Source organism: Tamandua tetradactyla, chromosome 6, assembly GCF_023851605.1.
Source record: "Tamandua tetradactyla isolate mTamTet1 chromosome 6, mTamTet1.pri, whole genome shotgun sequence".
Lineage (NCBI taxonomy): Eukaryota > Metazoa > Chordata > Mammalia > Pilosa > Myrmecophagidae > Tamandua > Tamandua tetradactyla.
Genome location: NC_135332.1, coordinates 116,855,144 through 116,927,232, shown reverse-complemented (window position 1 = coordinate 116,927,232; position 72,089 = coordinate 116,855,144). Strand labels below are relative to the sequence as shown.

The window sequence follows — 72,089 nt, the reverse complement described above, 5'->3', positions numbered from 1 at the left end:
AGAGGCCATCATAGCTTGTGAAAGCAGAATCTCGGGATGAAACATGATACCCCATCACTCCTCTCTGGGGTTATTCAGTCTGCGAGAGGCAGAGTGCTTCCAGCCCACACCACGCAGAGCTCTTCTGGGAGGCCCAGCTCCCGGTGGGTGTAGGAGGCTGTGTTTGTTTCATGTCACCTGGAAGGAGCAGTCACAAAGGGAAGCCTCTCCCTGGAGGCCTTTCTATGACTGTATGTGTGGAGCACAAAGCAAGTGACACCCCTGGTTGAACTCAGGATTCTCAATTCTTACTGAACATCTGTTCTCCAATAAAGAATCCCATCTGAATCCAAAGTCAAAACCTAACAGATGCAACAAAAATCCACGTTAAGGAGAGGAGTCTTGTATTTTCTTTTGCAATGTCCTTCCCCATCCACCTCCCCTTATTGACCACTAAAATCCCTTGTAGTCTTCAGTCTTATAATAGGCATTTCTATTTTGGATCACATTTTCAAAGGAATTTGTCACTTTAAAATTTGCTCTGCATGAAGCAGCCGCTAGTGCAACATTATGCCCTATTTCATAGATGGAGAAACCCCTAAGACATGATAATTTGCATTATTTACAATACTCTCTGGGTGGGCATTAGGGCAGTGGTTCTCACCCCTTTGTGTAGAACATCTTACCAATTACTGCATGAAAACCCATGTTCCTATCACAGAAGCATAAATACCACTTTTTCCAAGAAGAACATTTCCACATTGACGTGCATTCTGTTAGTGGCTTAGAACTTAAATGAAAACACTGCTTCCCACGCAGACTATTTTATAGGACACGTTCACAGCCTTGGCAATTGATCCCAGCTTCAGAGTAAATACACCTTGGAAATGTGTTTGACAATTACTTTAGGCGAGCGACAGCTGATATCTAGATGACTTGTGAAAATGTTGATCTCATTTAGAGATCAAAATGTTGATCTCATTACTGGGTGTCTCTTAGAGGAATCCTGGTGGTAAATTTGTGCAGGCTGCTGAATGTTGTGCTTTTATTTGCAAGGTCTTATTTTATATCACTGAATACTTCCCCTTTTCACTTTCCTGGATGAGCTAAGGCTCACCATTGCCGATTGCCCCTGCTCTCCCTCTATCTGATTATGCCTGTGCTGGGTCTCACTCAGGTATGGTGACCCTCCTGCCTCCCAGCAATTTGCCTTTTCACATTTGAAGCTTTTTCAAGTAAAGAGAACTGAAGGGTTCTTGGGAGATGAAGAATAAATGGGCACACGGAAACTGCCATCTAACCTGAGGAATTTTAACTTGCAGATTTTAAAATATTTTGTCTAGGCCCTGTATATCAGAAATAGTTTGTCTTTCCTCAAAACAAGTGATACAGCCATAAATACAATTAATTTGAGTTTGTTCTGTCACCGTCTTGGCATTTCAAGTTTCCCAGCCTAGATTCCCTGTTTCTCCCAGGGACGCCCCCAGTCTACTGCTTTGAAATTTCTCAGTTATCCGACTCGAGGTCTGTTTTGCCCACATGTCCATTCGTGTGGCATGGTGGGAAGAGAATGGAATGAAAGGCGCAGAGATGCAGGTTCCAACACCTGGCTCTCCTACTGAGTAGCCTGTGACTCAATAGGTACAGAGAGGTTTTGTCACATACCTTCCCCAAAATTGCAAAGCTGGGATTTGAAATTCAGCAGGCTGGTACTGTGCCCTCAACTGCTTCTCTATGCTTTCTTCTGCCCTGCTGACCCATAGGTTTTTTATAATAATCATAACACTATAAGTGAGGAAAAGTACATTAGTTTGTCCATTCTTGAAGGTATTGAGCCAGATTATATGGTTTTTCTCTTTGACTACTTAAGCAGATTTATTTTATTATGAAACTGCGGTGACAGCCTCTTACCTGGTTCCACAGCTCTCACTCTCTTTCTTCTCCCAATAATCCTGCATTTCTCCAATCTAATAATCTTCCCAGAAAACTGCCACCATGATGTGTAAAATGAGGACAGGAATAGAAACCAAAAGTTTCAGCTGCCAGCCCTAGCCTTCCAGGTTTTCATGAATTGTGTGATTGTGTGCAATCCATGTACCCTATCTAGGACTGAGTTCCACACCTATACACATGCCCTAAATGTTGGGATGGAAAGTAGCTTCTATTTCTTAGGCCGATTTGATCAGAAGCAGCTGCCCAGAGCATTGGATTGAGAAGGATTCTGAGGCACTGCATGAGCTCGGCTGGAGAGAGCAATGTCTGCCTCGCGTGTGGAGGGAGGTAACGATGGTTCCTGTGCCCTGTATTTGCCAGCTGTGGTCTGGAAGATCCTGAAGATTTCCCCCAAGCATGAATGTTTGATTCTGCATTAGTCTTCTATTCAGAACCATCTATTGTCCCCTACTGCTTAAAAACCAAATTTTCTCAGTGTGGATTTTAATACCTTTCTTAATTCGATTACTTTTATGGATTCTCCCACATGAACCTTCCTAACTCTGTTTACCAATGCCAGGTGAGCAGAGAATGTGGTTTTTGAAAATTAGATGATTCACAAGGTGGATAATCCTTGGACACATGTTGAGTAGTTGACTTATTGTCCCTGTGCAAATAAAGTGAAGAATTGAAATTAAGAATTTCTTTGATGTATGAAGTGGTTATGGAAGATTTGGAAAAAGAATTTAGTAGGATTAAATAGCATGGGAAGATCATGAAGACACAGAACTGGTTTGTTGCCCTTAAAACAATTTTCTTTTATGATAAACCACATGTTGATTCAAGGCACTATTGAAGAGTGATGAAAAAAAAAAGTCTCTGGAGTCAATTTCCTGGGTTACTTCCACCGCCTTCTGTCCTTGGGCCACATGTCTCAGTTTTCCCATCTGTAAACTAGGGGCAATTGATGTGTCTACCTCTTAGGACTGCTGTAAGGAATGAAACAGTCAAAATACATAGGGTACTTGGAGCAGCATCTCACTCATGTTAAGGCTAATCTCATACAGCATTAATGCCATATGTCCTAAAGGAACGATAACTTTTTTTTTGTCTTTTTGTTTTTTAAATTTAATTTACTTTGTATTATCAAACCAAAACAGCATACAAACATGAGCATTCTTAACATACAAACATTCCGTGTATGGTGTACAGTCAATGGCTTACAACATCGTCACACAGTAGTATATTATTCATCATCGTGATCATTTTTTAGAACATTTGCATCACTCCAGACAAAGAAATAAAAAGAAAAAAACCTCACACATACCATACCCCTTACCCTTCCCTCTCATTGACTACTAGTATTTGACAGATTTTCCCGGGACCACACAGAGAGTTTCATGTGTGAAGGGACACCATTGCTCCCTTCTCCTGGGTATCCTCTCTGAGTTCATGTCATCTCTGAACTGTACTGCAATTGAACGCTTCTAGGATGTTTCCCATACCCCTGTGCTTAAACCTAAGGACAAGCTTAAGATTCGTAGAAAGGGGTTTTTGCAAGTATAAAACATGTTATTAATGAAGATTTTCTAATATGCTTGAATGTTCCAATTTTTAGGTTGGAAGAGAAGGTAATGGGGAAGGAAAGAAAGGAATGATTGGGAAAGGAAGCTGGGAGGAGAAAATGAAAATGAAGTAGGAACTAATGAAGTTAATAAAATGTGGGAGAATATCTTCATCGTTATAATGTTCATTTAAGGAGATAGAAACATTTATGATGAAACCAGTCTATTAAATTCTGTTCTGAGGGAGATGAGTAACCCTTATGCACATACTAGGTGCTTGTATGTCCACCCCAATCTATCTAGTGGTGGCCTGAGGGACTTGCTGTCCCAGAACTTGCCCAGCATGTAAAAGGCATTTTACTGAGCTTTCCTACAGAATGCTGTGGGAGGGCAGTCAAGTCATGTTACCTAGAGCAAGGGATTGCTGGCAGTTGGACATATGGTATAATGCCCTGGAACAATGAGGAAACTGTTCCCTAGGGAAGAGGGGACATTTTTAACTATGTAAACAAGGGAATTCCTTGGGCCACTTGAGCATATCTAAGATAAGAGGCATGAGCAGAAAGGATCAGCCCCCTACACTTTGCCCTAGAGCTAATCTCTAAATCAGTGTATATAAGCACTTCCAGAGGTCAATCTGCAAAACTGGGAAAGGTGTGGGATTTTTGTCTTGCTTGTTGTTAGCTCTCTGGCATTAAAGGAAAGCTCTGTCATAATACTAGCTGAATACAAACTTAAAGGAACAGATGTCTCAGTTTAAGTTCCAGCAATAACACATTCAAATATCAAAATGTCCCAGTTTCAGTAAAAGATTACAAAATATACAAAGAAACAGGAAGTGACGCCCCAGGCAAAGGAGAAAATTAAAGCATTAGAAATCACCAAGGAGGAAGACCAGACTTGGGCCATACCAAACATTGACTTGGTATAGACCTCAATAATGAGGGAGTGATTAAGACATTGCCAGAGAAACAAAAGCTGAGGAAGTTCATCACCACTAGATTGACTGTATGAGAGAAGCTAAAGAGAGTTCTGCAGGTTGAAAGGAAAGCATACTAGACAATAAATCAAAGCTGCATAAATATGCCTAAATATGCTCAAAGGGCTAAAAGAAAACATGGAAAAATAACTAACAGAAATCAGGAAAATTATATAAGAACACAAAGAGGATATCAATAGAGAGATTAAATTATAAAAAGGAGCCAAACAGAGCTGACTACCCCAGTAACAGAAATTTTAAATTCCCTAGAAGGTTTTGATAGCAAATTGGAGCTGGCAGAAGAAAGAATGAATGAACTTGAAGATGAGACAACTGAAATTATTCAGTCTTAGGAAGAAAGAATGAAGAAAAGTGAATAGAGCCTGAGGAACCTGTGGGTCACCATCAAATGCAACAATATATGCACTATAGGAATCTCAGAAAGAGAGGAAAAAGAGAAAGAGGTAGAGAGAATATTCAAAGAAAAGGTGGCTAACAACTTCCCAAATTTAATGAAAGACATTAATAGACACATCCAAACAGGATAAATCCAAATAGACCCAAGCCATGACATATTATAATCAAATTGTCAAATGCCAAAGAAAAAGATAGAATTCTATAAGCCTTAAGAATGACATAGCATCTCATATACAAGGGAGGCTAATAAGATTAAGATTTCTCATCAGAAACCATGCAGGCAAGATGACAGTGGGATGACATAAAAATGCCAAAACAAAAAATTGCCAACCAAGAATTCTATACCTGGCAAAACTGTCTTTCAATAATGAGGGAGTGATTAAGACATTGCCAGAGAAACAAAATCTGAGGAAGTTCATCACCACTAGATTGACTGTACGAGAGAAGCTAAAGAGAGTTCTGCAGGTTGAAAGGAAAGTATACTAGACAATAAATCAAAGCTGCATGAAGAAATAGGGCTCTCTGGTAAAGGTAATGACATGGTAAAATATAAATGCTGGTACTATTGTATTTTTGGCATGCAACTTTTTACTTTCTAAAAGATCTAAAAGACAGAAGCATAAAATGTAAAGATAAATCAGTGGTTCTAGACGCATAATATATAAGCATGCAATTTTTGATGAGGACTACATAAAGGTGGGGGGCAGAAAGATATAGGAACATAGTTCGTGTATACCATTGAAGCTGGTGTCTAAGCAAACAAGAGTGTTATAGATTTAGGATGTTAAATTTAAGCTTCATGGTAATTACAAATAAATTATCAGAAAATATGCAAGCTCTTAGATACAAATTAGAATGCAGGTTCTAGGGGCACAGGGCAAAGGGGAATGGAGAGTTCATGCATTATGGGTGTAGGGTTTTGTTTGGGGAGATGGGAAAGTTTAGTAATGGAAGGTGGATACCACAACATTGTAAACATGCATAATCCCACTGGATAGTATGCTTAGGAGTGGCTGAGATGGGAAAGTTTATGTTGCATATATATGTTCCCAAAATTTAAAAAAAGAATGAGTAATGAAAGAAAGAGACAGTGACAATTAAAGGCAATATGTGATCCTGGGTGGGATCTAGCAAGGGAGGAGAAAGTCTCAAAAGGTATTACTGGGGCATATGAAAAAATTGGAATAAAAACTGCATGTTTTATACCAATGTTAAATTTCTTGAACTTGAGAACTGCTCTTAAGATATTTACATAAGTGAATATCATTGTTCTTAGGAAATGTACGTGGTAGTATTAAATGTTCAAAGAGCGATGTATACAACCTATAGAAAACATATTGATAGATAGACAGAGACACCAGACAGATAAACAGATAGATGGATGGATGGGTAAAATGATATGGTAAATGTGCAAAGTATTTTAGTGGATCTGGGTATCTGGAGGGATAGGAATATGTTGGAGTACCTTGCATGGGATTTTGTGTTATTTTTGTAACTGTCCTAGAAGTTTGAAAGTATTCAAAATAAATAGTTAAAAAAAAAAAGTCAAGGGAACTGATTCTCCCCCAGAATCTCCAGAAAGAAATACAACTTGATTTTAGCCCAGGTAGACCCGTGTCAGCATTCTACCTACAAAATGGTAAGATAATGCATTTGTGTTGTTTTGGACCACTAGGTGTTATAATTTGTATTAGCAATGATGCATTTAGTGCACATCAGAAACACATGGAAGGCTTATTAAAATACAAATTGTTGGACCCGTTCTATGTTTCTGACTCTGGGGTCTGGGGTTGGGACTAAGAAGTTGTACTTCTTGCACATTCCTAGGAAATGCTAATGCTGTTAGCTTGAGGATCACAATTTGAGAACATCTGTCTTATGGCTTAACCCGAAATTGCTGTGGGTTATTTTTCCATTAGCAGGTTTTAAAGTATCCCATTTTATTTATTTGACCTTTCCTAGAATCCTTTGGCTTGAGACATACAGAACTGAAAAAGAGGACTTGAATGTATAGGTACAATGAAGTAGTTATCACCCTATGCATGCATCCAGCAGTTTGTGAAAGTCACTTTCTATGCCCTGTCATGTTTGTATGGCGAATGGCCCACATCAGAGACATCAGTAGTGGCCCACTCAAGAATGTAATTAGAGATAGGGTGGGATTCATGTGTGCTTTTCATGGTCTGGAGCTGGAATCTGATGGCTCCCATCACTCAGCGTGGTAGTAACCCTTGGCATGGAGCAAAATGGAACAGTGACTTCAGAATGACAACATTGATCTTGTTTTGAAATTGAGCTTGGAAATTACCGAGGTCTCAGGTTTCGCCGCATGTCTGGTATTGCACAGATTCTTCAGGTTCTCTTGTTATAAGTAGACTTTTTAAAACTTAAAAAAGAGATCTGTTTGCTGAATGGAGTCTCTGACCTGATGCCAGACCCAGTAACGGGGTGACTGAAGAGAATTTTTTATTGTAGCTGGGCATCCCCAACCTTGTTCCGAGAGTAAGAGCTTTGGAAGAATGGACAATTGCACCTATTTTCTTTTTCAAAGCACATTCATGTCTTTCATCTTATCCTGCCTGTCACAGATATTAGTGACAGAGCCAGGAAGGAAACCCAGGTTTCCTGAACCTTAGCCCTACATTCTAAGTACTCCTCTTGCCACTGGTAGCACTTTTATCTTGGTCTCTAGAGTAATGCCCAGAATGCAAGACAGGAAGGAACAGAGAGGGAGAACTAAGGGAATGAAGGAGGGGAAGGGACAAAACACAGCAAAGGACAAAGACAGTAAGAAAAGGAAAGAAAGAAAGAAAATAGGCCCTTAGATCCCTAAAGCACAACTGGGATTGCCAAACATCCATGTCAGTGAGGGGGAATAACAGCTTCACTCCTCTGGGACAAACACATCATCACGACCTAAGAGAAGTGGTTGAGTGGCACAGAGTGAGCAGCAGCACAGATATAGGTTCTCATCTCAACCCACTCCACTCCTACTCCCCACTTGGATGACAGCTGTTTGGCTCAGCTTCTCTCCCCTTCTCGCTCCCTCACTGATGGGGTCTGAGGTAACAATGTAGAGTCTGTAGTTCACCTTCTGTGATGAGGCCATGCACAGGATGCCATGTGGGAGAGCGAGGGGCCAGGAAGTGATATGGACCCACAGACCGCCACGTGGGTCTCAGGACTCCCATGCTGTGGGCACCACAAAGTACCCTGAGTTCTTCCCATTAAGGCCAGACAGAGACGTGACAACAGAAACTAGGAAGACAACTCTCCCCATTCCTTCTTGGTGTTGTCTTGACTATTATAGGATTTAGATCACGAAATGTAGGAGAATAATGGAAATGCAAGACCAATTCAGTATGATCTAACAACCGACAGTATGGCCAGGTTTTGGGGGGGGGGGTACGGAGTGGGGCAGGGGGCTGTAGGTGGCAAAGTGGGAATGCCTGTCAAGCGTCATAGGATGTTCTGTTTAGTTTTGACTCTAAGCATACAGAGTCTTCTCACTTGGTTCATGGATCTTTTATTCTTCATGTGTAGTTGTCCTATTCTCTGTGCCAATGAAGGTGTCTCTTGGGGTAGCCTGGCCCCTAGCACAGTGCCTTGCACACTGCAGGTACTTAATAAATGAACAGGTGAATGCATGAGATAGAGGATCACTCATCGGAAGGACTCAAGCAGAGGTTGCTTGGCCACTTATTTGGCATAAGTCTTGGAGTCAAGGATCAGAGGGATGGTTTGGACCTTTAATTTTAAGATTCCTCAAAACCCTGAAATTCTCTAATTTATTTGTATTTAGAAAAACTTTAGAAATGTTGATGTATGCATCTGAAAAGAAGTTTATTAAAGGTTTACAGTATACTTGTCAGATGCTTATAAATGGCACCATTATTTGTTTTTAACATAGTTCCATATTTTTAATATTTTTATTTACTTAAATTCTATATTAGTGACACAATTGGAAACCATAGTCTCTGATGACTCTTACTATTGTCATTTATCACATGAGAAAATAGAATGGGTCTGTTTTAAGAACTCCATAGGAAAGTTAACTACTTCAAATGGAATGAATACTAGCAAATGTAAATTGCCTCTGCCCAAAATGAGTAGTAAAAAGGATCAAAATGTGGGTGTTTCAAAAAGAATGTTCAGACTGTATGTTGATTAGTTTTATTACTAAAATTTTTAAAAAGATTATACTAGAGATACATATGACAACATGGATGAGCCTTGAAGATGTCATGTTGAGTGAAATAAGCCAGATACTAAAGGAGAAATATTGTATGACCTTATTGATATGAAATAAACAGAATAAACAAACAAAAGCATTGAAGCCCTCTAGCCTCCTATATTCTGGAGTAGCTAAAAGGAAAAATCTGAGAGGATCGTATGATAGCCCATGACAAAGTCTGGGATTTGTCCTGGAACCACTTCCTGAAGAGTGCTTTGAAAACTATTGCTTTCTTATTCCTTTGCTTTGTATATATGTTATGTTATATATTTAAAAAAGTAAAAAAAAAAAATGTGAGTCTTTCAACTTCTTCCACAATACCATCCATCAGTACATAAGCTGTGAGGGGACATAGCTTAATAAGTTTAATAAATGAATTCCTATAGTGATAATGATTGGTTGTAAGCAAATGGAAGGAAAAGAAACCAATCTGAAGTTCTATAGGCAAGGAAAAGAGTAAGAGATGAAAAAAGTAAATATCATAACTATGAAATAAAAAGAAAACTTGAAAAGCATTTGACTTCTAACAGCTATCATTGCCTTGAGGGCAAAAAAAAAAACCCCACAAAAATCTAGTGTCACTAATCCTTGCAAGATTTGTTAGGTTGTTTGTTCCTGAAGAAGTGAACTAGGGACTGTTCACTTAATTAAATTTGAACTCAAATTTAATTAAACCTTTAGGTCTAATTTTCCATGTATAGGAAATAAAGGGATAGAGGAACAAGTTAAACAAAACCATGAGGAAGTCAATAGAGAAACCCAGAATGTAGAACCATATACCCCTGCTCCATCTTTTCAACAAATCAAAGCAATGGGAAAAGATGGTGCATGTGTTTGTTGGCAAGAGAAAGACTGTTGAAGATTATAAGAAACTTAAGATATGGGAACAAACAAATGCAATGTGGAATCTTATTTGGATCCTGATTAAAACAAACAAACTGTAAATAGACATTTGGGGGATGATTGAGGAAATTAGAATATTAGATGATGTTAAGGAATTATTGTTAAGTTTTATGAGATGTGATATAGTTTTGTGGTTACATAAAAAATGGGTCTTAAATTTTAGAAAGTCTTGCTAACTATTTAGGGCCAAAAATCCTTTGAAATATATTTCAATAGGTTTTTGTATAGACATATGACATATGTTTCATATAATATATAAAATGTTTCATGAAAAATATAATAAGATTATATAATCCAACAATTGCATTCTTAGGTATTTTATTCAACTAATTTGAAAACTAATGACTACACAGAAAACTGCACACAAATGCTTACAGCAGCTTTGTTCATAAGAACCCCAAACTGGAGGCAACCAAGATATCCTTCCATAGGTGAATGGATAAATAAAATGTGGTAATGCACACAATGGAATATTATTCAGCAATAAAAAGAAATGTGCTATCAAGCCACAAAAAATATATTAATTAACCTTAGATGCCTATTACTAAGTGAAAGGAGTCAGTTTGCAAAGGCTACATACTGTATGATTCCAATTATATTATGACATCCGGAGGTTCAGGAGGAGGGAAGGAGGGTTGAGTGGGTGAAGAACAGGGCACTGAAATCTCTGCATATGCTACTCCAATTGCAGGCAGGTGACAGATGCATGTGTCAAAACACAGAGAAGTTTACAAATCAGACAGTGAACCTAAATTATGAAAATGAAAAAAATCACTTTGGAAAAAATCATTTAGGGGATCCCAGGATGGAATGCAAAATTAACAAAGCATTTTGTTACAAATGTAAGAAATATATATATATATGTGAAAATATAAAAAATATAAGAAATGACTCACTGAAGGGAGTACAGAGAAAGGGTGCAGACCTTTGGAAACTGTGGAAATGAATGGATTGTGTAAGGCTAAATGCAAAAGAAATTGTAAGCAATGTACTCTAGCAGGTACAGTTGTTTCCCTCGGGGGTATAACCCATTGATAGTGGTACGACATGTACACTAGAGTTGAACAATTAAGTGAATGGATGACAGATGGCAGGAGCCAGTGTTCACACTGCTGGAGTGGGAATTTACAGATAGCAAGGGGAGAAGCCTAGAATGATCCATGTGGAAATGGATTAGAGTTGGGGACATCAGTGTGTGCTCATGTGTGGCCTACTATAGGTACAGATGGTTACATATGGAAATATTTATAGATATGCTATATGCATGGATTAGTACACACACCTCTTTTCCTTGCTCTGGCAGCTGAGAGCTGAGATCACCCGGTACAATGAGTGGCCCGTGGTATTACTGGACCACACAACAAGATAAGTAAAAAAAGTAGAAAGTACACATTTAGAAACTTTTGCAGAAATTAAGTAATTTTATACCTATTGAATCTAATAATTTTTAAAATGGGGCTTGTAAAACAAATACTTTTTCTGTTACAAAGATTTCTCACTGACAGTGTTTCCTGTTTTATTATCATAGTGCTTCTTCAGCTGGGTCCTTGCATGTGCTTCAGGGGGGCCTGTGAATCACTTTAATTGTATGCCAAATGGAACTGCATGCAAATGTATACCTGCAATGTATACATGTATGCAAAATGTATATCCACACCCTTGCATGCATATTTCAACAGCTTTCATCCGATTTCTATAAAAGTCCACGACTCCAAAGTGATGAAAACCTCTGCCCCAGAACTGCCTTACAGTGTTCCTCCCCGACCCAGCTTAGAGTTGCCTGTGTGGATACTTCGTCCAGATTTTAAACCTCTCCAATGTTAAATCCTAGCTCTACCCATTTGTGTGGCCCCCTCACCTACGGTCATTAAAGTACAGATTCGGTTGCTGCTCTGCTAGTCACTTTGCCAAAAAGGGAGTGCTTAAAACAAATCGTACCAAGAAAGCCAGCTTCTGCAATGACAGACAAGCTCCCTCACACCCAAAGTCGGGGATGAGCAGGGTGGAGGAGCTTCCTAAAGCCTCAGGCACCAAGCACTTCCTTATTGCCAGCTCAGTTGTACCAGGTTAGCAGACGCCATGTGAACAACCCTTTGTGGTTTGCTACCCACAGCAAGATTAATTGTTTAAACAAATCCCAGAAAGCACATCAATTATTACTAATGAATTCCAAATCAAATCATCCAGAACTACAAAGGGCCACCAGATGTTTCATGCAAGGAGGAAAAATGGGGTGGGAGGCGTGGGGAGAGGAAGGCTTCTTCCCCACTGCTCTATTAACTTGGATCTGAAAGCTGTGATTGATCAGGCACCCAACAAAAAGGGACGTCACCACAAACGCAGAAAATATTTCTTGGACATGGTTTTAACTTTAATTTCATTGTCGATCATTTAGCAAAAACTTTTCAGAACTCATATATATATATAATTCTCTCCCTACAGTATCTGAATGACAAAGGGAAGGCTATTCCTATTTCCCATTTTTCCAGATCAGTAAACTAAGGCACAATAAAATACATAGCTTTTTTTTTTTTTTTTTTTTAAACGGTAGGGCTGTGCTTCAAAACCAGGTGTTCTGAGGTTCTCCTTGGACACTGTCACTTCCAAACAATCAGTGAGTTAATTGGCATAAAAATTTCCCAAGGGGTGTTTTAAAGTCACCAGGATCCTTATGAAAGCTGCATATGTTTTTTGTTTTTTTTTTTTACTTTTTAAAATTGTATAACATAACATATATACAAAGCAAAGAAATAAAAAAGCAATAGCAACAAGTAGTTACAGGACAGATCCCAGAGTTTGTCATGGGCTACCATATAATCCTCACAGATTTTCCTTCTAGCTGCTCCAGAATATAGGAAACTAGAGGGAATAAATATTTTTTTATCATCACAATCGACTTTTTTTTCTTTTTTTGTGAAAAATAACACATACACAAAAAAGCAATACATTTCAAAGCATAGCACAACAACCAGTTGTAGAACAGATTTCAAAGTTTAACAGGTTACAAACCCACGTTTTAGGTTTCTACTTCTAGCTGCTCTAAGTTATTGGAAACTAAAAGAAATGTCAATTTAATGATTCAGCAATCATATTCGTTGGTTAAACCCTACCTTATCTGTACAACTCCACTATCACCCCTGATCCTTCTATCCCACTCTTTAGGGGTGTTTGGGCTGTGGCCATTCTAACTTTTTCATGTTGGAAAGGCCTATCACTAATATGAGGTAGGGAGATGGAACTATCCCATGTTCTGGAGAGCTGGCCCCTCTGGGTTTCAGGACCCATCTGGGGGCCGCAGGCCTCCAGGAAGTTACCCCAATGCACGGAACCCTTGCAGGACCTTATATATTGCCCTAAGTGTTTTTCAGGATTGGCCAGAATGGTCCTGGTTGGGGTTTGGCAAGCTGCATAATATGTTTTAAGGAATGTTTCTTTTTTTTTTTTACTGACAAAACAAAACAGAATACAAACACAAAATTCTTAACATATGAACATTCCATACTTGGTATGCAATTAATGGCTCACAATATCATCACATAGTTGTATATTCATCACCATGATCATTTCTTAGAACATCTGCATCACTCCAGAAAAAGAGATAAAAAGAAAAAACTCATAAATACCATACCCCTTACCTCTCCCTCTCATTAACCACTAGTATTTTCATCTACTCAATATATTTTAACCTTTGTTCTCTCTATTTTTCCAAACCCCTTACCACTACCTTTCATTAATCACTAGTATTGCGATCTACTCATTTTATTTTAACATTTGTTCCCCCTATTATTTATTTATTTTTCATCCATATTTTTTGCTCATTTGTCCAAACCATAGATAATAGGAGCATCAGACACAAGGTTTTCACAATCATACAATCACATTGCAAAAGCTATGTGTTCTAGTTCGCTAGCTGCTGGAATGCAATACACCAGAGATGGATTGGCTATTAAAAAAAAGGGAATTTATTTTGTTAACAATGTGTAGTTCTTCAGAGAAAAGGCAGCTAACTTTCAACTGAGGTTCTTTCTTAAGTGGGAAGGCACAAGGTAATCTCTGCTGGCCTTCTCTCCAGGCCTCTGGGTTCCAATAACTTTCCCTGGGGTGATTCCTTTCTGTATCTCCAAAGGCCTGGGCTGAGCTGCGAGTACTGAGATGAGGTATGCTGAGCTGCTTTGTCTGTGCTGCATTGTGCTTTCTTATTTAAGCTTCCAGCCAATTAAATCAAACATCATTCATTGCAGCAGGCACACCTCCTAGCCGATGTAATCAGCAACAAATGAGCTTCACATGCCATTGGCTCCTGTCCACAGCAACAGACCTAGGCACTTCACCTGGCCAAGCTGACACCTGAATCTAACTACTACACTATGTCATTATACAATCATCTTCAAGAAACATAGCTACTGGAGCACAGCTCTATGGTTTCAGGCACTTCCTTCTAGCGTCTCTAATACATCTTAAACTAAAAAGGGGATATCTATATAATGTGTAAGAATAACCTACAGGATAACCTCTCAACTCTGAAATCTCTCAGCCACTGACACTTTATTTTGTCTAATTTCTCTCTTCCCTCTTTCAATCAAGAAAGTTTTCTCAATTTTTTAATGCTGAGTTCCAGCTCATTCTAGGATTTCTGTCCCATGTTCCTAGGGAGGTTAACACCCCTGGGAGTCATGTCCCACGTAGAGAGGGGGAGGGCAGTGAGTTTGCCGTGTTGGCTGAGAGAGAGATAGCCCCCAACTAAGCAACGAAAGAGGTTCTCTGGGGGTGACTCTTAGGCCTAATTTTAAGTAGGCTTAGCCTATCCTTTGTGGGGATAAGTTCCATATGAACAAACACCATGATTGAGGGCTCAGCCTATTGATTTGATTGTCTCCACTGCTTGCAAGAATATCAGAAATTGGGTGGGCCATGGTGGCTCAGCAGGCAAGAATGCTTGCCTGCCAGGCCAGAGGACCTGGGTTTGATTCCTGATGCCTGCCCATGTAAAAAAAAAAAAAAAAGATCAGGAATCCTCCAAATGGGGAAGTTGAATTTTCCCTTTTCTCGCCGTTCCCCCAAGGGGACTTTGCAAATACGTCTTTATTCACTGTTCAAATAGCTCTGGGATTTATCACGGCATCACACTGGACAAACCTACAAAATCTCATGCCCTATTCAAGGCTCCATGTACTTATGGTGTTCAATTAACCTGCCCATATAAGTTATGTTAGGAAATGCACTAGTCAAAATATAAATTTTATACCAAATAAACATTTTTATTTTAGTCTCATTTAGATGTTGAAGTTTTAAAATATGAGTGACCATCTATTTCAACCCTGCAATATGGACATTCCTTTGTTCTTCCTCATGCAAAAAATTTTTTAATTTGTACATTTAGTCACTATCATTGTACACTCTAGGCATTCCGAGATTATACCATCTCAGTCTTTATCATCTATCTTTCCTTCTGGTTTCATATGTGTCCCCACCCCTCCTTCCTCTATCATTCTCACATTCATCTTCATTCAGTCTATTAACATGATCGTGCTACAATCAGGTAGTATTGTCTATCCATTTCTGAATTTTTACAATCAGTCTCTTCAGCTCCAAGTATCCAATATCTACCCTCTTTCTATCTCCTGATGGCCTCTGTTCTTAACAATTCTCCAAGTTCATTCATTAATGTTAGTTCATATTAGTGAGACCACATAGTATTTGTCCTTTGTTTCTGGCTAATCTCACTCAGCATAATGTCCTCAAGGTCTATTCATGCTGTTACATACTTCATAACTTCATTGTCTTACAGCTGCATAATATTCCATCGTAGGTATATACCACCGCTTGTTTAGCCACTTGTCTATTTATGGACACTTGGCTCTTTCCATCTCTTGGCAATTGTAAATAATGCTACTATAAACATTGGTGTGCAAATGTTTGTTTGTGTCCTTGCCCTCATCCCTCTGATAGATACCTAGCAATGGTATTGCCGAACCACATGGCAATTCTATACTTAGCTTAAGGAATGTTTCTTAATAAGATACAAGCAGAGGGAAAAAAAACCCACATCTGCAGTGGTGAGACTAAGACTCAAAATGAGGAAGCTGGTTGGCCATGGGCAGTAAAGGTCCCCAGTGGCTGGGCTTCCTGGTAGGGAGATAAGGAGCAGGGGATCCTTAGGCACCAGAAGCTACAAGCAAAGTCATGGGAAATTTTTCCACCATGGAGCTAGAGACAACTCATCTGCATAAATCTAATCATAGCTGGTGCTTCTCTGAGCAGGCCAATGCCCCTGAAAGCTTGTTCCATTAGCAAGCAGACTTCAATATTCCCACTGGACTCACATCTAAACCCCTACATCTTCTAACAGCTGTGGGGGCAGGGTTATCTAAAATGTGGACGACTTATGAGATGGCTAATAGACGTGGGCGTGAGAAATGAAGAATCATGACAGGTGAGACCTGGAAAGACTTGATTCAATGCATTCCCCTCACATGTGGCAAGTGGGGCTAGAAACAGCTAACTGAATTGCTTTCTTCTCTTAGTCTCAATTTTATGCTCTTTTTAAAATAGTCAAACATCTCCAATAGGATCTAAATATTTAAAGTGTATGCTCTTAAATGTTGGGATGAATAAGAATTAAGCGTTGGCTTTTGTCTTTTACATAATAGTTTGAATAGCCAAATTTTCTTTTAAGATGGATTTCTAATATTTTTTAAGAAGTGTGCTAACTATCTCAGACTCTGCCCAAAATGATAAGCCTTTATGTAGACAAAATTCTTAGTGGCTACGCTTGTATATGTGCTGCCCAAGCTCTGCTGAATAAGGCTGAATTTTTGTTTGTGAGTGCATTTCATGCCACATTCCAGCTCTACAATGCATTTGATTTATAAACTCTAAAAATAAGACATAGTTTAGAGAAAGATGTGGGCTTGGTCAGGGTGAAAGTAATGGAATAAGCAATCTCTTATAAACACTAACATTCCAAAACCATTTTCCAGGGTGATTATCAAGCCGAGAACTATAAAAACAATTTTCTTTAATTTGCACTGTACAATTCAATGCAAAAAAAGTCCTGTTTGCTGACCAAGAACATACTTTGTTTTTCAACTCCAATATCTATTTTCTAAACATATATATATTTTTAGAAACAAGGAGGTGACAATATAATTAGAATACCTCCCTTCTTTCTCTTTTACCTCTCCTCTTCTTTACTGGCTTTTAATTAACTTTTTTTGGGGGGGGGGATACATTGTCCGGGAATTGAACCAGGGTCTCCCACATGGAAGGTGAGCATTCTACCACTGAACCACCCGTCCACCCTAATTAACTTATTCATTTGTTTTCAGTGGGTTTTTTTTCCTAATTAAGTTTTATTTTTAAACATGCATAATAAAAAATTTGAAGAGTTTAGCATTTAGGTTATTATTTTTAATTATAAAAATTTAAAAAATTGAAGTATATCAGAGTTCAGAGAAAATTGTGAATTTCCGTCAAGTTCTTTTCTGACAAATACCGCAATTCCTTCCTTTCTGTTGGAGCCAATGGCCAAGTGCCATGGTTGAAGAAACTATAACCTAATGTTTCTGTGGAGTTAAAGCTTTGAAGAACTGCCCAAATACCCTCGAAAAGTAGAAGTACTCAGGGAAGACTCCAGTCAGGCCTCCTGAGTCGTCAAAACCCTGTGCTCGAGGCCCACGTCCCAAAAGAGTAATCGTTTGACATTTACTGAGTATCAGCTGGACACCAGAAGCTGAAAATCAAGGATGAAAAAGACACAGTCCCTGCATTACTGGAGGTCCCAGTCCAGGTGGGGAGACAGATAAATGAGCTGTGTTGCCTCCCAGTGCAACAAGCAGTGAAATGAAGACATAAGAGGAATAACAGCTAACATTTAAGAAATGCTTGCTGGGTGCTTGGCATTAGACTAATGATATAAAGAGAGCCCGGAGAAGGGATGGGCTTCTCTTCTATAATTACAAAGATAGAACGCTTTGTAATTTATGAAAGCCATGGCGGTTGTCCATCACCACCCCCACCCCCACACAAACATTTTATATGATGGAAGAAATGTGGCAGTGCAGTACAGGACAAAGGGCCAAAGGAGGGCTGATTTAATGCCACTTTATTTTCATAAACTAATAAAATCTTCAGATACTTCTCATTTTCCCTCTGTCCCAGCCACACCCTTAGACACAATCAGTCTCACCCTCACTCAGGCAAAGAGGTGAGGGTCAGCAAGTTAGTTAAACAAAAAAGTTGATGGTTTTAATGCCCTTTTTTCTCCCTGCACAGCAAAATGTTCCTAATCAAAATAACTCCCATGTTTAAAATAGTTTCATCAAAAATGGCTTTAGCGTTGCATAGAACTGGATTTTAAATCCCAGCTAAGCCCCCTAAGGGCTTGCTGTGTGACAGTGGCTAAGTTACCTAATTGAGTCTCAGTTTCCTTACCTGTGAAATCAAACTGAGCCTGGCTCCTTACAGGGCTACTGTAAAGATGAAATGAGAGGTTAAGAAAGTACAGTGCTCAGCACCCGATACTCAAAATTGGTAGCTATTTGTCATTATTCCAGTCACTTTCTTAAAAGCACTTTTTATTAGGAAATATACATACAAAAAAGCAATACATTTCAAAGACCATTGAAATAAGTAGTTATCGAACAGATTTCAAAGTTTGGTATGGGTTGCAATTCCACAATTTCCAGTTTTTTCTTTCTAGCTGCTCCAAGACACTGGAGACTAAAAAGAAATACCAATATGAGGATTCAACTTACTCCTTTGTCAAATCCTATCTTCTCTGTTATAACTCCACCTTCTCTTTTGATCTTTCTCCCAATCTTTAGGGCTATTTGGGCTCTGCCCATTCTAACTTTTTTGTGTTGGAAAGGTTGTTGATAATATGGGATGGGGGGTGGAACTGGTTGATGTTCTTGGAGAGGCTGGCCCCTCTGCATCCCAGTTACTCTTTAACCCACAGGCGACAGTCTGACTCACTGAATCATGGGAACCAGCATTCTGAATTCACTCTGCTTGTGTGTATGTGTGCGTGTGTGTCCTGGGCATGGAGCACAGTCTACTCCAGGGTTTCTCCACCTTGGCTCTCTTGGCATTTCGGGCTGGACAGTTGTCTGTGGTTGGCCGCATCCCTGGCTTCTACCCTTGGATGCCAGTACCACCTCCTCTCCTGTGACAATCAGAACTGTCTCCAGACAATGTCAAATCCCCCTGAGAGGCCACCATCACCCCTGGTTGAGATGCTGTACACATCTCATATTGTCTCTACACAAGGGCATTTTCCTCTTCCTGTTACCAACCAAACCAACGGTGGAGGCAGGAATGATGGGCTGTTGCCCCGTGAGCATCAGTATTGCTCTGGGGATTAAAGCCCCCCTCCCAATCTGTGTAGGGGCCCTCCTGTCTCACACTCCACCTGCCAAACCCAACAAATTAAAGGAAAAACTTGCTTCTTAGCCTAGACCTTCCCACCGCTCACCTGCAGCCTTTTGCTCACACCCTTACCAATGCAACCCTCTCGTTTTTCAAAGTCGAAACACTGCTTCCAGAACAAGCGTACTCTCCAGGCTCTCCGACACTGCCCCTCCTCACAAGTCATTTCCTTTCCCCTGTTTTTGTGCACGGTGACACTGTGGGTTCTCACCCTGTTCACCTTATGGGGCTCCTCGGTCTCTATTTACTCCGAGCAGACACCCTCTTGCCCTCTCCCATTCCTTAGGATGTCTCTGTACCCCCGCCCCCCAGCTGAGAAAGCCTTCCACATCCTTCCTGCCGTGTCATCACCACCCCCACCTCCCACTGGCTCTCTTCCTTACAGAACCTTTTCCAAATCCCACTCCCCAGGACATCTTTCCTAACACTCTGTCTAGTCATCTCTCTTCTCTCCAGCAACTTTCCCAGGACCGTATTTATTCATCCCTCCGTGGAACAGGTTCTGGAAAGAGAATTATGGGATAGCATGCTTACTGAAGTGAGAGGCAATTTCATTAAATCCAAAGAAACAATGCCCTGCTCCTGCCGCCTTTTCTGAGCTAAGTTTGCGCAGCAGTTGAGGTGATTTCATAGTCATCTGTGATAGCTACCTTGATCAAATGTTCTTTTGTTCTTGATCTACCGACATTTCAAAAATTAGTGTTAATAAAGTGGATGATTGGCTGTTTCCAACATCCATTTAATGTCGGTGTGAGCCACTGAATCAAACCTGTGCCCTGGGGCAGTTTGCACCCTATTCCTTGCAGATTCTGCTCTCTGCTTTGCTCCAAATCCATTTTGTTTTCCAAGTTCCTCCCCCTTTTTAATGGCATCTGGCTCTAGATTTATAGCAGTCTCTTATAGACTTCACGGCTTGTTATGAAGTTGCATGTATTTTTTAATAAAGGAAAAAGACTTAAAGGGATAAGAAACAAACAAGTAAGATGGAAGAGGGGTGGAAAAATGAAAGTTTGGGAGGAATAGGATGTATTTCATGTTCAGTGAAACACTTATATTAGAATACATTAACGTTTTTAGGTTTATTATTGCATTTCATTGTGCCAACAACATTTCCATAGACTACTTAGCATACTTTCAGGGAGAAATTTGGGCACATTCTGTGCTTGATGAATTCAGCTGTAAAAAATTTGCTTAGTAGAATTAGAATGGCTTTTTTTCTCTGCTAAAATATAGTTTAGACTACCGAGTTTCATTTAAAAAATAATGCCCTTGTGACCAAGCTTTGGTATCCTGGTTTCATTTTCATCTGGTTATGCTTCCATGAGCCATCCCACAGGCTCACCCGTTTTCTTAATGAAAAGGTAATGATCAGTCCATGGATTCCTCTTCACTGGCTCTTGGGTACAGCATTCATAGTTTGGACTCTGATTCCTCACATCTCTTCCATCACTGATTCCCTTCATTAGTGGAAATTCATACAATTTTTCACTGAAACTAGTCCATTTCACCCTCAGGTGCACTTACATTTTCAACACCTTTTCTGTTCATGGAGTTTTTTTTTTTTTCCTAGCTTTTTAATTGTATAGTATAATATTTATACAAAGCAAAGAAATAAAAAAACAATAGTTTCCAAAGCACTCTTCAACAAGTAGTTACAGGACAGATCCCAGAGTTTGTCATGGGTTGTGTTACGATCCTCTCAGATTTTTCTTTCTAGCTTCCCGAGAGTATAGGAGGCTAGAAGGCTTGTAATTTTTTTATCATCACAATTGACTTTTTTTCGTGAAAAATAACATATATGCAAAAAAGCAATAAATTTCAAAGCACAGCACCGCAATTAATTGTAAAACATATTTCAGAGTTAGACATGGGTTACAATTCCACAATTTTAGGTTTTTACTTCTAGTTGCTTTAAAATACTGGAGACTGAAAGAGATATCAGTCTTCACATTCATTTGTTAAATCCTATCTTCACTTTTTAACTCCACCATCACCTTTGATCTTTCCATCCCTCTCTTTAGGGGTGTTTGGGCTATGGCCATTCTAACTTTTTCTTATTGGACGAGTTTGTCACTAATATGGGGTAGAGAGATGGAACTATCTGATGTTCTGCAGAGGCTGGGTCCTCTAGGTTTCAGGACTTATCTGGACCAGGGAACCATCTGGAGGTTGTAGGTTTCTGGAAAGTTACTCTACTGCATGGAACCCTTGTGGAATCTTATATATTGCCCTTGGTGTTCTTTAGGATTAGCTGGAATGGTCCTGGTTGGGGTTTGGCAGATTATGATATGTAGTAAGGTCTAACTGAAGCATGAGTAAAAGTGACCTCCAGAGTAGCCTCTCGAATCTATTTGAACTCTCTCATCCACTGATACTTTATGTTTTACACTTTTTTCCCCCTTTTGGTCAGGATGGAATTACTGATCCCACAGTGCCAGGGTCAGATTCATCCTTGGGAGTCATCTCCCACATCATCAGGGAGACTTTTACCCCTGGATGTCATGTCCTACAAAGAGGGGAGGGCAATGATTTCACTTGCAGATTTGGGCTTAGAAAGACTGAGGCCACATCTGAGCAACAACAGAGGTCCTCCAGAAGTAACTCCTAGACATGCCTGTAGACAGTCTAAGCTTTGTTCATGGAGATAATTTTTTGAGACTCTTGTTACTTCCATGAGAATTTTTTAGTTCTGCACATTGCAGTTCATCTTCCTGTTCTACAAGTTAGTTTTATGGAACTCTGGAGAATATCCAGGATAAAAATTTGAGTGGAAGACTGACTCAATCCATATCTTATTTTATGTCTACTGATGCTTCTCCAAACTGGCTTTAAATTCCTGCTCCACCACCTTCTAGCTGTGTGATTTGGGGCAAGTTCTTTAATGTCTTTGTCTCTCAATTTTTTCTTCTATGAAATGAATTTCCTAGGGTTGTCATGAGGGTCATACTGGTTAATATGGAAAAGCACTTAAAACAGTGCCCCCACATGGCAAAGACCCAACAAACATTAGCTCTTTTATTATCTGGGATTGCCATCAGAGCTTTTCCGTTGAAAGCTCTAGATATTTCTCTTGGATTGGAGTCAGGATGAGAGATATAAAAAGAACCAATCAGGAGGCTAACCCCCAACACCCCAAAGTTGAGTATATCAACTATGAATGATTTCATAAAGCATCAAACATAATTTTTTTTTAATTGACAAAGCAAAGCAACATGCAAACACAAACATTCTTAACATACGAACATTCCATTCTTGGTGTATATCATATCATAAAATAAGATATGGATTGAGTCAGTCCTCCACTAGAATTTTCATCCTGGATATTCTCCAGAGTTCCATAAAACTAACTTGTAGAACAGGTTTGATTCCCTATACTATCATCACATAGTTCTATATTCATCACCATGATAATTTCTTAGAACATCTGCATCATTCCAGAAAAAAGAAATAAAAAGAAAAAAGAAAAAACTCATATATACCATATCCCTTACTGCTCCTTCTCATTGACAACCAGTATTTCCACCTACCCAATGTATTTTAACCTTTGTTCCCCCTATTTTTTTCTATACCCCTTATCATTCCCTTTTATTGATTACAAGTATTTCAATCTACTCAATTTATTTTAACATTTTCCCCCATTATTTATTTATTTTTAATCTATATTTTTTACTCATCTGTCCAAACCATAAATAATAGGAGCATCAGACACAAGGTTTTCACAATCACACAGTCACATTGCAAAAGCTATATCATTATGCAATTATCTTCAAGAAACATGGCTACTGGAACACAGCTTTATGGTTTCAGGCACTTCCCTCTAGCCTCTTTAATACACCTTAAATTAAAAGGGGGATATGTAATGCATAAGAACAACCTCCAGGATAACCTCTCAACTCTGTTTGAAATCTTCCAGCCACTGACACCTTCTTTTGTCTCATTTCTCTCTTCCCCCTTTTGGTCAAGAAGGTTTTCTCAATCCCTTCATGCTGAGTCCCAGCTCATTCTAGGATTTTTGTCCCATGTTGCCAAGAAGGTTTACACCCCTGGAGGTCATATCCCACATAGAGAGGGGAAGGGCAGTGAATTTCCTTGCAGTGATGACTGTGTGTGTGAGAGAGAGGCCACATCTGAGCAGAAAAAGAAGTTCTCTGGGGGTGACTCTTAGGCCTAATTTTAAGTAGGCTTAGCCTATCCTTTGCGGGGATAAGTTTCATATGAACAAATCCCAAGACTGAGACTTGGCCTATTGATGTGGTTATCCCCACTGTTTGTGAGAATATCAGGAAAAACATCACTTTTTAAAGTGAATTTTCACTCACCATGAAATTGACTTTTCAGGTCAATTAATACCGCATTGAAATGGAACATATATCCTCTATTCCACTGTATTATAGTAAGCCTATGAAAAATGGAGGAAATACTTTCCTTAAAAAACAGAAACCCAACCCAAAATAGACTCTGGACTTTAAGCTGCTTTGCAAAATGAAACTGCATTCTCTCTGACATGGAAAAGCAACACAGAGAGCATGTGAGTCCCTCAGGCCATAGGAGCTGCCACAGTGTCAGCAGTCCAGCCTGGGGTGGCCAGCCAGGTGGGGACTTATCTTCCTATTTGATATGAATTAGTCTGAATGGGCTTCAGTGGAAATAAATGGTCCAAGAATGGAATGTAACATTAGAAGCTGTCTGGTCGCGAGATTGCTCTCACTGTGGAAGTGGGAAACCTCATCCGAGGAAGACCTTTGAGCATTCTTTGGTCAAAAGAAAAGGGTTGGCTGTCTTGTTAGAATCTTCCAACCTGCTCTCAAGGCAAACCCTGTAATAGACACGTCCAGTCCCTTAACCCAGAAGAGTAACTAAGGCTGGGAATTTGAAGCACCACTGCCGAGCAGTTGACAAAGAGGAAGATATTTGCCAGAAAGGGCATTTTCCCTCGTTTCATACCATATATGGGTACAGCCAGTCCTACTGGGAAAAGAACTGATTTCAGAACAATTCCAAATGCCCCTTTCCCTGCCAGGATAGAGCTCTGGGAGATCTGCAGTTTGATCGTATAAAGCCTTCCACTGCCCTGGGCCCCATGGCATCTTTGATTATGTCCCATCCCCAACTCATGTGTCACTTCAGCTGAGCTGCCTTGGTCCACACTGATATTCCACATTGCTTCCACTTTCTTATCTGCACGTTTGTGGGACTTTAAAATTTTTGTTTGTTTGTTTGCTGTATAGCTTTTATTAGTCTACTACAGTCCCAAACGCTCTGGTGTAACTACACGTTGTTCTGTTTCTTCATTATTTGTCCAGCTTGATGAAACCAAATTGCATTAAATCTGGTTTTGATGCCAGTTGGCTGGCTTCTTTCCAGAGGCTAATTACTGAAGGACTTATCTTCCTATTTGATATGAGTTACTCTGTGTGGGCTTCAGTGGAAATAAATGGTTCATGAATGGAATGTGACATTAGAAATCAGTCCAAATCCTGAATATCCTTCCCACCAGAACAAAGTGGGCCAGGCTTTTTAACCCTGGTAGAACTATGCAGAAGGAAAGTGGGAGTGGGAGGAATAAAAAAGGGCAGCATCAAGGAGAATAAGTGATGTGAAGGATACAGAAAGGCAAGGGAAAAAAAGGGTAGCAACACTTGGGGCACTACCTCTAACTGTCCTTGGTATTGGCATGAATCCTGAATGGTCACTTTTCATATATTTGTTCCTGGGAGGCATGATAACACATAGACTTGGGAATCAAAACAACCTGGGTTTTGATTCAGGCTCTATCAGGTACTTATGTATAACCCCAGATAGGTTATCTAGCCCACCACATCCCTAGTTTCCTCATCTGTAAAATGAAGATAACATTGACTGAAGAATATCTTTATTATGAGGAATATTTCAGTTAATGTGTGTAAAGATTCTTATCACACCATAAGCATTCAAGAGCTGATACCCATTACCGTAATTATTGTAATAGAGAGGGTAATCGAGATTCCCATTGCTCAGCCATGCAAGCATACATGAGTTCTAGGTCAGTTATCTCAATTTTGGCTACTCATTTGCTCCATCTAGGAAGTTTTTAAATGTTCCCAATGCCCAAGCACACCCCAAACTAGTCAAATCAGAATTTCTGGGTATGTAGCCCAGACATCAACAGTTTTGGGTAGCTGAGGTTGAGAACTAGTGCTCTAGTGCATGTAATGGGTACCACAAGAGGTAATCAGGCATGGGCCAGGCCTGAGGCATTGCCCCACCCAGAAGGTCTGCCTCCTGGGACATAGGAACCCAATAGTAAGAGGTTCTAGGTCTTCTGTTGGGGGGGGTGGGGGTAGGGAGCCCTGAGGAGCATGGCCAGGACAGGGTATTTAGAGCAGATCTCTCGCATCCGGGGTCTATGTAGTGGGTTGATCTCCAGAAGGATTCCTGAAGAATTTACACTTGGCACCCTGGCAAGAGAGCCCAGATTTGTATTCCTATAACTCAGAGGCATCAACAGGAGCACCCGTTCCTTAACAAAGCCGTCACTACAGAGTTAGAGCTCTGAAGCTATGAAAGTCAGCAGTATTTCATACAGGAACTGATTAAAAAGTTGAAAGAGTGGTATGACTTTGAGTACAGATATGAATGAAGCTTATCTGGATAGGACTAAGATATATGAGAAGACTAGGTAAAGATGATATCATCCATATTTTAAAACTTAAACTTCTGTGTGAGACTAAAGGGAGAGATGTTTATTTGGTGCAAAATCTATATTATGGGTAATGCATTTCCTAATTTAACTTGTATGGTCAGTTTAGTTAACACTAAACTAAGTACATGGAGTCTTGAATAGGGCATGAGATTTTGTTGGTTTGTCCACATTAGTGTGATGCCCTGATAAATCCAGGAGTGATGTGGATAGCAAATAAAGAAGTATTTGTAAAATCCCCTTTAAGGGAATGGGGAGAAAAGGGGAAATATTCAACTTCCCCATTTGGAGAATTCCTGATATTCTCGCAAGCAGTGGGGGCAACGAAATCAATAGGCCAAACCCTTGAACTTGGGGTTTGCCCCTACGAAGCTTATTCCTGCAAAGGTTAGGCTAAGCCTACGAGTCACCCCCAGAGAACCTCTTTTGTTGCTCAGATGTGGCTTCTCTCTCTCTTTCTCTCTCAGCCATCATGGCAAATGAACTCACTGCTCTCTCCCCTATGTGGGACATGACTCCTAGGGGTCAAATTCTGTCAACATGGGACAGAAATCCAGGGATGAGCAGGGACCCAGCCTCAAGGGATTGAGAAAACCTTCTTAACCAAAAAGGGGAAGAGAGAAATGAGAAAAAAATAAAGTTTCAGTGGCTGAGAGATTTCAAACAGAGTCAAAAGATTATTCTGGAGGTTATTCTTAGGCATTACATAGATATTTCTTTTTAGTTTATGATGTACCGTAGTGGCTGGAGGGAAGTACCTGAAACTGTAGAACTGTGTTCCAGTGGCCTTGTTTCTTGAAGATGATTGTATATGATATAGCTTTTACATGTGACTGTATGATTGTGAAAACCTTGTGTCTGATGCTCTTTTTATCTTGAGTAGGGACAGATGAGTAAAAAAATGGATAAGACAATAAAATAATGGGGGGATAAAGACTAAAATAAATTGGGTAGATGGAAATACTAGTGATTAATGAGAGGGAGTAAGGCGAATGGTATGTATGAGTTTTTTCTTTTTTATTTCTTTTTCTGGAGTGCTGCAAATATTGGAAAAAATTATCACGGTGATGAATACGCAACTATGTGATGATATGATGAACCATTAATTGTACACCATGTATGGAATGCTTGTATGTTAAGAATGTTTGTATGTTAAGTTTTATAAATAAAAATATTTTTTAAAAAAAGAGCAGTCACCCCTTCCCTCTAACCCCTCTTCCCTCTGACACATCCCTGGAGGAACCAGAGTGGGGCTTGAGGGACTGGCACAGACCACGCGCTGCATCCGCATCCGGGTTCCTCAGGGGGAGGCCAATCCACGCAGGGGAGGGAGGAGGGGACGCCCACTCAGTCACGAGGCTTCATTTGGGACCGGACATTTAAAAAGTCGAATGTGATGGGAGAGTTGTGGGACCGAGTTTTGACAGAGCTTTCTAAAGGCAGTAATTGGATTAAAAAAATTGAACTGTTTCGTGTCTATAATCAACCAAGTTCTGACTGTTCAGTCAGCTGCTTATGTACAACATCTTTTCCCCGAGGAAACAGGCTTTTTCCTTTGGTTAATTCAGCAGAGCCGTGTGAATGGTCTATGGGGAAGATGCCTGTACATTAAGGTAACCCACAGAGCCAGTCTGCGTAGTCACAGGAAGGGATTCTGCTAGGTCTGTAGAACCTGCGAGAAGAGTGAGGGTCAGGGAGCTGCTATCGCTGTTTTCTCCTCCTGCACACTGTCCTAACTGCCGTACCTGGGGGCAGCGGGGCACATTCCAGGAGAGGAGGTTCTTCTCCTCTGGGAACGGAGATGAATGTCGGTCTGTGTGGAAAACGCACTCAGACTTGGGCCCAGAGATCTGCATCTCAGTCTTTCCTCTCCTTGGCTACCTTCCTCGGCAGGTCACTAAGCTTCATTTAGTCTCAGTTTCCCCATAATTGCAAACCAGAGATAATAAAATATTTTCCTTGGTTCCTTCACTGGGTTGTAGAAAGGTTCCCCTAAGACACTATAAAAGTGCTTTGTATGCATTAAAAACAAAAGTTAATTACTGTTATTAGTGAAGGATGGAAATGCCCCCTTTGAAACATTGGCCTCACAGGCTGGGAATTTAAATCACAGTTTTATAATTATAATGCTGGTTTAATCTAACCTGTCCAGTATTACTTCAACCTTATCAGCATCCAAGATATTAAAATGCATTTATTTATTTTTCTTTGTTTTTTCTTTTCATATATATATATTTTAAATACAAAAAAAAACACACCAAATAAACGCAAACATTCCTATTTTGATCATTTTGTTCTAAGTATATAATCAGTAATTCACAATATCATCACATAGTTGCATATTCATCATCATGAGCATTTCTTGGAATATTTGCAAGCAAAAGGAAAACTTAACGACCCTTAGGAACCCTTGAAGTGCTCTTTAAAAGGATTCTCACAAATCTAAATTATTCAATGAGCGCTCCAGGGAGTTGTTAGGTCAAGATTAGCTACAGGTGGGGACTGGAGCCCAGGGATGGCACACCACCAACTAACCAGCAAGGAATGACTCTGTGACTCGAAGAATCACACCTCTTGTGTATTGATAATCAGGAGCTTCTGGCCTTAAGGATTTTTTATTCTGGGCTCTTGAAAAGAAAAGAAAACAAAAAGGGAGAGAAATCTCTGAAGTGTAAATAGAAGGAAATAAGCAAATGACTGAGGACAGGAAAAGGAAAATGCAAAAATGCAGCCTGTTTGAGGCCTCCTCATCTTGAATCTGTCCATTCGCCCTAGCCCTTGTGGGAAGCCCAGTGAACGCTGTGCCTGTGGCATCCTGGCCCCGTGGGCCTCGCCACCCGCGGAGGTGGCAGTGGGGACGGCTCGGGCCCGGGCTCGTACGTCTCAGCCCCAACTTTGAAGCTGACTTGAGCCATCTTTCCACTGAGTTTTCAGTACTGCTGTGGCTGTCATTTAAACTTGAAACAAGGACAAAGTGTTTTTACTTCTGAATAAATCTTCTGTTAGAAGATTTATTCTCCCTGTGCTGTGGTTTCTCTCTGTTCTTCTCTTCCCGCATCCCTCCTTTCCTTACTTCCCATCCTTTTTCCTTCTCTCTCTCTCTTTTTTACTTTTTTTTTCATTTTTTCCTTCCTTGCCTGCTTCTTTTCTTTCTTTCTTAGAAAATGGATTTTTAAAATTCTTTTGCTTTCTTGGAACACTAATGCGAATGTATTGCAAATGTAATGTTGGTTACAAATATTTGGAAATTACAGATAAGCAAAAACAAAATGAATCAAAACAAAAACAAGAACTGCTTCATCCAGAGATCATCGCAGTTAATATTCTGGTTGAAATTCTTCCAGCTCACCCACTTACCTGTCTCTCTTTCATTTTTTGAGTGTGTGTGTGTGTGTGTGTATCCACACAGTAGGGATAATTCCACTAGAAAAAAGTTTATTGAGGATGAGGACTTTCATCCTCAATTTGACACAATTCTAAATAAAATCTTCTACCTGTCTTCCTCAGTAGAGATACTTCAGTTTTATCTACAAGGAATTAACTCTTGGATCATGTAATACAGCATGATTTTCAGGTAATGGTTATCTGAGAAGATTAGTATTAACATTTCTGTTCCTGAGGGTGATTCGGAGTTTAATTTAAGGTCTGAGTAGATGCTGAAATCAGAGCAGGCTTGTCTGATATCTGCCCAATGGTACTATTGAAAAGGGAAAGAGTAAGACCACCTCCCCAACATGTCCATCAAAAACAGCCTCCCTCCCCAGCTTTCTCTCGTCCCAACACTTTCTAACAACCCATTGTTCTTTTTTTTCCACAGAGATTGTGCAAACTTCTCAAATGGGAATGTGCCTGCTTACAGATATTGTACCATATTCTTATCGGTCATTTAATAACACCCTAACTTGTATTCTGAGAAGGGCAAACATATGGGATAGGACGGGAGAATGGGGAAGAACAGAGCATTAAGAGAAAGGAGAAAATAAGGACTGATTCTGAGACTAGGGATTTCTCCAACATGAGGGGTATTCTAAAGAAGATCTGCTGTTTGCAAAGACCAGAAACTCACTCTAACTCAGCACATGTATGCAGGTGTATGCACACGTGCACACCCATACACACACACACACAGAGGAAGGAAGAGTCAAGATTCTTAGAAGTTATGGAGATAGGAAATGGAGTAGAGCAGATTTTGGGCAGTTAGAAATTCTGGAAGAGATGCCTCCCTCTCTCCTTTCTCTGCCTTTGGGCTTCAGTTTCCTCCATTTAAAAGTATGTGATTGGACAGTGATATACTCATTTTGATCATTGGATAGTATTCCATTGTACGCATATACCACAATTTATCTGTCTATTTTATTGTTAATGAACCCTTGGCTATTTTTATTTTGACTGTTATTTCTGTTAATTCTTGTACATATCTTTTCTTTTTTTTTTTTTTTTTAACATGGTCAGGCACCAGGAATCGAACCCGGGTCTCCCGTATGGCAGGTGAGAACTCTGCCACTGAGCCACGGTGGTCTGCCTTGTATGTCTTTTAATCTACCTGTACACACCTTTCCACTGAGTATATAAATATATACTCAATAACATATACTTTAAACATATATTTTAAAATAACTCAATAAACATATATTTTTAAAAAGCAGACACAGGAAAACAAACAAACAAAAAGTATGTGGTTGGGTAAAATGATCTCTAATGCTCTCAGCTTTAACATTCTGAGGTTTCTTGGTTCTGTACCACTATTTTGGGTACAGAAAGCCATTCCAGGGTACGAAGTAGGATTTGGTTGGAGCAAAATAGGTCATGAATATGTTCAGCTAATAGTTGATGAGAAATGACAGTGAGGAGCCAGTGGTAATAGAGGAGTCTCCTTTCAGGATCTTGGCTAAAATTTATGGACAACAAACTCACCAATGTGTTCCTTCTGCCTTTGATGACACAATTAAATGGTTCAAGTGAAAATAGGATTAGCGAGACTGCTTCTTTCAGAAGAATAGTTTTAAACCCTGCTTATGAGTGCACACAGGTTGGCAAGTTTATGGCAAGTGCTGAAATAATTCATCATAAACAAGCTGAGAATTGGTGCAAGGGGAAATGATGTGAAACTAACTACCAAGAGAAAGCTAAAAGTTTGTATGCATGACTGGCTACATTGAAGCTTATAATAGCCATCTGTAGGGTGGATGAAATAGTATGTCAATAATTCACTGGTTGGATGATTATAATGACTCTCATAAGTTGATGAAGAGGCTTGAATTACAATTTTTTGAGCCATGTGCATGTCCCTGAGGTCAAAGATGGCATCCATCACTTTAACATACCTGGACTGTCAACAAATCCAAACTAATCCACAGCGATAAGAGCAAGGCCAGTGGTCGAATGGGAGACTGTGCAAAGCCTCTTTCATCTGATATCTTATTTCAGTCTACCATCTACCTTTCAGTTCACCCCCAGTGTGCTAGAATGTCCTTCTCTTCTGCAGACCAGACTTTCTTGTCATTCATCCTGCTTAGAAATCCTACCTTTGGCATAAAGCTGTCCTTCAGTGGATGGATAGGGGCGGATGACTTCTGATTCCTAATGCTTTATTAATCACTTGATCCTCTGTGCAGCCATATCATCTTATAAATATGCTATTTCTTATAAGATTTATAGTACTAGTAGGGTCTGTTTGCTCCCCTAGATTGCATGTGCCTTTAGAGTAGACATCATGACGACTCACTTATCTTTCTATCTCCCACCTCTACCACAGTGTCCAGTACACAGCTGGTGCTCAATAAACACTTACAGAAAAAGAATTGTAGTGATAGCTGTGGGTGAGGCGGAGATAGTTACCATAGCATAAAGAACGTTATTCCAAATTTCATTTTACTTTATAATTGTTAAAATACTGCACATTGATGGTGTGCTGGTTTGAAAGGACGTACATACCCTAGAAAAACCATGCTTTAATCCTAATCCATCTTGTGGGAGTAACGGTTGTTTCTAATCCCTATTAATTCTATAGGTGGGAAACTTGATTAGGTTGTCTCCATGGAGATGTGACTCAATCAGTTGCGGATATTAAACTTGATTAGATGGAGACGGGTCTCCACCCACTCTACATGGGTCTTGATTAGTTTACCGGAATCCTATAAAAGAGGAGACATTTCGGAGCAAGTCCCTTTTGAGAGTGAGGAGAGAGCAGCAGAACCACGACAGAATGACGAGGGAACCACAGAGCCCAGGAGCCAGCGGCCTTTGGAGATGAAGAAGGAGAACATCCCCAGGGAGCTTCATGAAGCAAGAGGCCTGGAGGGGAAGTTAGTAGACATCACCATGTTTTCCACATGCCTTTCTAGTGGAGAGAGAAACCCTGAACTTCATCGGCCTTTCTTGAGTGAAGGTAACCTCCTGCTGCTGCCTTAATTTGGACATTTTTATAGAGTTGCTTTAATTGGAACATTTTCTCAGCCTTAGAACTGTAAACTAGCAACTTATTAAAATTCCCATTTTTAAAAGCCGTTCTAGTTCTGGTATATTGTATTCCAGCAGCTAGCAGATTAGAACAGGTAGTATATTACATACCTATTTTTTGCTATATAATTATCTGAAGTCTGTACAAAATTTTTATAACCCCAGCATTTCTAGGGCTAATAAGACAGTATAACAATTTTTAAAAATACTACACATTGACAATGAAGATATAGAAGAACATGATACTGTTGGACATTAGTGATTGAAACAGGAAAATGCTGTGTAGGAAATATTAATCTTCAGTGATGGTGTCTGAGGCAAAAACATCAAAAAGCTGGTTTAAATAGAGGAGAGTATGGAAGCAAGACTTTCTGAAGAGAACCCCTGAGAGATTTGGGGGTTACTCAAACCTCCCCCACTCAGGTCTTGTTACACTTCAAAGCACAAGGCCTTCTTGTTCCCAGACACGTCCCTTCTTCACACTGCTCCTATGAGTTTCTATCACAATAGAGTAATTTACAGGCTGATAAGGAAGGCACACAGAGGAGAAGAGAAAGAGAATAAAAGCCTTCCTTGAGATACCTGAGCAAGTTGGAAGAAGGAAGAAGAAAGGGAGTGAAAAAGAATGTGTGTGTATACTTGCAAAAGAAGTGTCCTGTGATGGAATTAACGGGATTGTGAGCTGTGGAGTGCAGGGATGTGGGGAGGACAGTTGGTGCAGGGAGACGGCAATCAGTTCCTGGAGCCAGCCGACAACGTTGTTGATGGGCCCATTGGACCACCCCAGTTGCTCCGTGGGAGGGGGTAGGAATGTTACTCCATGGTGGGGTGGGGAGGGTCTACATGGTGGGTCTGTGCGTGTTGGTCAGATATTTGCAAATGGCGTAGCCATGACATGGTAATTGCCGGACATGCAAACTACTGCTGACCGTGGTCCAGCATCCTCTGCAATTCCTGGAAGCCCGTGGAAGCAGGGGCTGGAGGGAAATAGTTCTGGTGGTTGTAATTCAGATGGTTTGTGTTTGTGTGTGTGTGTGTGTGCAGTGCGGTGTATGTGAGTGAGATTTTAACTTTTGCTAAGTTTTGCTAACTTTAGAAAATGTATTTTCTTTGTGATAATAATTTTATCCTTTTAAGCTTACTAAAAGGAGACATACTTTTTAAATTAAAAATTACATTTTAAGCCAATAATGTATACATTTAAACCTATCTAGATCTTTCAGGCATACTAACAAATATACTTCCTGTTTAGTTTTTTGAATATTGCTAACTCACATTTTAATGTTTAGGAAAAAATGTCAATTAAAAAAAAATCCAGCAGTAGCCAGGAAAGAATGTGTTTTCAAACCACGTTTACATATACTCTTTCACTTGATCCTTACAAGAGCCCTTCGATGTTCTCAGGGTAGATTTTACTGTTCCTATTTTACAGCTGAGTAAAACTGAGACTCACAGAGTTGAAGCAAAACACTCCAACTCACACTGGGTAGTGAGTAGACGAAACAAAACTAGAACCCCAAACTTCTAACCCAGCATCAATTAGACATTTAAGAGCTTAAGAAACTGCGAATAGAAAATAATGCCACATGGTTTAAAGTCTGCCTTTTTAATGGCCTATGGCCTGTTTTAAAAGATGCTTATCATAAAGAACCTATGATATTTTAATAGAAACCCAATGTTGATTAGAGAGTACAAAAGAGGTGGACTCTTGAAATTGCCCAGAATTCATTTGAATCTCTCTAGTTTGGGTCAGTTACTTAAAATCATCAGATTTCAATTTCCTTAGCTGTAAAAAAAAAAAAATGGTAATCCCTGCCTCATAAATTTCAAGGAGATATGTTAAGCATTTAATATAGTACCAAAGAGGCCTTAATAAATGGTAGCTCCAGGATTCCCTATAAATAAGAGAGCATTTGGAGGCCTCGCATGCAAATAACATGTTTTCTCTCCAGTAAATATTTAGGATCAAGGTTTAGGTCATTATGTGGTCTCAGCCTGCTTCCACACCCATATGGGGCTGCCATCCACTGACTCTGCAGAGCTACATGAGGAAGAAATTTCCTCTCTCATAGGACACATTTCCCTCTGGCTTGACATGTGGCAGAAGCGTCTTAAGGCTTTGTGCCCTTGTTTTCCTTGGGGACCCTTCCTTGGCATAGTAAGAACATTGCATGTAAGAGGCAGAACCATCTACTATAAAGATCCCTGTTGTTGAGCAGAGAAGGCTATTTTACCCTAAAAGGAGTAAAATTACGTAGCCTTTTTAATGTCATCCAGATGCTTTTCTCTTTTTCACATCTTAGGCTTTGCTTATAATTCCACAGCATCTCCCAGCACCACAGAATTAATGTTGGCACTATCCACAGCTTTACCCACTGGAAATAACATTTGTAGGGCAGGAGTTTTCTGACCGTGCCATTTTAATTTCAAAATCCCAATTTATGCTAATCTCTTACATATGGATGAATACGATATAGTTTACAAAGTGTGTAACATATATTAGTTCACAAAATTTTAGAGCTGAACTCATTGACTAGGAGTTGGCAAACATTTTTCTGTATAGGTCCAGGTAATAAATATTTGAGGCTTTGCAGGCTGTATGGTTTCTGTGCGTGCTGCAATTACTCAACTTGCCATTGTGGTATGAAAACAGCCATAGACAATATATAAACAAATAGGGATGGCAGTGTTCCAGTAAAACTCTATTTATGGATGCTGAAATTTGAATTTCATTTAACTTTTATATGGCATGAAATAATGTTCTTGTGATTTTCTTCCCCAACACTTAAAAAATGTAAAAAATATTCTTAGCTCACAGGGCATATAAAAGTGGGTCTTATAAAGCTCCGCCAGTTCTTCATTTGGTTGCTGTGATTCTGGAGCACAGAGAAATGAAATACTTTCCCTAGGGACATACAGCTAGTGAGCTATGGAGATAAAACTTAAAATACCCATCTCTTGATTCCTAAATCAGATATTTTTTCCTACCACGTCATTGCTTCAGTGATTTCTGTGACTTATTCAAGTCTATACAAGTGTCTGTGATGAACTTGTACTTCCTCTGTGGGCATGCTTATCTACCTGTCTCCAGATTAGCTCTGTGACGTCACCTTGTGGAGAGCCAGTCACTGTGCAAATTGACACCCTCAGTTACTGCAACCTCCTGTTGGGATCAAAGAAAACTATTTGAAACTTTTCTCTCTCACAGCTTATTCTACTACTGTGGTAGTTAGGTTCAGGTGTCAACTTGGCCAGGTGAAGGTACCTAGTTCTGTTGCTGTGGACATGAGCCAATGGTATGTGAACCTCATCTGCTGCTCATTACATCTGCAGTCGGCTAGGAGGCGTGCCTGCTGCAATGAATGATGTTTAATTTAATCGGCTGGTGCTTAAATGAGAGACTGCAACATAGCACAGTCCAAGCAGCTCAGCATACCTCATCTCAGCACTCGCAGCTCAGCCCAGGCCTTTGGAGATGCAGAAGGAAATCACCCCAGGGAAAGTTGTTGGAACCCAGCAGTCTGGAGAGAAGGCCAGCAGAGATCACCCTGTGCCTTCCCACGTAAGAAAGAACCTCAGTTGAAAGTTAGCTGCCTTTCCTCTGCCTTCCCTCATTTGCTGGTTAAGATCTGAAGAACTATACGTTAACTAAATAAATCTCCCTCCCACCTTTTTTTTTAACATGGGCAGGCACCGGGAATCAAACCCGGGTTCTTGGGCATGGCAGGCAAGCATTCTTACCTGCTGAGCCACCGTGGCCCACCCAATAAATCCCCTTTTATTGAAAGCCAGTCTGTCTCTGGTGTGTTGCTTTCCGGCAGCTAGCAAACTAAAACACCTACTTAAATTAAATATTAGAATTTTAGAGCTAAAAAAAGTCCTTGGAGATTTTCTTGACTCATACCATCAAATTATATGGGGAAACTGAGTCCCGGGCAGCCTAATGAATTGCCCAACATCACTCAGTGGCAAAGTCAGGACTAGAAGCCAGGTCTTTGGACTGCCAGTCAGAGCTCTTTCAGTTACAGCATACAGCCTGACACACTAGTATATGAAAAAGAATTTTATTACTTATAATTAAAGTATGCCATGGTATTAAAGTCCAGAGCATAAATATAATAATTATCATTAATTACTAACCCTTTCTAATGTAGCAGGAACTATACTGGGCATGTATAAATTGTACAATTTTATTCTTACCTGTTATTTGCATTTTACAGATCAGGAAGCTGAGGCGTGAAGAGTTGCAACAATTTATTTCATGTTACACAGCTAGTATGTGATTGAGCCCCCGTTCAAATCCACTTTTGTCTTTAAAACCAGTGTTCCTTCTGCTTTCCATGTCATCTCCTTTGGCTGCCTTTGTGCAAGCCACAGAAATGTCACCTGAAACTGGTGAAAAGTATTAGGAGGATTTATTGGGGAAAGGGATAGAACAGTGGAAAGTGACTTTAAGTATCATTCAATCAAAGCTTTGTGATTTCCCAGCTCTGCCTTCCCTGGTTTGCTGGCTAAGATCTCAGGCAAGTGTCTCCTGAGCCATATGTGACCTCAATTATATCCAGTGAGGGCAAAAGGTGAAAAACAGGCCCCGTTTTTGGCTGCTTGACCAACCTCTGGACTGGACTATAGACTGCGAATGGATGAACCAGCAGGGCTCATTCTGGAGTTGGGGTGGGGGTCAGTCCCATGAAATGAATCACTCTCATCTGGAGAGAAGAGGTGCTCCCAGAGGAAAATCTAGGGACTGTAAGGAAAAGAAAAAGAGAAGAATGGATGTAGGCAGTCAATGAATTTACATCTTCACAGCCACATCCTTTATGCGCTTATATAATTGATAGGGTTGAATATCTAAAAGTGGCAGCATGAACCTTGGTACTGATGTCCTTAACTGCTTATTATAAGGTGGTAGGGGAAGAATAGCTCCATGTGAAGGGATTAATAGCAGCCCAGTCCTGATCTTTAGAGTTCAAATTCAACCCCCACTCCTTGTCTGCCCAGTTCCAGTGTCAGCATCTCAGACACCTGCACCCCCTTTAATGATAGTACTGGCAGAGACGGCCGGTACCACGTCAGCGTATCCAGTCTTATTAGGGAAGACCAGTTTTACCCATCTTTCATGCTCAGGCTGGAGTGGCAGCTATCCCACAGAAGAAGATGAGTGCAAGCAAATGAGCAGTGACAACTCTGAAGCAAGGATCTGAGTTGAGCCCCTGGGAACCTAGAGAGGTCATTTTGTCCCTCTGGGCCTCTCCTTCCACCAAATTGGAAAGTTAACGATATCAGTCTCCTAGGACTATCTAAAAAAGTGCATTTTAAAATGTCTGTCAAATACTTTTCATAATAGTACCTAATCTTACTTGCCTTTACTTTCCATTACCATCCCAGCCTCACTGACCTCTGCCAAGGTTTAAGTGATGGGAAGAACTCTGCAGTGATTTGGAAAGAACCATTTTAGTTCTAGATCTGTTTTGTCACTTATTATTTACGTCTAATCTCTCTGTCATTTGTAAAATAGGGGTGCTAATATTCTCTTCACAATTTTTCAAAGTTGAATGGAATCATGTATCTGGATACCCTTAAACAGTACTGCATCCTGGAATCTGATGAACGGTCGGTCTCCGTTCCCCTCCATCACTTTACCTATCTTCCAACGACAACACTTCAGAAGAGAGGGTATCCTTTTTAGATGCATTGGATGCATCCTATATTCATCCACACCGTCACTGGAATGATTTCTGTGCCCCAAACATCCGCAAAGCATGGAAAACAAAGCGATTAATTGTTATGTTTGACAGCCCCCAGTTTGCACTGAGGATGTGCGCTCCATTGCTTGAAAATGTCAGTTGTTCTCCTGACTTCGCCCATTCCTGCAGGAACTGCTTCCATTGCCAGGGCCTGTTAGGGGAGGGTTATCTTGAGGTTTTCAAGACAGTACAAGCTTTAACCTGAGATTGCAAGTTTCTTTGAATATTTCTTACTAGAAACAATTTTCCTTTGATGTTCACAGTTAAAGTAGTAATCGTTTATTTGTGGTTTACTTTCTCTCTCTCTCTCTTTCTTTATCCTTCTCTTTGTACTTTTTTCTATTTTGTCCACTATTAAAGCAGTGATTTTTTTCCCTCCTTTCAATTGGTTTTAAGCTTAAATTATGGGGAGGGAGTGGGTGGACATTGGAATACTACTATGTATTTAGCATCACTTAGTGCTCAATGTACAGAAATCACTTCATTTCTGCAGGCATCTTACAGCAATCTTAAAAGATTTACTCTTCATGGATTTTCAGATCAGGCCACTGAACCCTGGCTTGAGAGAGGAAGTGATTTGCCAGAGATCAGAGAGTCAGAATTGGCATTAAGTTCTAACTGCAAAGCCAAAACTGACTGGGCACAGGCCTTTCTGTTTTTGATTTTTGGTTTTGGTTTTGCTTGGGAATAAAAAAGGGGAGTGAAAAGAATAGGTCTTGGGGAGGCATTTGGAGTCAGAAAAAAATATGCGTTTCATTTTTAAGTCTCTTAAACCTGGAGCTTATCTTCACTTTTCTATATTAGTTCTTTTGTGTTTTATTCCTGAAAATAAACTTGTCAGTAGACCATTTTCCTTCACATCATTCTGGAACGATTCCAGATTCTTGTTAAAATAATATCTACCCAAAGGCATTTCATAAGGCAGACAACCTTAGACAAGGTGTGGAGAATAAATGACATGGATGAGTTACTACAAAGCAACGAATAAAGCATGTAACATGGCTAAAAGCTAAGGGATGTAATTTGCCGGCAAAGTAATTTAGTATCAACTACCAATAAGTAAAAAGAAAAAAGAAGAAGAAAAAAGTGCATATACATTTCAGCTGCAAAAGTAAAAGAAAGAAGGACCTTTTATTATTATTTTTTTAATTTAGAGTGAGTTTTCTATGGACAATGAAATAAGTTTGCATTCTACATTAGCTAAGCTTTTTTTTTGGCAACCTCTAAAGGATTTTTTTTTTATTGTGAAATATAACATATATACAAAAAACAATAAATTTCAAAGTACATTTTAACAGGTAGTTATAGAACAGATTTCAAAGTTTGGTATGGGTTACATTTCCACAATTTCAGGTTTTTCCTTCTAGCTGCGCCAAGGCACTGGAGACTAAAAAAGAAATATCGATATAATGTTTCAACATACTCATTTGTTAAATCCTAACTTCTCTGTTATAACTGATCCTTCTCCCAATCTTCAGAGATATTGGGGTTATGCCCATTCTAACTTGTTTCGTGTTGGAAAGGGATGTCGACAGTATGGGATAGGGGGATGGAACTGATTGATGCTGTTGGAGAGACTGGCACGTCTGGGTTTCAGGACTTCTCTGGTCTAGGAACCATCTGGAGGCTTTCGGTTTCTGAAAATTAAATTTAGTGAGTGCAACTTTTATAGGATCTCAGATAGAGTCTTGGGTGTTCTTTAGGATTAACGGAATGATGTTGGTTGTGGTTTGGCAAACTGTGGTGGTGTAGTTTGCTAGCTGCCAGAGTGCAATATACCAGAAACAGAACGGCCTTTAAAAGGGGGAATTTATTAAGTTGCAAGTTTACATTTCTAAAGCTGTAAAAATGTCCAGATTAAAACAAGGATATTGAAATGTCCAATCTAAGGCATCCAAGGAAAGATGCCGTGGTTTAAGAAGGCTAATGATTTCTGCTAGCTTTCTCTCCAAGCTTCTTGTTTCATGAAGCTCCCCCAGGGGGGTCTTCATTCTTCATCTCCAAAGGTCTCTGTCTGCGTGGACTGTTGTGGTTCTCATGCTCTCTCACTCTCTCCAAAATGCTCCTTCTTTTAAAGGATTCCAGGTATACCCACCTGGAATTCCAGGTATACCCACCTGGAATGGGTGGATTTACATCTCCCTCTAATCAAAGGTTAATACCCACAATTGGGTGAGTCACATCTCCGTGGAGATAATCTAATAAAGTTTTGAACCTACAGTACTGAATAGGAATGAAAAGAAATGGCTGCATCCATAAACTGGATTAGGATTAAAGCATAGCTTTTCTAGGGTGCATAATCCTTTCTAACCAGCACACGTGGCAATTAGCAATATCTAGCTGAAGCTTGCATTTGAGTAGCCTCCAGAATAGCCTCTTAACTCTATTTTAACTCTATTAGCCACTGATAGCTTATTTGGCTGCATTTTTTTTTCCCTTTATGGTCTGGTAGGCACTGTCGATCCCCCAGTGCCATGGTAAGGCTCATCACTGGGAGTCATGTCCATGTTGCCAGGGAGACTCACACCCCTGGATGTCACGCCCCACATAGGTAGAAAGGTAATGATTTTACTTGCAGAATTGGGCTTAGAAAGAGGGAGGCCACATCTGAGCAACCAAAGAGGTTCTCTGGAAGTAACTCTTAGGCATAATTATAGGTAGGCTTAGCTTCTCTGCTACAGAAATAAATTTCATAAGAGCAAACCTCAAGATCAGGGATTTGGTCTATTAACGTGGGAGTCCATAGTGTTTGGGAGAGTACTAATGGTTTCCCAGGTGGGAAAGTTTAATAGTTCCATATTATCTTGCCAGTCCCTTAAGGGACTTTGCCAATACTTTTTTATTTTTCACTTGGGCAACAAGGTTTTATACTTTAATATGAAAAAATTAACTAAAATAGGAATGAATATAGTTGGATATTAATCAATGTAAAGTACATTTGTTTAACTAACAAAACTGTTCCTACAAAAATTTTTGGAGTTTTTGGTTCAGTCATTAAAATATAGTTTTTAGGAATCCATAAATATTATCAAAAATCTGAACTCATTATAGCATTAAGAAAAGGCCCAAGAAGTGAAATCAAAGTTTGCTTCTTTGAATTGGGTGGGACTGAACTTTTGCCTTTTCAGGAAAAGAAGAACACAAAATAGCCCCTTCTCCAGAGTAGGAAGTACATAGTCCAATGAATTATGTCTTTGAAATGTTATTTGTACACATTTTCCTACTTCAAAAATTGAGTGACTTCCCTGCTTCTTTTTTTTATTCTGAAATATAACATATATACAAAAAAGCAATAAATTTCCAAGTATATTTTAACAAGCAGCTATAGAACAGATTTTAAAGTTTGGTATGGGTTACAGTTGAACAACTTTGGGGGTTTTTTTTCTAGCTGTTCCAAGACACTGGAGACCAACAGAAATATCAATATAATGATTCAGCAGTCATAGTAATTGTTTAAATCCTTTCTTCTCTGTTATACTCCTCTTTCACTTTAAATAACATGCATACATAAAAGCAATACATTTCAAAGTATATCTCAACAATTAGTTGTAGAACAAATTTCAGAATTTGATATGGGTTGCAACTCCATAATTTTAGGTTTTTAATTATATCTGCTTTAAGGTACTGGAATCTAAAAGAAGTATCAACATAATGCTTCAGCAATCATACTCATTTGATAATCCAACCTTCTCTATATAACTCCACCATCACCTTTGATCTTTCTCCTATTCTTTAGTGGTATTTGGGCTATGTCCATTCTAACATTGTCCATGTTGGAAGGGGCTGTCAATAATATGGGATAGGGGAATGGAACTAGTTGATGCTCTGGAACAGCTGGCCCATCTGTATTTCAGGACATATCTGTTCTAGAGACACATCTGGAGGTTGTAGGTTTTGGAAAATCACCCCAGTCCTTTGAGATTTTTAGTAATGCCCCAGGTATTCTTTAGCATTGGCAGGAATGGCTTTGGTTGGGGTTTGGCAAGTTATAATAGGTAACAATACTAACTGAAGCATGCATAAAAGTGACTTCGAGTGTAGCTTCTAGACTCTATTTGAAATCTTTCAGCTACTGATACCTTATTTGTTACATTTCTATTCCCTCTTTTGGTCAGTATGGCTTTGTTGATCCCATGGTGTCAGAAGTAGGCTCGTCGCTGGAAATCAAGTCCCACATCGCCAGGGAGACTCTCATCCCTGGATGTCATGTTTGATGTAGAGGGGAAGGGCAATGGTTTCACTTGCAGAGTTGGGCTTAGAGAGAGAGAGAGAGGCCACATCTAAGCAATAAAAGAGGTCCTCCAGACATTACTCTCAGGCATAGGTAAGCTAAGCTTCTCCTCTACATACATAAGCTTCACTAGAGCAAGCCTCAAGATCATGAGCTTGCCCTATTGATTTGGGTGTCCCTAATGTTTGGCACAGTATGCCAATACTTTTTAATTATCTGGGTTGTATCTGGTATGACATTAAGCTATACAGAATTACAAGCTCTCATTCCCATTCTGGGCTCCATGTATTTGGGTTCTTTAAATGAACTATCCAGACAGGTTGAGTTAGATTGTGTGCTACAGAAATTTTAGGTTTTGGACAAAGTAATGCTCTTTTCCTTTGATCTCATACAGTAGGTGAAGTTCTAAAAGACAGACACTGTCATGTTTTACCCTTTATTGTGATTTTCCTTTGTCCCAACCAGATCAGCTTCGTTCTTATCTCTAATTGAAGCCTTATCTTTTTTGGTTTCTTGAACAGTTGTTGTTATGTAGCAATATTGACTTTCAGAGCTGCAGAACCTCAACTCTGAGTCTTAGGTATCACACAGGTACCCAAAGTTCCAGGGAAATACCAGGTTATACACATATAGCACAGCACCTCAGAATCTAGAAACAATACTTAAAGCTCAGTGACTGCTGTAAGAGCTTATATCCTAGGCCCCAATTTTCTTATAAGTTGTTCTAGTTTGCTAGCAGCTGGAATACAATATACCAGAAAGGGAATAGCTTTTTAAAAGGGGAATTTAATAAGTTGCTAGTTTACAGTTCTAAGACCGAGAAAATTCCCAATTACAACAGGTCTATAGAAGTGTCCAATCAAAGGCATCCAGGGAAAGATATCTTGGTTCAAGAAGGCCGATGAAGTTCCGGGTTTCTCTCTCAAATTAGAAGGTACATGGCGAACACAGTCAGAGTTTCTCCCTCATCTGGAAGGTCACATGGAGGACACAGCATCATCTGCTAGCTTCTTCTCCTGGCTTCTTGTTTCATGAGGTTCCCTGGGAGACATTTTCCTTCTTCATCTCCAAAGGTCGCTGGCTGGTGGACTCCGCTTCTCGTGGCTATGTCATTCTGCTCTGCTCTCCCTGACTCTCCCATTCTCCAAATGTTTCCTCTTTTATAGGACTTCAGAAACTAATCAAGACCCACACAAATGGGTAGAGACGTGCCTCTACCTAATCCAGTTTAACAACCACTCTTGATTAAATCACATCTACGGGGAGATGATCTAATTACAGTTTTAGGCATACAATACTGAATAGGGATTAGAAAAAACAGCTGCCTTTACAAAATGGGATTAGGATTAAAACATGGCTTTTCTAGGGTACCTGCATCATTTCAAACCAGCACATAAGTATTCTCTAAAAGACAACATACATTATCTGTCCTTTTGTTTCTGATTTATTTTGCACAACATAATGTCCTCAAGGTTCATACACTTTGTTGTATATTGGCTAAACTTTACAAGATACTAGTTTTATAATGTGTTAAATCTTTCTTATGACAATTTTAAAATTATTTTATATATATTCTTTACTACATTGTTATTTTTCTTTCTGAAGGGTAAAGGAGAAGTCAGTTCTTGTATGAGAAGAGAAGAAATGTAGTCTCTGAAATTAGCTTATTTTCTTAGATTCACAAATGCAGAAAACTATGTACTCCCAGTTTCTCACAAAACCCACAACAGTTTAAATTATTTAAGAATGTAAAGGAAAACGAAATGTACAGGATAATTTTTGGTTAACAAAGACAGTGATGTGCAGAAATATGTTGGGAGAAATAGGGAGAAGAAAATGTATATGAAAAGTTAAGCACGCACAAGTGGAAGCTATTTCTAATATATCATTAAACGGGACTTCTTTTGGAAAATCGTCTTGAACTGAAAGCAAAGAGCACCGTTTTTATTTAGCCTTTTCCTCCACACTCTTTAACTGCATTTTAGTGAAGCAAAGTGGCCTTTCCCTGGGGCAGTTAAATCCCATTATCCTTCCTGAGAAGAGGGGGGCCTCCTAGGTCTCATCTTCTCCCCTCCCGGGAGTCTCTGTGGCCCGCAGGGACTCAGGATTAAAGCACGGGCCTTCCTGGGTAATTCAGTGACACGCACGCACTGGACTGGTCATACCCGTTTGCTATATATCAAAGAACGCTCTTCATTTGAAGGCTTTATAGTGAAACTATTCACTCGCTAACTTGTCCTCAAGACTTTAGAAAGCAGAGCTTGAAGCCAGGAAAAGTGATTGCCTTAGGCGGACTCCTGGAGGGCCCTGACGCTCTTTCTGCGGCTGGGACCCGGTGCACCTGCTTTTTCCGCTCTCTCCTGGGTGATTCCCGCGCAGGCTGGGAGTGTTAGGGGCGCCGGCCCAGGGCAGAAGGACCGGCAGGGAACGGGACTAATGCCCCGAGGGCTGAGCGGTGCCGGGTGCATCCCGGGAAGGCTGCGGCGCCCCGGGGAGAGACGCCCCCACCCACCTGGACCGGGGCGGCCGCACCCAGCCACCCACCCGCCGCCCTGACGGGCGCGCCGCCAGGACTGGGGAGGGGCCGGGCGGGGAGGGCGGGGGCTTGGGTGCGGGGCAGGGCCGGCCTCTAGGACAGCTCGGGGGCCTCCAGTGCTCGCAGGAGCAGAGCACTTCCCTAGGGGGCCCTTCGAGAGTTCGCCATGAAGACCCTGTGGATGGCGCTGTGCGCGCTGGCGCGGCTGTGGCCTGGGGCCCTGGCCGGCTGTGCCGAGGCGGGGCGCTGCTGCCCGGGCAGGGACCCCGCCTGCTTCGCCCGCGGCTGGAGGCTGGACAGGGTCTACGGGACGTGCTTCTGCGACCAAGCCTGCAGCCTTACCGGGGACTGCTGCTTCGACTACGCCAGGGCGTGCCCAGGTGGGTGGAGGGCCGAGGGCGCGGCACAGGGCATTTGCCCGCAGTCTCAAGAGGTGCAGGGCTCTGGGCCACTAACCGCAGCTTTGAGCCTATGCGTTCCCCAGCCCTTTCCAGCAGAGCATACCGCCCGCCTTTATCCAGGCACACCCAATCCTCTCCGCGGCCCCCTCCAACCTGGCGTCCCCAGCCCCTCCATCCATCGACCCCAGCCCCTTACATTCAAAGGTGTCCAGCCTCGCCCAACCCCCCTTTCCACTAGTGCCTGATGGAGTGTTGGAAGCTGTCCTACTGTAAGGGTGTGGGGCAGGATGAATTCTCGGTGACTCAAGAACCCCAGCTGGTAGGGCACCTCCTGGCTGGAGAGATGGCACTGGCAGGTTTCAGGGGCACGCCCCTGAGCCAGGCTCCACTATTTTCATTATGTTAACCCTCAGGGATCTTTGGGGCCCAGTGAGGGAGGATGAGGGAAGGAATGTGTAATTATCCCATGTTGTGTCAAGGGTGTGCTCTGGGAAGGTACTTTATTCCAGAGAGCAAGTTGTTTCCAGATTGCAGTTGTCTCACCTCTGAGCCCCAGCACTTAGCACAGACCCTTCCTCAAAGTAGGTGTGTGATATGTTTGTCGAATTCAAATTTATCTATATAGCGTGATAAGGATTTCTATCTCAGGCTTCCCATTATGTTTTAAACCTGCTGGTTTTCCTTTAGAGTCAGTCTTATTCTACTTTAAGTTTTCCATAGTATCTCATGGTTCCTTGCCCTTCCCTGTTGGGGGTTCGCTGAATGTTGGTTTAATTGAACTGAAAGTAAAGGAAGAAATGGTGAACATCATCTGAAAGAACAAAGTGTGCAGGAGAGAAGCCACCTCTGGAAATAAAAGTAGCCCTGTCCCCCATTAATCGCATCATCCCCAAACCACACTTGGTCTTATGTTGTCTGAACCCAGCTGTCTTCCTGGAGAGGACCCCTCAGGGCTGGGTCTTTCTCCAGGGAGATGACACCCCTTGGAAAGTAGCAGCCCTTCTGCCCTTTGCTGTTTGCAGCAGCTGCCAGTCCATGGCCAGGAGAGTTGCCCCGGCCTAATGTTGAAAACTCAGTTGAAAAACATGATTTTTTTACACCTTGGTCGAAAGCTAATGATTTACCTATGAGATTGATACTCCTTTTGATAAGGTTCTTTTCTGTTCCGCTCCAAGGCCATGTTACTTTACTACTTAAGTTATTTAGGAAATGGCAGCACCCTGAGCCAGGAGTCCTCAGCTTGGAGCTCTGGTTTTCCTTAGTTACCTGGATACCTCGAGCATAGCCTCCCTCACTCCTCAGAGTCACTCTCTCGTGAGCGTTGCCCTCATTTTAAAGGTAATTACATAATTCATTTAGAACAGATAATGTGACCAGGCCAGTGGTAAGGACAGGGATCTGAAGAGGATTGAGACGCAGACTGCTTGCTAGGAGTCTGCAGCCCTGAGGGAAGCACAGACGTAAGAGCCACTTGTGATGTGCTTGGTGCCAAAAAGGCCTATCTAGGAGGCTGGAGGGAGACACACCTAAAGAAGGCTGAGGAATCCGAGAATTCCAGGAAGACTTCCTGGAGGAAGTAATGGGTAAGCTTAGTCCTGGAGAAGGAACAAGAAGTCCCCCAGAGAAAAGAAAGGAGGAAAGCTTTTCATGTTGTTCAGCAGTTATCTGCAGATGCCAGCCTGTTTGTGCCAGGCACTGTGCTGGGTCCTGAGGCTAAAATGGTGACTGGGACAGGCAATGAACGCAGTTCTGTGTGGAGAGACCTAGGCTATCTCAGAAGTTTGAGGAGAGATGAGACAAGTATCCCTAGAAGAACTTGCATTTCGCTTTCTAGTAAGGTCTGGGCTGCGAAGTGCGATGAGGAATTGCAAAACTCGCCAGGTCTATATTTGGCCAAAAATAAATCCCTTATGTTAAGTCTAGAAGGTTGAAATATTAAAACAAGAAGCCTATCGTTTTGGGGCAGGGGTTTATCTTGAAAGTAAAGAAGATATGAGATACTTACCATCTCATGAAAGAACTCAGAAATCACAGCAACTGTGAGCCTGGGAGAAGAGCTCTGAGTGCTGAAAAAAGGAATCAATGCCAGAAAAGGAAATGGTGTCTAATAGAATTTTTTAAATGAGCATATTTAAGAGCCTTAAATGCCTTTTCCCAGGGAGTCAACAGAGGATCTTGCAGGCCTAGACAAAAACGGGCACGGGACTAAAAAAGGCTCCTCACTGGTAAATTCTCTGGGCCTTGCAGTTTCTTGTGAAGGGAGGAAGAAAATGGAGACAATTGGAAGTGGGCCCACTTGGCGAGACTGAGCTTGCTGGTGCCCGCAGAGGGTGAAAGTGAAGGGCACGGCTCAGCCAACATGCTGGGTCTCCTCCGCCCTGAGCGTCGTCACTGCTGTGCTGATTCTGGGCTCAGGCGCCCTGAGCCTGCCTGCTGCAGGCTGGTTTCTTCCGCCCTGAGCTGACCGGGCAGTGGGAGATGGTGGAAGGACAACTTCCCTCATCTCACAAAGCCTGCCCCCCACCCAGTTATCTATTTATTTGCATGCTCTTTTTTTAGAAATAACTCACAAGCCTCAATTTTGCCCCTTGTGTCAGAGAATCCTGGCTTCAATCCTGACCCACGAAGCCACCTACTGGTTTTGTGAATTTGGAGAACTTATCTTAGTCACCCAGAGCCTATTTATAAAGGGGAATGACACCAGCATGGGGTGGATGTCCAGTGAGGGGAATGAGATGATGCCTGGAAGGGCCACAGTACCTGGTCCAGGGTAGGCATTTAGGTGGAAAGTGCGCTGTCATTTGGCTTCTGTCACTGGGGAACATCTTATATTATTGTGATGGAATGTTTAAAGGATAATTTTATAGAAACATGTTACAGGTAATTTTTACTTGTTAGCATTAAATAATTGATACCTTTTATTGAACTCCTACTGCATGCCAGGTATATACACTGTAATCTCACTTAACCCTCGTGACAATTCTATATGAAAGGCACGATGCAGGTCCCTCATCCACCCGAAATCCAAAAAGCATTCAAAACTGAGAGATTTTTCATAACTCGTTTGGTGGCAAAAATCTCACTTGACCTATGCATAATTTTTGTTTATCCCATTTGTTGTGAATATATTTTGCTTCAAAAAATATTAACGTGTTTTAAAATGTGCTATCCCATACCCTGCTAAGGAAAGTATAAAGTATTTGCACTGTATTCTCTTTCTAAATTCTGAATTCTAAAACTCATCTGCCCCAAGGGTTTTGGAAAAGGTGGTGGTTCTGGTTTGCTAGCTGCCAGAATGCGATATACCAGAAACAGGATGGCTTTTAAAAGGGGGAACTTGCACCAACAAGAGGTTACCTTCACTCAAGAAAGGCCGATGAAGTTCAGGGTTTCTCTCTCAACCGGAAAGGCACATGGCGAACATGGCAAAATCTGCTAGCTTTCGCTGCAGGCTTCTTGTTTCATGAAGCTCCCCAGGGGCATTTTCCTTCTTCATCTCCAAAGGTCTCTGGCTGCATAGGCTTTCGTGCTTCTTATGGCTCTGTTGCTTTCTCCAAAATGCTTCCTCTTTTAAAGGATTCCAGTAAACTAATCAAGACCCACCTGGAATGGGTGGAGTCGCATCTCCCTCTAATCAAAGGGTAATGTCCACACTTGGGTATGTCACATCTTTGTGGAGATAATCTAATAAAATTTCCAACCTATAGTACTGAATAGGAATTAAAAGAAATGGCTGCCTCCGCAAGACTGGATCGGGATTAAGCATGGCTTTTCTAGGGTACATAATTCTTTTAAACCGGCACAGTGGTATTGATCTTTATTAGCATTTTATAGGTCCAGGAACTAAGAGTTTCAGAGGGTTCCTTGTTACTCAAGTTTACCTGTTTGAGCAGCAGAGCTGAGGTGAATCCATGGCTGTTTGATTTCAAAGCTGCCATCAGTCACATCTATTTGTCCCAATCCATAGCTATTATTTATTCCTCGATAAATCAAGGTTTTTCATCTCAGTGTCCCCAGTTTTTCTATATAAATAGAACCATTCTGCTTCTTAGAATCCCTTCCTCTTCTTACCCAATGTATATTACCTATTGATCCTGCCCAAACCCTTTTGATTAAAATTATAGTAAACCTTATGAAAAATGTAGCTGTATCAGTATAACTCAGCATACCTTAGTCCTATTCCTTTATGGCTTTTTCATCTTGTTAAAGGCATTTTTGGGGGGAGGGGGGCATGGCTAAGATGTAAAGTACTGGAATTTCTTTTTTTAAGTAGAAGGTTATTTTTTATTCAGGTACAAATAAAAGTACATATAAGGTCTATAGAATTCCTAAACTGCCAAGGAAATCTGTTCTGAAACTAATCATCTTAGAAAATCATATGATGATGATTGGCATGAGCTTTGTATCCCATTTCAGCACCAATAATGTATCACTACAACCTTCTCAAAAAGTCTAACAATTCACCATTGGCTGTGCCTGAGCAGGGATGTGGAGAAGTAGATTCGGGGAACAGACCCACGTTACCATATCCCAGAAGAACTTCTTGGAAGACTTGCTCATCAGGCTCATGCCACCTCCAGTTTCTCTTTCGCTTTCTCTCTCTCTCTCCCTCTCTCTCCCTGTTTTTCCTTAAGAGAAGTTGTAGGTTTATAGAAAAATCATGCATAAAATACGGAGTTCCCATATACCCCCAGTCTCTGAGTTCACCTCCAGAGTTCTTTGAGTCTTGCATTCTGAGAGCATAGAATTAGTAAATAGAATAAGAAGTAATCCAAGTGGAATAATAACTAACCCAAGGACACAAAGTGAGTAGCCTATGTGGGCCAGTATCTTCTCCTAGATTTATGAGGAGACTAGGAAATGAGGTCGCTGAAGTCTGTGTTCAAAGTGACTTTTTTACTTAGTAGGATTTGGCTGCAGCCCTGGGATGTGCAGTAAAGGAGGGTGAAGTTGTTAGCACTTACCCAGCATTTACTCTGCGCCAGACACTCTCCCAGGCATTTTACAGCTATTAACTTACTTAAGTCTGACAGCCTGCTGAGGTTATTCCTTATTTTAGTCTCATTTTACAGATGGGGTAATCGAGGCACAGAGAGATTACGTCCAAGACTACACCACTAACAAGTAATGGAGGTAGATTTGGATCCAGAGCCCATGCTTTAAACACTAGCTGAGTGGTTCATACTTTGTAGGGTTGGCCCCATATAAATGTGGGTGGACTGAAGGAGTCATCTCTCTCCATCGGTTACATGATCCTCACGGGCAAAGTGTGTGTCCTGTTCTTTATAATCCCCTAGTGTCACCTTATAATAGAAGTCAAAATAAATGCAACTAGGCTTTCAGCCTAGGCCACATTTTCTGTGGCTTCAGAGAGCACTTCTATTTTGAGCGCATCCACATTTCCTTTTAAGATAACATTTTCCTGCCTTGGTTACAAAATATATGTTTGTTGCAGAAAATTTGCAAAACTTAGAAATACACAAAAGAAGAAAACAAATCACCCAGAAACCTACTAACCAGACAAAACATTAGCAACTGTTTGATTTATATCTTCCTTTTTCCCCTGTGTTTTTAGGCCTATTTCATTCCATTTTTCTAATGAGACAGCCCATTTATTGTCCTGCTAGCCCTGCATGAAGTTGTCCAGTTAATAACTCAAACAAACAAACAAAAGCTCCCATTGGGGCCAGACAGAATGATTTCTGCAAGAGAAAAAAAAATTGATCATTTTATTAGAGATTTTTGAGGGAATAAGTAGATATTTCGGCAATATATTCTCATTCAGCTTTCACAGAAGCTTTTGAGAAGGTTCCACAAAGAGGATATACATGTGGAGAGAGGAAAATGCATATGACATACATTTAGAATTCTGTTACTGTGAGATGTGTGTGGGTTGTGTGTGTGTGCTGGGGGATAAAGGGACTGTTTTATTTTTCTTCCACAGAATGTCAAGAGACGCCTGTGGGTAAAATGTAAAAAGAATATTTCCTCGGGAATGATTAGGAGTATTTGAACTTAATCACTCCAGGGAGAAAGCCCTGGATTGTGGGTGGCCTTCAACTTTTAGGTGGCGAAGAGCCAAGCAGGCTGGATTAAATTACAAAGGAGAATACTTGAGTCTCTGATTAGCCAAGGAGACACTGCCACATGTTAAAAGAACAAGACAATACATTTAAGAAGAAATAATCCAAACGGTATCCATCAAATGAAATACTCGGCTATCAGCTCAATTTACTGGTATATGTTCGTGTGTGTAATTTGTTGGTGTTTAAATTGTTGGTGTGTGTATGTGTGTGTTTGGCATCATCGATAGAATTAAAGAAAGTTATTCGAAAACTTTTTAAAGAAATTACCTTTTGGTACCTAAAGAATGAGACTAGTGTGTCTAGTTCTGATTGCCACATCTCGCCGGGACTGTGAATGAACCTGGAGAAAGTCCAGTGGTAGCTCCAGTGATGGCAGATTGGCAAGATGCAAAGTGTCTATAGAAAGAAGGACCAAAAAGCTGGAGTCATCAACCTGAAAAGGTCCACGCTTGTGGGGAAGGTGCCCTGCTGAAACAATGCAACCACAGGTGGCACAGGTAAGGTTAAAAATAGAAGTTTTTTTTTCCACTATATTCTGGAATTCTTGGATTAGGGAAGTTTAAATAAGGGAAGTTTGGATCACATACAAAGAAATACCACTTCACACCACAGATAATGAAATTAAATAAGCTTGTTACTTTCAAGATGTGGTGCTGGCAGGAAATATGAATGGATTAAAAGGGATTGAAAGAACTTCTGGCTGGCCGGAGAAACTGAGCTCTACCTAACCATAACACGCAGAAAGTCTTGCTCCTTCCAATGGACACCCCTGGGGGCCCCTGTTGCCAGGAGATCCAGCCCTGCATTTCTTGACAGAGGAAACACATCTACAAAGGTCCCAGGAAAAAGCTTGGGAGGAAAGCGCTTGATGTGTCCGAGGAGTAAAGAGGCCAATATGGCTGGAGTTTGAAGCAGAAGGTGGGTGACTCCAGCTGGGAATGGAGGGGCAGGCAGAGGCCAGGCCACACAGGACCTTGTAGGTCATGGCAAAGAGTTTGGGTTTTATTTCCAATTCAAGTGGAAGCCACTGAGGGGAGTTTACAAATCCTTTTTTTTTTTAAGATTTTTTTTTTTTAAAGCTCAGTATTCATCCTTTAAGGTTACTGTACTTGGTTATGACTGATATCCCTGTTAGGACACTTGAAAATGTACTTTCTTTTGTGTGCAGATTTGTTACTGAAATATATAGCTTGCTTTTCCATTTTTGGTCGTTCTTTCTGTGGCTGTGGTAGGGACATCTGATAACCAGGAAGTTCTTGAAGAAGGGAGTCTGGTTGGTAAATCAGAAAGGGCTTGATTATTCCTTCAACTCTGAATCTATCCATCTGCTCACTCCCCAGTGCTGAGAATAGAGGAAATAGGAACTCAGAAGTTAACTAGCAGGGAAGGATCCTGAAAGAAAGAGACAAAGCCTTCTGCTGTCCATGGAAAGGCACATGGGGAAGTGGTTCCCACCACTAATAGTCAGATGGTGGACCCATTGCCAGGGGAAGAAGTTGAGCTCCATGGTAGGCAAAGTTGGCTTTCATAATGACAGTTGCCATCATATGTTGAGCACCAAGCAGCAGGGCTGTGGGTTGTCTGCTCACATCCCCTGCTCCACTGCTCCCTTATATGCCAGCGCTTTCTGCTTCCAATACCCATGACTCTGTCTGAGCCTCTTCTGTGGCCCCGGCTGGGCAAACTAGAAGGCTGGATTTAAGACCATGGGAACAGCACCTGACAGACAGAAGTTGGCAGAAAAATAGTCCAGTTTCCTTGGGACATCCCCAAGATGGGTTCTATACAATCTCCCAGAGGGCCTCAAGGCTCCAGTCCCATTGCCCAGTTGTCGCTGTTCATACACATTCTTTGTTGGCTTCCTTCCCTTCCCTGTCTCTGTTCCCTACTCTCTCCTGTTGATTCTTGCGATCATCTCCCAGATAAATAACTTGGATTTGTCTCCACATCTCAGGGTCTGCTTTGGGAGAAGCAAAACCTGAATGTAAGGTTGAGTTTGAACAAAGCAGAAGGAAAGAAAAGAAAGAGTTTGCTGGGCTTCCTGGCACACATTAAATCTAGGCTTCTTTCCCCTAAAAGAGGTGGGGTGATGTCATCAGATCCGAATAGATTATTAAGAAATTTGGAGGTTATAATGAGGTTGGAGTCAAAGAAATACAGTCAGTTGGGCTCCATTAATAGCTAGTGAAACAAAAAAGTGAAGATTGAGAAAGTCATATTGTAAGAAAGAATATTTCGACATGCTGAAAATGAATTTGAATTTGATTGAACTGAATAAGATTTAGGGGGAAAGGGGACAAGACTATTAATGGAATATTTCAGAAGGAAATGTGTCATGTTACTGTAATATATGACTTGTGTAATAAATCTGTCATGGGTTCTCTGTACTTCCCCTAACCTCTATGACCAAGGGTCTCTTGTGATCTATGGTGAATTGTAATCCAAATAATCAAAAGTTCACAAATTGGCCAAGAATAGAATCTTTTTGGCAGAATAAGAATAGACATCTCAGAAAAAAAACTTCCAACTCCAAATATTTTGTGGATCATCTTTTTTTCATATAATTAATTCTGTGTGGACTTTTTTCATTTTGTCTTACAATTAAGCCATCAAGTATTGTTGTTCAGGGCCCTAGAACTTTCTGATTCTCTTTATGGGGCTTTTAAAGTCATGGATTAGAAAAACAGGAAAATGCATTTTGCCATGGACAAACCTTAACCAATAGGAACAACAAATGATTCAATAATTCTGTGACTTGAGGAATTTAATTGTGGGGCCAAACCAAATAAAATAAATAAATATTGGATATGAGATACAAATGTTTAAGAAATACTAGGGGATTAAATTCAGTCAGAAAACTATTTCCAATGTCATCTTTTACCTTAAGGATAGAGTCTAACCTAAGTCCACATTACTAAATTTTGAATTAAAGCCATGGCAAAACAATTTAGAATGATGTCCAAATGTTAATCTTTGAAACAGATATATACATAAATACACACACACACACACACACACACACACACACATATTAAGTGCTGTTCAAGTGCAACATCTTGGGGCTGGACTAGTTAGACTCAGGGATGAAGAAGGTTGGGGAAGGAAGAGAGGCATTGACAGAATTTAAGACAGGAGTCTTTCAACGTGTTCCCAGCCTGAGAATCTCTTTTAAAATGCCTTCTGGTTCTATGGACCAATTAAAATATGGGACCATTAATATGGAAAAGGAGGGATCAACAAGAGATGACAAGAGCAGGAAGTGACCTGCTATTGATTTTCCAAATACATGCATAGCGGATATTGGGAATGAACTCTAATGTGGCTCATTCTTGCTTCTCTAAGTAGTCGACATATGATACTTGTGGGTTTTTGGATGATTAATGAAAGCATGTTTTAAAACAGTATTGAAATTTTTGAATTACTGACAGATGTTCATATTGTTTGTGACCCTTTTCATGCCAGGGGTAGCTGTGTGCTGCCAAATACATGTCTTCCAAAGCCATGAACTCTAAACTAGAGTGTACAGAGAGGCAAAATGAGTTTTCAAGAACAGATTCTCAAAAGTCCATGTCCAAGTTTCAAAGAATTCAGAGTACTCTCTTGTTGAATACACCAAAAACTTGAAATTGTGAAGGTGTTAGGGAAATGGATCACACTCTGTGGGAAAAAAGAAAAGAGTTTTGGCATCTGGTTCAGAGGCATATCTTCTTCTTTCTTGTTCTTCCCTTCTTCCTTTCTTATATCTAATTTAAGTCCTGAAATAATTCAATTTAAAAATGCATTACATGCAGGAAAACTGGGTTCCATTCCTGGACCATGTACCCACCTCGCCCCCTCAAAAAAAATCATTAAAAAAAATGCATTGGGGCGGGCCGCGGTGGCTCAGCGGGCAAGAGTGCTTGCCTGCTATGCCGGAGGACCCCGGTTCGATTCCCGGCCCCAGCCCATGTAAAAAAACAAACAAACAAACAAAATATAATAAAACAAGAAAATGTTTAAAGATGTTTCCCTTTCTTCCTCCCTTCCTTCCTTCTCTCTGTCTTTCCTTCCCTTCCTCCCTCTCTCTTTAAAAAAAAAAAAAAAAAAAAAAAAAAAAAAAAATGCATTATAGGGAGTTCAAGGGTAATTCAGTGGTAGAATTCTTGCCTAACATGTGGGATATCTGGGTTTGATTCCTGGCCCATACGCTTCCCAAAGATAAAACAAGCAAACAAACAAAAATTCAACAAATGGTGCTGCAATAAGGAGATACTCACATAGAAAAAGAATGAAATGTGACCCCCGCCATACAGCATACAAAAAAAAAAAAGCATTACAGTTGTTTAAAAAGATCCTTTAGGACTTTAAATTAGAAAGCTAAATGTGAACAACAGATTTTCATGGCCAGAAAATTGAGTTTTTAAGATTCCATCTCCAGATTTGGTAAGTGGACATCACAGTGAAAGAAAGGGGCACAACTTCTGGCTTGACTCGTCCATCAGGTGAATTCTAAGATATGCTGCCAGACTCCTGGAGGCCACCTAATGTAGAGAGGGGCATAAATGCATCAAAAGAACAAGATGCTAGGGCCAAAGTCTCCCTGGATTCTGCCTCTTGATGCGTAACTGCAAGTACTGGGCCGTCATTGTCCATCTCTAAACGTGTACCAGATGTTCTCCAACTTTGATATTTTATGAGTTTATGAGCCACGGAGGATAGGAATAGAGCATCCACAAGAAGCCTGACATCAAGGGGTCCTTTGATCCGGCCCTGAGCCAGCTCTCCTAAGGAGACACACTTGCTGAAAGCACTGATCAGGTTAGGTGATGGGATTATTGCATGCTTCTCTTTTCCCCCTTACATTTTCTACAATAAATATGTATTGCTGTTATAAAAAAACTGGTCTTCAGGGGAGGATAAAGTTACAACAAAAGCAAAGGAGAGCTGATCTGGAAGTAGGAAGGATACCCTGAAGGTCTCTGTCTTATTTACTTGGGTGTATCTGGGCTCATATCCCCTTCAAGATCTGGAGAAATCCTCCTGCCTCCAAGAGTTACGGATTATCAATTAATCATCAGACCGGATGGCGCCAATATCAACTGGGACCGGCTAAGGCTTTGTGTGCTCCTGCTGTTTCAGGGCCTCCCTCGCCCCTCCCCCCCCCCGCCCCCGCCCATCAAAGTGTTGTTTAAATGGGACTGAACTTGAATGCTTTTGTTGGCGGGAACATGGGGGAGGCACCCTGGCACGCTGCCTGGGTTTGCTCAGGTGGGGGTCCTCTGTGCTGTTTTACAGCTCGCCCGTGCCTCGTGGGGGAGTGGAGCCCCTGGAGCGGCTGTGCAGACCAGTGCAAGCCCACGAACCGCGTGCGCAGGCGCTCAGTGCTGCAGGAGCCGCAGAACGGGGGGACCCCCTGCCCGCCCCTCGAAGAGAGAGCCGGCTGCCTGAACTATGCCACGCTTCAGGGCCAGGACTGCGGCCACTCCTTTGGTACGGACATTTTCGTGGTTGCCCCCTTTGTTATCTTTCGTGACGTTTGGCCGCTTCACCCTCTAAAAGGCCATGAGCTTTGGAGGGAAAGTTCCATGCGCTGCAGGGAGTGGAATGGGCTACTAGTGTGCCCCAAGTAGATAGGAAGCTCAGGAAATGCTCAGCAAATGAATCAATGGCCAGCTGCACAGATGCCTCCCTTTCCCGGCTTCGCTCTGTATTTTATAACCCGATGACCCGTTCTTATGGGCAGGGTGGAGGAGATAAAACACGTGGGCATAGGGGCTTTTAGTGAACTCTCTCAGTCTGGTGATTACAGGTGTTAGGTAGAATGCTGTTTCACACAGGATACTAAGCTTACAGCAAGGATAATTCTATTTCACTTTAGCGTCCCACTGTAATTCCTGTTTAATCACACACACACACTCGTAAATGTGAAAATAGTAGAAAAATGATCACTTCCTCTACAATGATAGAATGATTCTCATAAAACACCTGCCTCTCTTCTGAGGCAGACTGGATTGAGGGCTGCTATGATCTGATTTGTAATTTGAACAGATCACTGTGGTGATTTAGGAGGGTCCAGAGTCGGCTCATTATGAGCCAGAAGCCATCGTAAACCCACAGAGAATAAGCAGATAGGTCAATGCCGATTTATTGAACTGGGCTGAGACAGGTAGATCAAAACACGCTTTTCTCAGAATAGGGAAGACCATATTTTCATAGGAACCTGTAAAATTTCAAGTCAACATGACCATCACCAAGCCACTGCATTCATTCTTTCATTCCACCCTCAAATCTTGATTGAGGTCCACTGATGCCAGGTGCTGGGCAGGAAGCTGGGGCGCCAATGGAGAGAAGAGCTGCAGTAGAACCCACAGTTGTGTAGTTCAGAGTCTAGTGGAGGCAGTGGACGTTAGATAACCCCAGGGCATTAATCCCAGGAAATGACAGCCGTGGTACTTGGTACAGCTGGTTCACCACGAGTGAGAGGTGCATGGAGCTCTGGGCGGATAATATGGTGATTTTCCCTGCTCTTGTGTTGGGGGAGTGAGGGCGGCAAGGAGATCTTCTTGAGGATGTGAGCTTAGGCTGAGATCTAAAGACGAAGAAGTGTAGGGCTGCCCAGGAAGAGAGACCAGCTTGGCTAAACCTGCAGGCAGTTATGGGTTGGGGAGAAGCTGAAGGAAGTACATATAGCAGAGAGGGCAAGCTGATATATTGGTGCCTGCCTGGCCTGGGTGGTGCAGGGCAGCCTAGGGCCCTATTGAGGAATCAGGTCTTTTTCTTAAAGCGATTGGAGTGTTTTCTGCAGGAGCTGATGTGATCAGATTTGCGATTTCAGAAGTTGCTCCGCTTGGAGTGGCACAAGGTGGACATTTTTTACTGATAATGACAGTCATATTAAGCTCACGAGGAAATAATTTAATGTTTTGAAAGTGGTTGGCTCACAAAAACACAATAGAACAAAATCCCATTCAGTTTATACACTCTGCAGAAACACTACAGAAAAGGCTCAGAGAGGAAGCTTCTTTGACATTACTGATTTTTTTATTGCTCTCAAATCCTATAGTCAGTCTATCAGTAAAAACAACTGCCCTCCTCATGTGTAGGGTTTGACTGCTAGAAAGGACTTCTTCAACACATGAGACTCGTCATTACAACAGGACAATACCAGTTGCAGGAAAAGTGACAGGAAGGGTCATAGAGGGGATGCCAAAGAACACAGGTGCGGGCACCAGGGAGCATGATTGTTATTGGCACGAGGAACAGTTGTGGCATCTATAGCCCACCTCTGCCTGGAGTTGGCCATTCCTCTGCCCTCCTCCAAATGTCCTCATGTTCCAAAATTATCCCTTTGTCCACTCCTCCCACTAAACCTCATTAGGAGGATTTCAAGAAGCAAGCAGTCTTCTTATCTGACTCCCCAGAATGTGTAAGTGTCTTCGATTTAACACCAGCAGGAGATATCGGTATTTAAAGGTGTTCTTTCTTAATAATATAAAATAAAATCTCCCAGTTTGGAAATAGAGGGAAAATCTGCACTTGGGGGAAACCATTATGGGTTTATCTGACAAAGAAGATGCAGCAGAATCTAGGGTTTCAGTGTCCCCACTGCCATCATTATCAGCCCATATGTCCCCATTCCAGTTTTCAGGATCCCATTCTTTCCCAATCAATGTCCTCGCTTTAATAGCAGATAACCTGTAAAGTTGGGAATTCAATTGACATTGTAATTCAGCCATTCCCACAATGAGACTCTGGGTCTGGTTTTCAGAAAACTCAAGTCTATGGCCACACAAAATAAGACTTACTTTTAGGGCACACAGACTTTCATGTTTCATGCAACACTTGAGCTGGGAATTTGAATCCTTGCACTCATCCCTTTCTTAACTATTGTACCCAGTGTATTTAAGAACAACTAGCCAATATCATACTTGTTTAACACCACAAAACTCTGAGGTATCAAATGCACTGTCAACCAGAGCCTTGCCTAATATAAGCATTTGAGTAGCAGAATCCAATGATGATACTTTGCATAGCTCTTTGTAGCAGGGCCTTGACCACTGAAAGTAGAGCCATTAGTGGGCTGTTAATCTAACCAGAACAGTGAGCCAATTCCATAGCCCCCAGAACCAGCTCAGAAATCTCACCCTTGAGATTCTCTCAAGGACCTCTTGAGAGTGCCAAAATCTGTATTAGTCAGTGTTCTCCAGGGAAAACAGAACCACAGGTATATGTGTGTGTGTGTGTGTGTGTGTGTGTGTGTGTTATGAGATTTCTTACAGGAATTGGCTGATACAACTGTGGGGATCGACAAGTCTGAATTCCATAGAGCAGGCCACAAGCAGGGAACTAGGATGAAGGTATTGATGAATTCCTCAGGAGAACCTGTCTGGCTGAAGTAGAGCTAGAAGCTATTTGTATGAGACTTCTCTTTTCTCATTGCTGAAAGCAGTCTCTATTGTTGATTGCATCAGCCTTAGATGCAATCAACTGACTAATGACTTAAATCAATGAAATATCCTCACATCAACAGTCAGGCCAGTGCTTACTTGACCGAATAACCCAACCAAGTGGACATGTGAACTTAACTAGCAAAAAGACTCTTGTGATAACACTGGGAACACCTGAATAATCTAGAATCACTTTCCTATGTTAAGGTCAGCTGAATAGCAGTCTTAATTCAGCCTGTCCACCTTAATTCCCTTTTGTTATGCAGTGTAACATGTTCATAGGTCCCAGGGATTAGGATGTGGACATTTTTATGGGGCCGTTATTCTGCCACCACAGGGAGATAGGACAGAATCCTTTGTTTACTGATGAGGACACTGGAGTTCAGAGAGCTGGCAGTGCTTGTAATGGGCTGCTGGAACTTAAACCTAGATATTTTTACTCTAAATTCAGTATATTTTTCCCCTCCTCAATATTGTATTTCTGTTAACCATCATTATGAAAGCTAAAATTGTGATAGATTCTGGTAATTGAATGGAAATATAAAGACCCTGTGAGGTCAGTGGGTGAAACATGATCACTGAAGATTTTTTTGAAAATTAATAATCAAATAACTTTATATTTTCCCTGTTTCATTTACTGCCTATCATGATTATAGTTTCATCATAAAGACAAGTAAAAAAAGCCATATGAATGAATTGATGCACATTACTGACAGTTGCTTTATATGAGTTTTCTTCCTAAAACTCACCTCTCTTTCGTGAGTTTTAAAGTGATACACATACTTGTTCATTGACTTTGGGTAAAACCTGACAATTTCCTAAAAAGGAAATTGATGTGCATGATAAACTTAATACTTTCAGGGAGGTGTTATTTGTCAAATTATCATTTTATTCTATTCTACAATTTATCTACAGACCAGTGATTCTAAGCCTGTTTTTGTGACACCCCATTGTATCAGAGGACATTAGGAAATTCTTAAGCCAAATCTAATTTACTTTTAATCTTCAAAGTAAGTATGTGTAATGCCATGTTTTTAGAAGTGGGAGTTGTAAAACCAAACAATAGTAGGCTGAGAGAGCACCAGAAGAGTTGGCAAATAGCCTAACAAGGAATATATTACAACTGAATATAGTTGCCAGGAAGGGGAAAGGAAGGGAAGTGGACATTTATTGAGAGTCTTTTGTCCTGGGGCTCCCGGCTACATGCTTCCATGTATAATAGAAGTGGGACTGAAGGCAAAAATAACTTCTAAATTATTTACTACTCTTAAGTAATGAAAATTAAATTTGTGAGGAATTTTCTAAAGTTGAGCTGGTTTGGAGAGCTGCAGGCGATCTGGCTCCTGGTCTGAGTTTCTGAAGACTCATAAGAGGAGGACAAGAGCCCTCTCGATAGAATGTATCACCCACCTGATCATTGGGGAGAAAGCTCTGGGGTTACTGGCTTGCTTTTGTGATATGCCATAACCACAGAGGCTCGAAAGTGAACATGGTTAGTAGGTCTTAAAAAACAGAAGATAGCTTCCGTGTTGGAGACCTTGCTTAGTCATTTACTATTTATTTTCTTACATAAATGAGTCAGAAGAACAGAAATGAAGACATTGGAAAACTAAAATCCTTTACAAAAATGTTAGTGTTTCTTATTTTTCGATCTAAGAGAAATAGAGAAGGATCCTAATACACATACACTCTGTTCTTTTTTATTCTGTCTATGGATTTTAGAGATTCAACAGGCACAGTCACATTTAGAAAATCAAACATGAAATGCTCTCTTTGAAAAGCAATTAAACATGGTAGTGAAGCAAGAAAGAGTCACACAAGCTGGAGCCCTAGGTTCAGCTCTAGAGGTGAATCATTTTCAGGCACCAAGCCACATGAGACGATTACATCTGCAACTCTCAGGAGCAAGTGGTTGGCTGATATTAGCCCACACCTGCCTTATATTCCCTAGTAATAAAAATGACTCCTTGGGTGGGTCACGGTGGCTCAGCAAACAGAGTTCTCGCCTGCCATGCTGGAGACCCGGGTTTGATTCCCATGCCTTCCCATGCAGGGGGTGGGGGGAAAGACTCCTCATTAAGGAAATCTGAAAAAGAATTAAGGCCTGCCATCTTGTGGCAGTAAGGAGCCAGATAAAATGAAAAGGTAGGCTTGAAGTATATATTTTGTGGTTGGTATCCTCACACGATTGATGAATGACTTTCCTGGAATCAATCAGTTTCCAAAACAAAAGGTAGGAGGGATTGTTGAGCCATTTCAGCCACAGGGCTCAGTGTAGGAACAGAAGACTCCAGGGAAATAGAACCTGTGCATCTTCGTGGCAATCCCATAACGTCATTCATTCACTCGTTGACCCATTTATTCACCACACAAAATTGAGTGTGTCCATGTGCAAGGAGTACAGTGATGAACTAGGTAAAACCTTCTTTTCCTCGAGTTGACAACAGAGTGAAACAAGAGGTCATCTCTAGGCACTACAGCAACAGACTTCTCCCTAGATTCAGCGAGGGGATAGGTCTTAGGAGACAGGTAAACATAATAAATTTAAAAGAACAGAGGTGTGAGGAGAGGATCCTGGCTCCTTTTCTTTTATTCCACCCAGAGCATCAAGAGTTGGCATAGGGTGGGGTGAGGCAAGGACCACTTATGGCTTTCTTTCTCTGAAGCCGCATGGGGAGAACACTATGCAGTCTCACCCCCTATGCAGTCTCACCCCCTACTGTGCGGTGTCCCAAGCTTCCAGGCTGCAGTTATTGGGGGGCTTGGGGAGCACATCACGTTCCCTCCTTTGCTTCTTCTGTTTTACTTTTTCTCAATTCCTTTCTCTCTGGTTCTCTGTTTCTCTCCTTCCATCTTCTTTTATCTCTTTTTTCCTTCTTCCTCTTGGAAGTTCTTCCTTCTATTTTTTTATTTTATTTTATTCTTCTCATCTTCCCTTTCTCTTTATCTCTTTCATTTCTTATATCGTTCTTAATAATCTGTTATCTCACTTTCCTGTGTTTTTTTTTTCTCTTTTTATTTCTTTTTGGTTTTCTTCCAGTTCTCTCTCCTTCCTTTTCATACAAGTTTTATTACTGTAGACAAACGGATATGACAAAGGCCTACAGTTCCCTTCTCTACCCATATACATACACACATATCTGTCAAATTTGATTCTTTGGACACCGTAACTTAGCCACATTCCACTCGCTGAGTGTGCCACAGATCTTTGGGTTTTACGATGGAGTGCTTTAGAAAAGTATGTAACCAAGCTTGCGAAACATTGCTCTGAGTACTTTAGGCTACGTGTATTCAATGTAATTCTCCCTTTTCTAGTCCCTGCCTTTATAACTACCTCTGCATTCAACAAGGAGAGAACAAGACAAGCTGCATCTCCACAGTGGTCTACAGACATAGAGGATGCTGGGTAATTTGGTTTTTTTGACTTATGTTTTTCCAGTTATGGGGTCTTCGGTCCCACAGAATCAACTTGATTTGACTATGTTTTCCTCTGTTACTTGTTCATTGACTTTGGGTAAAATGTGACACTTTACCCTGACCTTATTTTTGTGGGGCTACAAAGATTTATCTCTGAAGTCTAATCTCCAAGGAGAATGCACTATATAAAAATGAGATCTTATTTTAGCAATTTTACTAAGGATATCCCTCTTATAGTCTTGTGGGACCACAGATTCCAGCTATCACCTCTCTTTCATGAGTTTTAAAGTGATACACATCTCAGCTCTGAGGATTTCTTGTTAAAATCTCATGATACAGGGCAGTGAGATGGTGGCTCAGTGGCAGAGTTCTCACCTGCCATGCTGGAGATCCAGCTTCAATTCCTGGTGCCTGCCCATGCAAAAAGAAAAAAAAAAAAATCTAATGATACAGGCTGGAGAAGTTTCCATGTTTACCTGAAGTCCACTCTTCTGCCGCCTTGTAAGCAATATCAGACAGATGCATGTTCAGACCCCCACACTGCTCCTCACTAATGATTTGTCCTTGGATAAATTGCTCCACTTCAGTTTTATCTTCTTTAAAATGGTATTAATATCTACCACATGGTGCTGTGAAAACTTGAGACAATATCACTAAAGAGATTTCTGGGTTAACCTAGCTGATTAAAAAGCAGCATCATAGACCTTTTTACCCCAGTACCTAAAGGTACCTTATAAATGGTACCTTCCATTGTTACATATCTTCTTTGAAGCACACTCCCCAAACACTTTCCATTTAGCCTATTACAGCTTGTAATTCTTACAGACAAGAAACCAACCCATTGTAGCTTAGAACTGAAAGTGCACCAGATCTCTCCTACAACATCAAATGTTTTTTTCTGTGTTTTGTTTCCCTGAAGAATTGTAACATGCTTTTAAGTAGAAGATTCTAAAATATTCACCCATATCAGGATGCTTCCCTGGGCCTTCAGAGTCTAGTCGCATACTGAGTATTAAGAGTTTCCCACAGCTCAGTATAATGTGACACTAACTTCTACCACACACAAAAAACATATCTTTTATCTGTGATGCCCACTTGACTTTGATGTTTGACTTCAATTCAGAGCTCATCATCCTTATCTCAGATCATGCATGTGAACTGGGTTGAGAGTTAGGGAGGGCCCCTGGGAATATTTGTGGGGAAAAACAGTACTGCTGCTTGCCTGGGATTCAAAGACTGATGCTCCTGGGGCTCACATTTAAGAGTTCAGGCTCAAGTAGTTGCTTGTTCAATTTATATAATTATTTAAAATACCAGCAAAGTTATCAAGGGCTATTTTCCTACTAAAATACATTTTTATACATCATTTAGTGTTGTGATCAGAATATGGGATATCCACATTTCTGCAAATTCAGATTGACCAGATATCTTTCTTGGATTGAAAAAGAGAGGTTTGTTCTAACTGTTGATCAGTTTGAATGGGAGAACTTACAAAGCCTTCTGTGGTTGCTGTGCAACCTGTGAAAGTGTATTGCACTGACCTTCTCTAGTTTGCCAAATGACTTTGAGGATTACAGCCTTCCTAAGACATTGTGAAGTATTAGCCACTCAGATTACAGTGAGTGAAATTGCTACTGACTTTTCTCTAGATACTGTATGGAGTTCAAGACTGAGTCATTGACTCATCACTGTGCTTTGGAAAATCGACCTTTAACTCGATGGATGCAGTATCTCCGAGAGGGATATACGGTGTGTGTAGATTGCCAACCTCCAGCTATGAATTCTGTGAGCCTTCGTTGTTCCGGAGATGGCCTGGATTCTGACGGGTGAGGGAGGGAAATTGGTTGAAAAACTTTTCTTGCTACTCATTCTTAGTGATCAGTCCTCTGCAGGTCCTGAACAGATGACTGTATGTAACATATCAAGGCATGACTTGGGGGTGTCAAACAGTGAGGAGGCTTGTTGCCCTAGTAATACCAGACTCCAGGGCCCCAGTTCATACAGTGGGACCTAGATGATCTGTATACCAGAGACAGATGTATCAGTTTCGATATTGAGATTCACATCTGGCTGCCAATAGGCCACCAAAACCCTGATTTTTCCCAAGGAGTGTTCTGAAGACCACCTGAATCAGAATCCATACGGATTCCTGAGCTCCCCTTTAGACCAATTGGATAGGAATTTTTGGGGGTGATTTCTTAACAATCTCCACGTCAGAAGTTGGCAAATTTTTTTCTGTAAAGGGCCAGATAGTAGATATTTTTGAATTCGTAGGCTCGATGGCCTCTGTCACAACTACTCAATTCTGCCACTAAAGCACAAAAGCAATCATAAACTGCTAAGTAAACAAACAAAGCCTGGTTTTGTTCCAATAAAACTTTATCTATGGACACTAAAGTTTGAATTTTATGACATTTTAATGTGTCACCAGATATTATTCTTCTTTTGGGTTCCCCCCCCAGTCATTTATAAATACAAAAACCTACTCTGGGTACATGGGTGTTTCAGTGGTAGAATGCTCAACTTCCATACAGGAGACCCAGGTTTGATTCCCAGACTATGCATGCCCCCCACCCCCCAAAGTCTTTAGTTCACAAACCTACAAAAGCACATGATAGGCCAGATTTGGTCTATGGGCCTTAATTTGTTGACCTTGCCTAGGTGATTCAGACTCACAGCAAACTTTGAGATCCATTCCTCAATGGGGTGGTCATAAAATCATGTCTGAGATAGTGGTGGGCTTTTCTCTGCAGATCATAAACCTATAGAAATCTGTAGCATTTCTAAAAGAACTGAGCCTGAAAACATATTACTATGCTGCAAATCTGTCACAGAGTTTGTACTTATTTATCGGCTAAATCTGATAACAGTATTCATAGCTAAGAGAAAAGTAGACTTCAGCTATTAGACAAAGACCAATTTAGATCATACATGGATTATGGTTTTAGGAATGTCAGGTGGAACTGATAAAAATGCAGATTAAAAAGTAAGGTATGAACCTTTCCAGTTAATCATTATTCCCATCTTATGTTTTAATATTTAATCACTGAATTTATATTTATTAGTCACTTGTGCCTAAAGGCCTCTGTATTGGGTATAATGTATGAATAGTAAAATGGGTAAGGAATTCATATCAAATGGAAACTTAATATTTAGATTTAATATTTTTCCAAATACCTCACCCATACTTTCACTTTAAATGAATTTATAATTTAATTTGTACATATAAAGTACCTTAACTTCTGGCTGAGGTACTAGTGGTTTTTAAAATAATAATTTTAATAATCTGGCTTAGCTCTTTTCCCTTCTCCCTTTTTTTTTTCATTATGGCACCAAAGAGTTAGAAAGGGTTACAAGAGATCTTTTGGTTCAGACTACTCTCATTTAAACATACATGAAACAGTTCGCCCTTTTCCTTTATGTAGCATTTCACATGTTCAGATCAAGTTGGAGAAAAGAATACAATAACCCGAAACTACTCTTCTTGATATGACGGTGTCCTGAAATAGGAATTAGCAGATAACTTGCCTTGACAGAAACTAACTGGTCTTCTGTTTCTTGTAACCAAAGAAGGAAAACTCAGTGTTTGATTATAACCTGTTTTTAAAACTTCGTTTTATAATATATTTTCATTAAATTAGAATTTTTTTAAATTTGCTTTTAGTTGTGACTAACATTTTCAAAATACTGTTTCAGAAATCAGACTCTCCACTGGCAAGCAATTGGCAATCCTCGATGTCAAGGAACTTGGAAGAAAGTCCGGAGAGTAGATCAGTGTTCCTGTCCAGCTGTCCACAGTTTTATTTTTATATAGATTATGAAGTAAATATTTCGTACTGTGTTTATAAACATGTTAAATATTAGTAAGTCAAATCCAATGCTTCATGACCCTTCAAAAACCGTTCAAAGTCCCTGAACATATGTCATTGCCACACTCCGAGGTAGAGAAAAAATTTAGGGACTAGTTCTCAAGAAATGATGTTATTTACTTGACCTTCCATCTGGAGTCCTGTCATTCAACAGGTGGCCCATGACACATGGAATTATTTTACAAAAAGATTCATGGCTGTTTGCACTAAAATTACTACAACATGACCAATTTATTGGTAAGTTGTCATTTAAGGGTATCCATGCTTTGCATCTTGCAGTCCTTCTTTCTATTCTGTAATCACCTAAAAGCTGCTTGCTTGAAAGTGTATACAGATTTGTTTACTCTTACACATATACTTCTTTTATATTTTCCCACAAATTCTGAAGTAACACATGGTCACAGATAATTTTCCACAGGACAAGTTGTTTAAGATTTCAATAAGCATTTTGTAATGATAAATCAACAGCTATGCTTAAGATACTTTTTTTTAAAAAATGAAGCCTTTTTGAGGGGGTTGTTGAAAAGATTAAGTGCTCATTCTAAATCAACAGGAGTTCCTTTAAACTTTGTAATTTTCATGAAGAGAAATTTTGGAGCCATTAAATGCAATAATTGCTTTAATTATGGAAATTCCACCATCCTTGGCATCTAACATTATCCTACAAGGCTGTAATCTGAAGTTGACTAGAATAACCTTTCAGAGTCCAACTTCAGATTTAGTTGAAGTAAACTTATGACTTTTGTTCTACAGCATAGATTTTCTTAGGTTGGGAGCTGAAGGCAGCCGTATAGAGGACATGGATTTTATGACAAGTACTATGATCCCCCCACACACAGAGAAAAGAATTAATCTCCTTATTTTATGATTGGAAAACCAGTGAACCTGTCACAAAGTAGTAGCATGTGTAAAGATCTGGGGTGACAAGTCATTCTGCAAGTGAGCTAGAGCCAAATCTCAACTCCTTATCCAGGACTCAGACTCAACAAAAACACCAGATTATTTCAAAGACTTATGAAAACTGAGGCCTTTTAATTTTTGAAACAAATTTTAAATTCAGAATATCTTCCTTGGATAATTGAATCTCAAGATTTACACCATGTGAAATTCCTTTGGTCTTAATTGTATAAAAGTATTTACAAACAAATTATTTACTATAATACATATTTCCTCTTATTTATCATGTAATGATAAAATGCCAACAGTAAGATTAAATAGGGATGGAAAAGCCCCCAATATTTAATGCTGAGTGTAGCAATAGTTCTAACTATATATCTATTTAACTGTCAAAGTTGTTTTCGTGGTATATTAAATTCCTTGGAAATTAATAATAAAAATTTCCAGTTTCCTCAAGACTGGGAGATTTGACTATAAATTCAGTACTAACATTTTAAGACTATTTCGAACATTTGTAAAACAAGATTTTTGAAGACATACCCGATGATTTTCAATGTTACTTAAAATTTGTATACTACTAATTAAAACTTTGTTTACATTTTTAAAAAACTATTTACTCTGACTAGAAAATAACCTGGGTTTCCGAACTTGTCTTACCTAAACAAAACAGAACAAAAACCTCCAGAATTGTTACAAATAGGTACAACTAATAGGTACCACAACTAAAGTTATGGTGTATTTATGGTTCCAATATGCGCTGTAACATTTAACATATTTAAGTTGTATAAAATCAGATTTTCACATTATACATTTAATTTGTTGCAAAGCCACTAATTACTTTCATATTGAAGTTATATTTTTGTTATTTCTATTCTTGAGAAGAATTTTATAGGCTCAAAGACTTAGTTATTAAATAATGTTTTTGTAAAGGTTGTTATTAATTTTAGCAAAGCCCAAAGAAACAGTTCAGAAATGAAACATGTAGTCCTATGTGATTAATGAAGAACCAAAAGTTTTAATTTTTGAAGTTAAAGATCAAAGTATTTAAAACTTCTTCAACATTCTTTTTTAATTAGCGCTTTAGAGTTTGGGTCCTTTCCGTAGGCACTCTAAGAATGATTTATGAACTCTAGAGTTACTTAATAGTCTTAATAGACTGCATTTCAAAAGTGCATGTGGAAAGTAATTTGAACAAAAATAAATCTACCCACCAAGGAAAGAAGGAAAAGGTATTAGGGATGATGAGCCTTTAGAAGAGTAAGGTGAAAAAAAGTGAAGAAGGCGAAAAATAAAGAAGGAACGAGGGAAACTATAATCACACTACTCTTTACAGGGTCTTACTTGGGATATTTTTATTTGAGAATGTTATAGATAAGCATAAATAGCAATAATTCAAGTTGTAGAGTACTATTTTGGCATCAATTTTTTAATTAACTGTCTTTTCTGGGTGTGCACAAAAATGATGTAAAATTAAATGGGCTTCTGCCTTATAAAGATTTCCCAGTGTAGATTCATACAAATAACTCTGCAAGTTGACTTAGAAAACAAAGACCTGGGTATTATGAGGTATAAGGAATCATGCTGGGAACAAACACCAGAGTTGCATTATCAGGTTACCACCAATGACCTCATCTTTCTTCCTCTAAACTGATCAATGAGGGACATATACAGGATTTGAGTTCAGGATATGCTGTTAAAAGGCATGCTTCTTGATGAACCAGGCAAGAGGTAAGCATTCCAGACTAGAATAAGCACAGTAAAAGAGAAGTCAAACTTCTAGGTCAAGGTGGCAGATGAATACACATATTAACCCTTTCTCCTTCCCCAAATCCCACAGAGATTATAGGATCCACAAAAGGAAGTAAGACCACAACATAGCTGAGAAAGGAGGACATCAAACCAGAGATTTTGAATAATTTTTTTTGAAGATGGAAAGCAAATGGGAGTCTATTGATGGATACATCAGAGTGGAGGGTGTCATGCCCTTTAAAACATGTAGAGAAGATGTAATCAGAGGTGACCAATTTTTTCCTGGGGTGAGGAGGCCCCACTGAACACCAACCAAGGTGAATAAAAAATCCCCACCCCTAGAGACAAATGTGTGAACTTTCAAATCAAGGATAAAGAAAAGATCACAAAAGCTTTCAGAGAGAAAGACAAGTTAAGGTTTCTACAAAGAAACAAGAATTCTCATGAGAAGAGCAGTTATATTAGCATGAGTGAATGCTTGAAGTCTAATTGTATAATGTCACCAAGTTCCGAGGGAAAATAGTTTCAAAACTAGCATTTTTATACCGGCCAAACTACTAATTGTGAAGGCAAGATACTCTTTCAAAGGTGCAAGGAAGCCTTATTAGAGGGTTCTAAATAGGACATTTGTTTTTGCTAAGCATGGCTGGTTAAACATACATATTTACCTCCTTTGCCTTCCAATTCTCAATGTCAGTTAAGTGGTTTTATAAGGCAAAATATAATGATAAAGAGATCAAGAAATAAATAGCAGAAAAGAGATGGCCACAGAATTTCAGATGGATAAAAGCAGATGGCTGGGTGGTAACAGTCTGTAGAAGAGAAAGCTGGATACCTTCATTTGAGTAAGCTAGGTCATTTCCACTACCCTGGAAAGCCTCAGAACTAAGGGTTCTGGATACTTCTTTCAGTGGATTAGTTGATTGTTGGTATAAGAAGCAGTTAGTCTAACAGTTTTCTGTTAGAGCAACCAAACTACATGGGAGCAGAAAAAGGGATGTCACCAATAAAATAATTAAATATCAACAGAATGCTCGATATATTTGAAGTTGTTCTGAGATTTCCAGTTCTGTCAGAGGATTTGGAGATTAGTTAGTACATAGAAATTAAGGGGGGAAAGGGCAAATCCAGGAAAAACAAAGTTATACAAGTAGGAAATGTGATCACAGCACACTATACATCTTAGGTGTTAAGTGACAGCTGCAAAATTATAATGCAGTAAACACTGAATACTGATTTAACAAAAAACTGATGCAGTTAAACTGGAAAAACAGGAGGGAAAGCAATGTAAATGCAGCATGTGGTGGGGGGGCAGCAGGAACAGAGGGTAAGGGGAGCATATGAGAGACATATTACCTCATCCTACACAGTATGAGGCCAATAATATAAATACTAAAAGTGAAAAATAACCAGCAGATAAGTGAGTTGTTAATAAATATAAACATTGATACCTGAGAAAAGAATTGAGAATGGTTGCCTTTGGGGAGTGATGAAGTGTAGTGGAAGGGAAAGATGTTCTCTACTCTAAGCCAACAATGACTAAACAAGGTACTAAACTAACAGTTTTACTTCTAAGATTAAGATTATGGACATGTATTACTTTTATAAAAATGGGAATTAAAATTTTGGAGGAAAGTGAAAATGAAAGTATGATAAAAATAAGCTAAGTAGTAGAGGAGAGGAAGGGAGAGGATGGGAGCAATAGTTTGACACAAGAGTGGCACAAAACAGGACATTTCTTCATGAGTCAATGTACTTCTAGGATCCGATATGAATAATAATCATAAGTAAATGCCATTTACTGGTTTCTGAATTTTTAGAAGCAACCCAAACACAAATTACAAAATATTTAACTGTAATTACTGCACTATAAATGCTAAAAACAACAGACCCTTGAAGACAGTGTCAACAATGTGAAAGTGATTATTTGACAAAAGGAGGGGATGGAAGGCTGGGGAAAGGGGCGGTGGGGAGAAGTGCAGGGTCTTAATTTCCTTATTCTGTGTAACGGAGCACCATCCTCTCTCTTCTTCTGGGACTGCCATGAGTAGGTTGGTATGTTTGATGATATCCCACAGGTCTCTTAGACTGTCCACTTTTCTTCATTCTTTTCTTTTTTGCTCCTCAGACTGAATAATTTCGATGGAGCGTCCT

General features: G+C 40.3%; 1 protein-coding gene across 2 annotated transcripts; it reads left to right on the top strand.

The window, feature by feature from the left end:
- Positions 1-45,197: 45,197 nt before the first annotated feature.
- Positions 45,198-71,771, top strand: SBSPON (somatomedin B and thrombospondin type 1 domain containing). Of its 2 annotated transcripts, none has more exons than XM_077166992.1 (5): positions 45,198-45,470; positions 56,852-57,046; positions 63,319-63,409; positions 65,070-65,169; positions 67,117-71,771. In XM_077166992.1, exons 1-5 carry the CDS (start codon positions 45,257-45,259, stop codon positions 67,282-67,284), a joined length of 768 nt encoding a protein of 255 aa, XP_077023107.1. In that variant the 5' UTR covers positions 45,198-45,256; the 3' UTR covers positions 67,285-71,771. The 2 variants fall into 2 exon arrangements, with proteins under 2 accessions (XP_077023107.1, XP_077023106.1); XM_077166991.1 differs by having other exon boundaries at positions 45,208-45,470; positions 65,070-65,246.
- The last annotated feature ends 318 nt before the right edge of the window (positions 71,772-72,089 follow it).

Coding starts and splice junctions, on each gene's coding strand:
- SBSPON (XM_077166991.1), top strand. CDS start 45,257: ATGAAGACCCTGTGGATGGCGCTGTGCGCGCTGGCGCGGCTGTGGCCT. Junction 57,047..63,318: donor GGACTGCGGCCACTCCTTTG/GTACGGACATTT, acceptor TCCCTTTTCTAG/TCCCTGCCTTTATAACTACC. Junction 65,247..67,116: donor GATGGCCTGGATTCTGACGG/GTGAGGGAGGGA, acceptor ATACTGTTTCAG/AAATCAGACTCTCCACTGGC.